The sequence below is a fragment of the Mauremys mutica genome, chromosome 9, assembly GCF_020497125.1.
Source record: "Mauremys mutica isolate MM-2020 ecotype Southern chromosome 9, ASM2049712v1, whole genome shotgun sequence".
Taxonomy (NCBI): Eukaryota; Metazoa; Chordata; order Testudines; family Geoemydidae; genus Mauremys; species Mauremys mutica.
In genome coordinates this window covers 103323046-103395134 of record NC_059080.1, presented here as the reverse complement: position 1 = coordinate 103395134, position 72089 = coordinate 103323046, and the positions used below count along the sequence as shown (strand labels likewise).

The window sequence follows — 72089 nt, the reverse complement described above, 5'->3', positions numbered from 1 at the left end:
ATGGAGTAACCTGACTGAGCTATTTCCAGGACCCAACGGTCCTACATGATCTGTTGCTAGACATGGTGGAAAGTCTGGAGGCAGTAGCCAAATGGGCAAATAGGCAGTGGAGTCAAGGGGTGGTTGCATGTACCCCCGACCAGCACTTCAAAATTCTTTGTTACCCAATGGTGGGAATTAGTTGGTTGTGCCTGGGTTTGCCTGCATCTAAGAGGTCTGTTGCGGTTTTTACCGGTGTCATACGGTATAGACTGGGGTTGGTGATATTGTTCTGCGCTGGGCGTTTGGTAAGGTTGATACACTTGTCTCTTGGGGAGGGACAGGTAAGTGCCCAATGTGCAGAAAGTGGCTCTAGAGTCTTTCATAGTGTGCAAGATTTCATATTGGGTTTGTTTGTTTGTGGGAAAAGAGGTTATCTTTGTCAAAGGAGAGACTCTCCACTTTGGACTGCAAATCTTTGGGGACATTGGATGCCGAGAGCCAAGAAGACCAGCACATCACCACTGTAGTGGTGCAGGCTGCTGGATCAGACACATCCAGGGATGCTTATAGTGCCATGCTAGACACCAATTGACCTTCGACGAGGACTAACTGGAAGTCTGCTCTCCTGTCCTTCGGTATATGGGAGGCAAATCAAAGAGCTTGTTGTAGTTGTCATGGTCATAGCTTGCAAGGAGGGTAGAATAAATTTGCAATTCTAAATTGCAAAGTAGAAGAGTATAAACCTTGCGGTCCAGGAGGTCAAGACATTTGACGTCATTGTCCTGCAGAGTGGGCCAGTAGTGTGGTTGCTTTGTTCTGTGTGTTGCCACATCAACCACAATAGAATTGGGTTGTGGGTGGGAAAATACGAAATCAATGTCCCTCGCAGGCATGTAGTATTTATGTTGAGCTTTCTTGCATGTTGGTGAATGGAGGCGGGGTCTGCGAGAGAGTACCAGCTGGTTCTAGGAGAGCTTTCTCTATGGGTAGTGCTATCTTTGAAGGTGCAGAGGGTTGGAGGATTTTGAGATGCCCATGTTGTGTCTCCTGAACTTCCTCCAAAGGCATGTCCTGAGTTCGTGGAATTGCATAAAGCCGTCCATGTTTTGTGGAGGTGGAGGCATAAGGCGACTTCTGAGGCTGATGGCGAGGCAGGAGCCAGTAAAACAGGGAAGGGGTCATAGCCCACATCTTCAGGAGGGGGTTCAGGAGCTCTAGATGTTGATAGAGCTGGGGATAGGATGAGCTTGCGGTCTGGTAGAAGGAACACAAGGAGAAGCAGTGGCAGGAGCCGACCATGGGTACCACTGAGGCCAGGGCATTGGGTAGGGAAAAAAATGGCCACTGGGGGACAAAGTAGGGAAATTGAGGCTGATTCTTATGATGCCCCATGTCTTGGGGTATATATGGCTCCGGTGGGGGGGGGGGGCGGACTCAGGCAGGGAGAACCCTGCCTGCTGCTGTGTGCCGTTCTCACTATCAGTGAAAGTATCCAGGTCCCGTGGGGAGAGCTGCTGTTCAAACAATGAGTGCTCCCTGTCCCGGAGCGGAGAGCCAGGCCTAGGGGCCACAGAGATATCCTGCTGGTGTAGGAATTGTTGCTGCTCCGTAGGCTGGTGTACTGCAGAGCACGAAGTCTGAGCGGCAGCCCGGAGTGATTTTAGTTTCACTTTGGCAGGAGCAGAGAGCTGTTTGTGAGCCTCGCAGAGGGTCTGAATCTGCTGGGGGTAGCAGGCAGGCTCGGTGCCGGAGGTGGAACTCGTTGTTGGCACCGGGTCCATTGTCGGTGCCGGGGAAACCGGTGCCGAGAGCTTCCCGCTGCGGGAAGTCGAGTCCCTGCTTTAGAGCCCCGTGAGAGTAGCCTGTAAAGTGCAGGGGTGGTCAGAGTTGCCTGCTCTCGGCGCTGACAGCACCAAGGGTAAAGACTCTGCAGGAGATCAATTACCCTCTTGAAAAAGCAGCAAAGAATCCTGTGGCACCTTATAGACTAACAGACGTTTTGGAGCATGAGCTTTCGTGGGTGACTTGCATCCGAAGAAGTGGGTATTCACCCACGAAAGCTCATGCTCCAAAATGTCTGTTAGTCTATAAGGTGCCACAGGATTCTTTGCTGCTTTTACAGATCCAGACTAACACGGCTCCCCCTCTGATACTTACCCTCTTGAGTGTCTCTGAGAAGAGACGTTAGGGCTTCCTGCCTCTTCACGTGAGAGGGTGAAGCCGGGCTCCCGGTCGGTTCTGCCTTGGCAGAGGAGCGTGAGGGAGCGGGTTTACTGCCCTGCTCCATAGGCAGCTGCAATGCTCCTTGCCTCTGCTCCAGAGAGGGTGAAGCCATGCTCCTGGTCGTTCAGACCTGGCCGGGGAGCGTGAGGGAGTGGGTTTGCCATTATCTGTCTCCAGAGGCGGCTGCAGGGATTTCTGCATGAGAAGCAGTTTCAGCAGCAGGTTTCTGTCAGGACAAGCCCTGGTTTTGAGGCTCGTGCAGTGGACACACTTGGCAGGGACATGTGTCTCGCCAAGGCACTTCACACAGTGTGAGTGCCCATTGGACATTGGCATAAAGTCCTGACAGGAAGCACATTCCTTGAATCCTGAAGCCCCCGGCATTATTGAACTAGTAATGCCAGGGGAGAGAGTCTCAGTGGGAGAGAAACCTGAGGAATTTTTTTTTAACTAAGTAACTATTCTAAAGGAAGGGAAACAACTAGGATATTACTAACTATTTCTATGTAATTGTTTCATTCAAAAACCAGGGAAGAGGATCAGCACTGCTCCGAGTCCCGTCTTCGGCCGAGGGCAGTTGAGAAGGAACTGAGGAGGGTGTGGGACGCACACGCTCAGGAAGATTCCAACAAGATGGGAGATACCAACTGAGTGTGTGCGTCCCGACCAGGCACTGCTACCGAAAATCTCCGCTCAACGGCGCCGGGACGCACCGTCACCTACAGTGGAGCACTCACAGGGACAGCACTCGAAGAAGAACCAGTGACTTCTATGGAAATGTTCAATTTGGCTGAACAAAGTTGGCATTGTTAGTTACCTAGCTCTGCTGCATGCAGTTGGGTTCCTTATAAATGCATCCCTGTAGATAGCAAAACATCTCCAGATGAAACATAAAACAGGCAAATGGACGAGCCTTCACAACATTGACTTCATCTGCAATTATTTCATTCTTAAAGGGAAAGGCTGCTCCTTGCAGACAGTTCTGTGAAAATCAAAGGATCACAATGGGTTTATTTTGGAAGTATCTTGAAAAGAACAAGGTTTTACCACTCCCCTCCTTGGCTTTACTGCAGTGTGTTGTGTGTAATGGTCCAGAGAAAATCAATTGGACACTGCATTTTAGAGATAAGGGTTAAGATTTTACTCTGAGTAACCTGGTGACCCCAATCAATCTTTGTCCCCCAAACCTTCTGAAGAGTTGATTCTCCAGTCAGCAATTAAGCCCCAATGTCAAGAATTGCAACAGATGTTCCAATCAAAACACCTTTATTAACTATTTATTTTCTGATGCATATCAAGGAACCATTGGCCAACATATTTAAGGGGGAACAATAGGTTACTGCTTAACTAACAAATCATTCCATTTAGCCTTAAAGGTATTTCTTTGAGGGACCCTTTCAAGTTGATAAAAAACAGATAAGTTATGAAGGTTCCCAAACGTCCCTTATGATTGATTTATGTTCTTTTTTACAAAGCTTACAACCAGCTTGCACCTGCCCAAGGAAAGAATAGCACCTTCCAGTGCCTAATGGTCTATTAACCCACAACCCCAAGTGCAGCAGTGTGTGGAGAATGATAAGATAGGGCATAAACTGAGACAAAGAAACAAACCCACTCCTTGAGGGAGCCTGTATTACATGAGTCTCTTTGAACAACTGGCGTCATAATCACTCAAACCGCAATTAAATGTTGTTGTTTTAAGAGTCAATTTAAGTTATTTTAAAAAGATCTTGAAATCTGGAAGGTTGCAAATAAGTAAAATGTCTCCTGAACAAAAATAATGTAGGGACTGAACTTTGGGTGCTGAAGCCCACACCTGGTTATAAAACGCTTATTACTGACCAAGGGGGCCTCCTTCATACAGCCAGCTTCATCCAGGGGACAAATTATACCTGCAGATGAGGATATGTAGCATCCACCGAAGTCAATGTGAGCCAAAGGCACTGAATTAGGGTTGGTAAATGGTCCAAAATACACATTAAAGCATGAATAATTATCCATTTTTACTTTTCTAGCTAATGCATCAAATTCAAAGTTGGTCTCCCATTCTGCAAACGCCACACACCAGAGAAACTGTATGCAGGGAATTACTCGCCCGCATAGCTGTTTGTAGAACCGCGGACTTAGTCATTTGCCAGATGTGTCTGTATTATTTACATGCACACCAGAAACAAAAGAGAACTCATAAAATATGTAACTACTGTGTTATTTTAAATCATGAACGACTGGCTGGAAAGAGCAAACATCACCCAGCCAGATTTGTCCAGGGGATAAAGATTAGGGTGAGCTTTTCAAGGTGCTGAATGTCTTAACTCTGCTCCATTGAAGTTGGGGGATGGTTATCGCTGACAACCTGGTTATCGCTGGCAACAGGAGCAGACTTAGGCCAATGCTGTGCCTCTGAAACCCCAACCTTTAGTGCACATTATTTACTCATTTCTTTAAAAAAATATCTATTGATGGCCTCTGGGCCCCAACTTACTGCCATGGAAGTCAATGTCAAAGCAGGAGTCCTGGGTTCTATTCCTGGCTATGCTGGGTGACCTTAGGCAAAGAACTTCCCCTGTCTATGCCTCAGTTTCCCCTCCCAGCTGGTTTCTGTCTTGTACATCCAGACTACAAACTCTATGGGGCAGGAATTGTCTCTGACTTAGACACGAGGGCCCCGATTTCATTTTGGGGCTGTAGGCACTACTGTGATGCAACTAAACAGGAACAGAATGATTAGGCTACAATCACATTAAATGAGCTCAGGTGGAGCTAGCTTGGCCTCCTTGTAGGGTTGATGAATCTCCCCTGTCAGCTCTGCAGTTCAGACACGTATTCCCTTTAGCATCGGACTCTCCAAACTGGTTCCCCAATGGATACATCTTATGCCTGTTGATTACCTACTGCTTTTCTGTCACTGAACTGTGAGGAATTTCTTAAGACCTTTATAAAAAGACACATTCCTCCAGGCCCCATCGGGGGCTGTGGCATTTGGGACATTGCTTTGCGGTGGGGGCTCACACGTTTTGTCCCTTTATAGGTAGGACTGAGCCTGGAATTCTATGGACTTTTGCTGCGGGCACAGTCCTGCTCCGAACGAAAGTCAGCCTGAGCTTGGTCAATAAGAGCAGCAGCGGGACCCAAATGTGCGGGGAAAATGTTATGCTGTGGCCATTTCATAGCACTGCAGATGCCAGTGGGGGCAGCAACGATTGCTCACGAATGATAATAATTCCTATAGCTCTTTTCATTCACTAACTGATTGAGTCTCGTGAAACCTGGTGTGGTGTGAATCTAACAATGGATGCTATGTGTGCACTTGGGGATGGGAGTGGGAGATACTGCGACAGCGAGACGGTGAAAGAGAGATTTAGTAAGTGACAAAACCCGGTAAAATAAAGCATGATCAGCATTGTCTCAAACTCCATGCAGGGGATGTTGCTGGAATTATTCCGAATTCAGTCCTTTGGGCAATTGCTTTTCTTATGGAAAAAACTGCAATAAGCTCTTCAGTTCCTGACCCAATGTGGGAGGAATTAGAAGGGCAGAGGCACTGGGGTAAGGATATATGGTGTGAGATGTAGAGACACACCTCCTGGCAAGTGGAAAGCATTCCACCCTCTGTTCAGTTGGAAATATTAGGTGCACACAGACGGGCTGAATAAGCATCTTCAGATTGTTCATCTTGAAAAGGGAGCTTTTCCTTCTGGCTGTTCTGAGGCACTGAGGAAATACACTCATCAGCCTGAACATTCGTTAGCCCTGAACAGAGGATCCAACCTCCGCTCATTTCCTCCAGATTTGCACAAGCATGAACGAGAACAGAATTTGGCCCATGCAGTCCAGTACTCTAGGATGTGATGGTATCTTCTCAAGTCACGACTGTAACAACTGAGCTGGCCAGTCGGCATGTCAGAGGCAGAGGAGATGCTGTGGCAGGATCAATGATGTGTCACTTCCTATAAAAATAACGAGGCGCTGAGCTTTTAAAACAAAATATTTCAATTTGGCCCCATCCAGGACAAATAAAACTCCCAGTGTCACTTTCCTCCCAGCTTAGCACATTCATTATGGATCTAGCTCCCATCTGGATGTGATTAAAAGCTTATTCCAGTGTCTCAAATGTTCTTTATGGAAGAAAACTCTCCCCGTCACAGGCACAGCCCAGCCTGGTTCTATTACCCAGTCTGTGGCCATTTCTACTTGTGCCATTCACACACATAACTACTTGTCTCAGGTTTTGTTTGCACTGCAGGGGTGGCTGGGGAAAGTCACCGCATGTCTGAAGGCTCAGGAATGCATCAGGCCTTACATAGAATGGGCGTGGTGGGGGGGCCTCTGGCCCTCCCTTTGAAATCAGTTGGAGATTTGCCATTGGCTTCAATTGGAGCAGGATTGGCCCCTTGTAAGTATGGGATTGAAGATCACGGGCCCAATGTATTCCTAGCGCCGTCCCACGGCCGTCAGTGGAGTCTCTGTAGGCAAGGGGTGAATTTGGCTTCATAGACCGGTACCTTTAGAGACATATTTCTTTCCCTACACCCTCCCCCTTTGAAATAGCCTTTGCACCGCAAGCAGGAAGGGCACTCGCATCGCTGGCACCCCCACTACCCAGCCCCCCAGAACACCGGCACTGAACAAATCAACCAACCAAGCAACTGGAAAAAGCAACACCCGAAGCAGAGTTTTGACTTTGTAAAGGGGGAAATTCCAGAGACTACAGGAAGTCCAGTAGTTATTTAGCTAGTACATCAATTTTAGGTGGAAGGTGTTCAGAGAGTACAGTGATGGGCAGCAAGCTAAAACCCTGAGACAGACAGACATGTTCCGATAACTCTGTGTGGGGAACGTTCACCCCTCCAGCAGAAAGCCTGAGCAACGAGGCTCTTTGCTCCTCCCTGAGCCAGCCAGCAGACCAAGGGCTGGAACTCCGGCTCTTGGATAGAATAGCACTGGCTGTGCACCTCACACACAGGCTGTTAGGACCCATGGCTCTTTCCTGGCCTGCCCGCTCCCATTCCCGCCCCTATATACCAATGTGTTTGAGGCTGGGGCAGAATCCCCTTCTGCCACGCTCATAGCCTCTGCATAGCTGTCCCACCACCGCTTGGTCCCTTTTCAGCCACTGAGAGCCAGGTTTGCAGAAGATCTCAGCCCCCAGTGTGTACCCAGAGCAATAGTGACAATCTGACCCCGACTGTGGGCGTCGAGCTGCCTGGAAATCCTAGTGCCGAGAGGGTTTTGGTGCAGAGGGGGCCCTGCATGGGGCATCTCATTCTACTTCATTGAAACGGACTTGTTTCCTTTTCACTATTGCTGCACTTTGTTTCCTCTGGGACCAGATGCCGAGAACCAGTAAGTTGGTTTTGCTCTCAGGTTCTCCTGCACTAGCATGACCACATGGTGTCTGGTTTGCAAACACTGAGGGGCCACATGTATTTATTTAGAAAATGATGCTTCCATTTGAACAATGGGGTTAAAAAAGGCACAGAAACCTTGCAATTGGATATAGGTTTACCTTTGTTTTATCATATCTAAATTGTGGGCCAGATTTGCCCTGAATGGGTTGTGTTCAATCCAAAACTCAAGTCAGGAAATGAAGGAGCCGTGAGAGCAGGGGAAAGCCATTTGGAAATATTTGGCATCCTTATGAGGGGTCCCCTAACAAAGAAACCAACGATTGGATGAGCCAGGGAGACTGAAACAGCCTCTCACCTGCAGGGGTACTCCAACCTTTATGGAAATGTCCTATACAATCTACTGGGGATGAAGCCAATCAGGTTCTACAGAAATGTAACAGGTAAAGCTCTAGACATTTAAGAAAAAATGAGCTCCTATCTATGGGTTTTTAAATCATTCTATAGAATTTTCAAGCCCCTATTGGACTCCTTCCCCAAATCCCTGCCCTGGCCCCTCCTCTTCCCCAAGCGTGCCACATTCTCCCCCTCCCCACTCCCTCCCAGCGCTTGCCGTGCGAAACAGCTGTTTTGCGGCGCAAGCGCTAGGAGCCAAGCAGAGATGCGGCGCACTCGGGGGAGGAGGCAGAACAGAGACAAAGATGAGCTGAGCTGGGGCAGGGGGGCCCTGGAGAACCCATGGAGTTGGCGCCTATGACCCTGGCAGGGTGGAGGGGGAGGGTAAAACAAGGGTAAATGTTTTGTCGAATACAATTCTGAGTGTATAGGTCCATACTCAGGCAAACCTCCCATTGAAACCAATGGGAGCTGTACCAGAGACAGGGCCGGCTCCAGGCATCAGTGGAGGAAGCACGTGCCTGGGGCGGCGCAGTCCGAGTGGCTTCCTTTTTTTTTTTTTTTTTTTTTTTTGCTTGGAGTGGCAAAAATGGTAGAGCCGGCCCTGACCGGAGAAGGGACCATGGGATCCGGACCACAAGGAGGACACTTCTTACATTCCAGAAGGGACCATTGGATCATCTAGTCCAGTGATACTCAGACCTCATTGGTTAGGAGCCAAATTAGTGATCACCATTACCCAAAAGAGTCACAGGAGTGTGAATTCATTGTTTCATTTACTATAGTCCTATATAGTCATATTTAAAAAGTATGACAGGGAAATATTTAGTTTATATATATGAAAAATTCTCACAGCAAAATGTCTGACCAAGTTTTACTATTTTATCAACAATTATTGGTTAAAAACATAGTAAAAGCGTCCTGATTGGTTAATTATTAAATCACACCGTGTTTTAATAGGGTGTGCTGCAAAGAGCTGCAGGAGACACATTAAAGAGCCGCTCAGTCTGAGTATCACTGATTTAGTTTGACCTACAGCACAGCACAGGCTGAGAACCTCACCCCATATTCACTAACAGGGCTATCAACCCAGTACCTTCTACGAGCAGCAAGTCAGGCAAATATTTGTAATACGTTTGAAAAATCACATTCAAAATCACTTCCAAAAGATCTCACAAAACTAAGTGATTGGGCAACAAAATGGCAAATGAAATTTAATGTGGATAAATATAAAGTAATGCACATTGGAAAAAATAACCCCAACTATACATACAATATGATGGGGGCTAATTTAGCAACAACTAATCAGGAAAGAGATCTTGGAGTCATTGTGGACAGTTCTCTGAAGACATCCATGCAGTGTGCAGCGGCAGTCAAAAAGCAAACAGGATGTTAGGAATCATTAAAAAAGGGATAGAGAATAAGACAGAGAATATATTATTGCCCTTATATAAATCCATGGTACTCCCGCATTTTGAATACTGCGTACAGATGTGGTATCCTCATCTCAAAAAAGATATTCTAGCACTAGAAAAGGTTCATAGAAGGGCAACTAAAATGATTAGGGATTTGGAACAGGTCCCACATGAGGAGAGATTAAAGAGGCTAGGACTTTTCAGGTTGGAAAAGAGGAGACTAAGGGGGGATATGATAGAGGTCTATAAAATCATGAGTGATGTGGAGAAAGTGAATAAGGAAAAGTTATTTACTTGTTCCCATAATATAAGAACTAGGAGCCACCAAATGAAATTAATGGGCAGCAGGTTTAAAACAAATAAAAGGAAGTTCTTCTTCACACAGCACACAATCAACAAGCAGAACTCCTTGCCTGAGGAGGTTGTGAAGGCTGGGACTATAACAGCGTTTAAAGGAGAACTGGATAAATTCATGGAGGTTTAGTCCATAAATGGCTATTAGCCAGGATGGGTAAGGAATGGTGTCCGTAGCCTCTGTTTGTCAGAGGGTGGAGATGGATGGCAGGAGAGAGATCACTTGATCATTACCTGTTGGGTTCACTCCCTCTGGGGCACCTGGCATTGGCCACTGTCGGTAGACAGGATACTGGGCTGGATGGACCTTTGGTCTGACCCGGTACGGCCGTTCATATGTTCTTATATTATTGTATTGACATGCCATTCAGTTGGGTAAGAGCTGTTTGGCTGACCCTCTGTGCTGCGGAGCCATCACAACCCTCATGTGCAAAACTAGCAGAATAAGTCCAAGATTTTCACTTGAACCTATAAGGACTTGATTGCCAGAAACAAAACCAAACAAAAACTCAGCCTCCTACAGCTCTAGAAATAACCTCCCAGGGCCTGATCCAAGGCCCACTGAAGTAAATGGGGGTCTTTCTATTGGCTTCAATGGGCACTGGATCAGGTCCCTAGTGTTCAGCCAGGTCAGTTGTGTACTGACATCATCTCTGTCCCAGTTAAACGACTCTCCAGTCTGACAGCAATCGAGCGAGAGGCTGGTCCAGCCAGGAATGGGTGCCGCTGCCGTGGGGAGAGCAGGAGTTAAACAAACCCAACCCCACTGACCAAATATGGAATGGAAAGGTTAATTCCTCGGAGAAGCAGCTTTCTGTTGAGCATGACTTGTGCCTGTTTCCCATTTCTGCATGTCATTGCGCCAGATGTTCCCATCGCAACGTGCGGCAGTTAACGATTCGATGATCTGCACAAGCTGTAAGGGGTTTGGTTACACTATGAGGAAGTGGCAAAGTTTCTCAAACCAAGTGCTTCAGCTTTGATTGAATCCTGATGAAGTAGCGGCTCATTCCCCAGAGCCCAGTAGGATGAGGGCTCTGGTGTTTTCCGCTCTGAAGTACCCATAGCATCGGTTACAGGTAAAGAGTAACAGAGCTCTGCAGTACAGGGATGCTGGCTCATGGGGGAGCTTATTTGCCTGTGATAATGAGCTGCATGGTTCTGGGGTACAATAAACTACCTGCCCATTCCAAATAGGCACCCAAAAAGTCGACGGGAGGGGGGCAAAAGGGGCAGCTGCCCCAGGGCCGGCGATTTAAAAGGGCCTGGGGCAGCGGCTGGAGCCCCGGATGGCACAGGACAGGCAGCACACATGGGCTGGCTGGGGGAGGCTGACCCTCCAGCCCCGTCCCTTCCAGGGGCCCAGAGCCAGGCCCTCATACCAGTAAGTGCTTAATGTTACTTTCACCTCTGCCCAGAACCCAAGCTAATGGCCTTGGGGGGATTGCAGGGGGGTGCTGTGACAGCACTCCCTCGCCCACCCCCATGGCAGAGTTAATCCTGTCCATGGCGGCTACGTCTGAGCTGGAGACAGGCCACAACTCCTGCATCCCTACCCCATGGCGTCTCTAATCGCGGAGCCATCAACCCCATTCCTACCCAGTCCCAATCCTGTGCTGGCCTCGGCGCAGCTGCCCGACCCATGCCCATGCAATGAAACCACAAAGTTCTGTGGTATCAGGGGTCTCCACCCAGGTGTGAACGTCACCCAGGGGCTGCAGTACACTGCTGTTGGACTGGCGTGTGCTGGGGCCCTCTCCAAATCATATGGGTCTCTCCCGAGTCTGTCACTCCCATCCATGATTCATGCAGGCCAAGACTCCAGCTGATAATGCAGGGTCAGACCCTGACGTCCTCTCCCCCAATGGGAGTTGTCACCGAGGAAACACTGAGGAAAGCCTTGCAGCTTGGGCTGACAGACAGTAACGGGGCGGATTAGCCTTGAGCACAGCAGTTCTATTGGTGGTGCAGGGCAAGGTAGATATACGCCTTCTCCCTTTGCCCAGCTCCATACCAACCCCTCAGCCACTTCGACCCAAGCTGCATGTCCAGCCTGCTCCCCCTGCCCAGAAGCAAAGAAGAAAGGGCCTTTGGGCTGAAGGTGTTTTCCATCATAGTGAAAGCTGTGTCCAATCGCATTGTAGGAAGCAGCAGGTAGCTGTGAAAGGAAGGGTCACTCCTCTGACCAGCTCAAGACCCTATTGTGCAGCCTTTCCCTGCAGGTGAAAGGTCAGCCCTCAGCCAGGGCACTGACCCCTTCACCTTTCTGTTAAGATTGTCACAAGGTAAATTAATCAGATTTATGGCGTCAAGCTCGGGCAGCATCATGATCCTTTCAGCCCTTTCTCTCCTTCAAACTTCTTTCATAAGAGAAAGTTCTTTGTTTATCATGCACTTACAATTTTACATTATTTTTTGGGGGGTGGGGAGATGGTCAAATGTGCCTGATAACCAAATAGAAACCCCCTTTGGTAAATGCTTGCCCAGCAGGTGTGGGTTGTTTACTGAGAACACAGCTCAGTGCATTAAAGCAGGTTTCAAACCTCCACTGTGTCACTTAATGGATTTGTTTGTTGCATTCAATCAAATACATCCCAAAGTGGGACCAGTGGCTGAGGCTCATTTTAATGTTGAGATGCAATTTTCACAGGGTGAGAATAACCATGAAACTAAAACACCAGAACATTGAAAAAAAGAGATTTCAAAAGAATGGACAAACCTTCCCGAATCTGAACACAAGGCACAGTTCACGCCTCTTTAACATATCGAGAGCATGGGGGACCGTTTATACCCAGTTATTTTCCCTGGTCAATCAGTCTGAAATGTCTTTGGTGCACTCAGCATTATTTGATTTTCTGAAGGGGACTGTAAAATGGCAGCTTCTGAAGCAGCGTGGTGCTAACTTGAAGCGATCTCTCAGCGTGAGAGAGCAGGGAGGCCGTGCAGAGGTTACAGGTACTTTTCATCCAGCCAGGCAGGAGAGCTCCAACTTCCTGCTGCTAGAAATTTGTCTGCAAAATTTTCTCATTGAAAAGACTGACGGGGCCCGAGAGGCGTTGGTTGATACGATAACTTGATTAAGGCCAGTGGCTGATGACATGGAGTCGCAGAGCCAGCTCAATAGAATGCGTGTTCCCAGTAATTCCCCTCTTTGGGAGACTACAATGTGATTATATGGTGACTTTCCAGGCTCAGGACAGTGGTTAGGCACCAGGATTGTCAGATTCTTCACTGTCTCTCACTACACACATGTATGTAAACTCAGGATTGGGTTTCTTGCTTAATTTTTTTTATGCGCAAAACAAAATGCAAGGCAATAAAGTGCAACACATACACTGATATGGCACGCAGACAAAACCTCAGCTCCCTACGGCCCCGATTCAGCAAAGCACTTAACCACATACATAAAGTGAAGCATGCATTTGAGTGCTCTGCGGAATCACAGCAGGGCAATCGACATGAAATGTATCAGTCTAACTCACACAAAAATATAGACCAGATCGCCCTAAATCCTTTGCATTGATCATGTCACTGAAAGGAAACCCTTTCCAAGACAGCTAGGTTTGTGAAGCCATCATACTTCTCTATGATATTTAGCAATGCAGATGAGTTTGTGCATTAATCTTTTGCCCATTACATTTGCATATCAGCCAAAGACTCCTGGCCCATTGGTTTCATGCAAGTGGTGTCCCATAGGATGAAAAATGGGGATTGTGTAGAAAGTACTTGATTCACCGTTAAATGCAGCTAGTTTTCCCACAAAAGCTCGAACATTATGGCACTACCATGTATGTTTAGAGCTTTATCTTGTATGGGCCTCTATGAGCAAGGCCCATCTCCACCTTCAGTAGCCCAAGAAATCAAACAGGGGTCCAACTTACAAGCTTTCCATCTGGATCTGAACTTCACAGTAGTTCAAAGCACTTTGGATCCAGTGATCTGGTTCTGGCCCAGCTCTACAAAAGCATCAGCCAAAATTTTCAAGAGTGCCTAAGGATTTGGGCCGCCTCAAATCTCAGGTGCCCAACTCGAGAGAGCCTCAAAGGTCCTTATGTTCAGAAAGCACCGAGCCAGTAAATCTAATATTAGAATCACCTAATAGAAACATTAGGATTGCTGAAAATATTTGCAATTCACTGAGCAAACCCCCAGCATTCGGTTTGCACTTTCAATTTCTTTTTTGTACATGTGGGCCAATTTTAGAAAAAAACAAACCAAACCAAACACTGAAAAATGTCATACTGTGAAGGTCAGGAGGGATCTTATGATCATCTTAGGACCTCCTGCATCATACGGGCCAGAGAACCCCCCAGTAATTTCTGTATCAAGCCCATAACTTTGGTTTGAGCTAGAGCATATCTTCTGGGCAATCATAGTATTTTGTTCTAAAAGAGACTTTTTTGGTGGGAGGGAATGGGTGAATTTGATAAAACCATGCTCCTATTTTAAAGAGAAGACTGAAATTTTCAAAATTTCAAATTTTAGCATTTTATTCTCAAGATCAAGTTTTGCACTGAACCACATAACATTTAGAAATACCACATGCACCAGTGCAATCAATCTGTTTGCATTTCAGGGACACAAAATTTTATGTAGTTAAATGGAGAATACTTTTAGTGAAAAAAATACTTGAGGTTTTCAGGCCCACACTTCAGAGCAACATCTTTCCAATGTACATCAGCTCTGATTGTTTTCTCAGACGAAACAGACAGGACCAAACATTCCAGTAAATGAAGGAAAAGTTATGTGATTTTTTTGGCCACTGTCATTATTTTCATTTCCCTCCCAAACTCCTTCACTGCCCCCCCCCCAAAAAATGATTGAAAAAATACCGCAGCAGATGTCTGGCCCGTTTGATCTTGAGCCTGAATAGAAACTAAAAGGGATTCAAGTCTCTGATTATGGAAAAGAAGTAGAAGAAAGAAAAAAAATTCTAACAAGGAAGTCATGAAGGAGAAGGTTTGGCTTTGATCTCTCCATTGAACTTACTTACTTAGAGTTTTCTCTTCTCCTTGCAAAGCTCTGCTGTTGTGTCGCTGTTCTGCAGGATCACAGGGGCAATGTTTTACATGATCTGCTCAAAAGAAAGCAAGTTACTTTAGGCAAAATTTCCAGCCATTGGTTAAAAAAAAAAAAAACCCAGAAAATATGGATTCGATTTGTCTGTGGTGAACCCAGTTCTCAAGTCATTGACGCTATTTCGATTCCTAGCCTTATTAACAGGCTAGGAACCTTGGCTGGCTTGTTCATTTTAATTCCTAATTTACACATCCTCATGTGTGCCCTACTGAAGGAAGTCTAGAGCTGAGGAAGCAGCAGTTAGAAATCAGAGAGATAACATTAAAGAGCATTAGGTGGCATTCAAATCCAGCCTACTCAAAAGGCTTAGTCATTTTTTAACAGTAAAAATAACCCTGGGAATTCTAAAGGTTCGTTTACTATAAATTCCCAGCTCACATGGTCTCCGGATATGTTAGAGAGACAGATTTAGGTTATTTGCATTATCTGAGACTCCTCTTGCCTCTTTGTCTAGATGGATTTATCATTTAAATCACACAAATTCACACAGCTCTCAGGATTACTGCTTGACTCCAAAGAGAATAACTAAAGCTGGACGGAAATGAGAACCTTTTACTCAAATCCTCTGAACTCTGGTGGGTCAGATAAAAAGAACCTAGATGCAAATCACTCTTTGCTGCGGGTTGCAAAGTAACCCACACCTGCCCCATTCTGCCCATGATAGAGATGGGCCACAACCCAAACCACCCATCCCCCAAGCTTTCTGGATAAACAGAACCTCAACACAAACTCCCCTCTGGTTTTGATTTTTCAAAACCAAACCCTGTGTTTCTCAGTCCATGTCTGAAATGCAGGTGTAATTAGAAGAAACACTTTGTGAAAATGGCACGTTCCTACTGGCTCCTATTTTCAAAAGAGCTCAGCACACTGGGTCTATCAATAAGTATCACAATGGAAGCTGCTGGGTGCTTCGCACTTCTGAAAATTTAGCCTTTGTTCAGGGACCTGAATGGGAGTCAAGCACTTGTGAAAACCGTGCTCCACGATGCCACTATCATTTCTTAGGGCTTGGCTACACTTACAAGTTGCAGCGCTGGGAGTTACAGCGCTGGTCATGCAGCTGTGGAAGGGCCAGCGCTGGAGTGTGGCCACACTGACAGCTACCAGCGCTGCGGTGTGGCCACACTTGCAGCACTTTCCAGCGCTGTATTGAGAGGTGCATTGTGGGCAGCTATCCCACAGAGCACCTCGTCCCGTTTTGGCGCCGTTTTGGCGCTGAGTATTGTGGGAAGGGGAAGGAAGTGTGCGGGTCATTCCGCTTCCTGTTTGCCAGCGCCCCGTGGTGCATCGCTTCACATCCCAGCATTCACTCTTTCCAGCAGCGTTTGGCGCCATTGTGAGTGTCTTTCTGTTACTCTCTGTGTGAATCGCGATTTCTGTGGCAAATGGAGCCCGATCTGCTGAGGACTCTGCTGATGAGTGTCACCAGCACAACACGTTTGGCAGTCCAGCTATTCCTTCAGCTCCAAAGTGACAGTGAGGATTCCGACGATGATATCAATATGGATTTGCCTGCCGCGTGTGACACTAAAGTGCTTGCGGCATTTACGGAAATGCTCAGCACCGTTGAACGCCGCTTTTGGGCTCGGGAAACAAGCACTGAGTGGTGGGATCACATCGTCATGGAAGTCTGGGATGACGAGCAGTGGCTGCAGAACTTTCGTATGAGAAAAGCCACTTTCATGGGACTGTGTGCTGAGCTCGCCCCCACTCTGCGGCGCAAGGACACAAGATTGAGAGCTGCCCTGACGGTGGAAAAGCGAGTGGCTATTGCAATCTGGAAGCTGGCAACTCCAGACAGCTACCGGTCGGTCGGGAACCAGTTTGGTGTGGGAAAGTCGACCGTGGGAATCGTTTTGATGCAAGTTTGCAAGGCAATTAATCGCATCCTGCTAAGAAAGACCGTGACTCTGGGGAGCGTGCAGGACATTGTGGATGGCTTTGCACACATGGGTTTCCCTAACTGTGGAGGGGCGATAGATGGGACGCATATTCCTATTCTGGCCCCCCCCCACCTGGCATCAGAGTACGTTAATCGGAAGGGGTATTTCTCTATGGTTCTCCAGGCGCTTGTGGATCACCGCGGGCGTTTCATTGACATTTACACAGGCTGGCCTGGAAAGGTGCATGATGCACGCATCTTTCGGAACAGTGGCCTGTTCAGGAAGATGCAGGCAGGGACTTTTTTCCCAGACAGGAAGATCACAGTAGGGGATGTCGAAATGCCCACTGTGATCCTTGGAGACCCCGCGTACCCGTTACTGCTCATGAAACCCTATACAGGGAAGCTTGACAGGAGCAAGGACCGGTTCAACTACAGGCTGAGCCGGTGCAGAATGACTGTGGAGTGTGCTTTTGGGCGTTTAAAAGCCCGCTGGCGTTGCTTGTATGGGAAGCTAGACTTGGGGGAAAGCAGCATCCCCGCGGTTATATGCGCTTGCTGTACCCTCCATAATATTTGTGAAGGGAAGGGTGAAACATTCAGTGAGGCATGGACCACCGAGGTTCAAGTCCTGGAGGCTGAATATGCACAGCCAGAGAGCAGGGCTAATAGAGAGGCCCAGCACAGGGCTACAAGGATTAGGGATGCCTTGAGGGAAGAATTTGAGGCTGAAAGCCAACAATAATGTTTGCTGCCTTGCATGGGAGTGAATTGCACTGCTTACACTGTTATTCTATTATCCATAATAATAATATGATTTGTAGTGCCTCTTTCTTTACTGGGCTAAGGTATCTTTCACTATCTGCTATAATAAAGACTGTTTTCAAAGCCAAGAATTGTTTTATTGAAAAGAAAAAAACTTCCTTGACAGACAGACAGACACACAACATTTCATGAACACAAGAGGGCAGGGGTGTGGGTTGGTGAACTGTACAGTCACAAGTTTGCATATGCCCTGTCTGGATTGCTGTTTAATGAATCCTGCACTTCAGGGTTCATATACTGCATGGTGATGGGGGTTGAATGCAGAGGGTAAGGGTGGTGGTAGGTATCAGGGCTGGTTGGGGAACATACAGGTGTTGGAGGCAGCTGGTGGTGGTAAGAACCTGGATGCTGGGGAAAGGTGGTTTGAGCTGACATTGGGGCACAAGGCACAAAGGACGGGGCGGGTGGGGGAGTAGCACGGTAGTGCTCTGCTTGCATGGCAACGAGTGACTCTATAGACTCCGCTTGGCGCTCCAGGATGCTTAGCAGCCGCTCCGTGGTTTTCCTCTTGGCCACTGCATTTCTCTTGCGTGTCCTGCTTTCTTTCTCTCGCCAATCCTTCAAGTCCTTACTCTCTCGAGCAGACTGATTAAGAACAGTTTTCAGCATGTCTTCTTTGCTCTTTCGGGGATTTTTTCTCAAATTTTGAAGCCTCTGTGATGTTGAACATCTGGGCAGTCCAGTAGTCAAGGTCACTGTAGAAACAGAAATGACAACATTTAACACGGGCAGCATTGTATCCACTATCTCCAGACATGAATTGTTACACTGAGGGAGTGAGTTCTTATTTAAGCATTCTTTTACCCACACGCATAACACTACAGAAGCCACGACATGGTGAGTGAGCAGTGCTTATATGGGGAGAAGTGGGGCTTGGGTGTAAGAGGGGAGCTGGTTGCTTCGGGTAATCTGGAGTGCTAGAGGGGTTGAGTGAAATGCAGATGCAGGGGTGATCTTATCTCCCTATCTCTTCACTAAAGAGTCTCCCAACATTTTTCACAGGACTTAATCCTGGAAGATGTTTCCCTACTGCGAGTCACTAGGGAACAGCGGGGGGCTCTTTTAGAGCAATGTGGATTCCGCCCGGGACCCTATGCGGCTTGCCTGTGTTCAGAAATGGTCCCCCCACCACTGGCAGAAGAGTGGCGCGGACGCGTCACCGTCACTGGGACAAGGGACACAGTGGCTCTGCCTATAAACCTGCGCAGGCATATTGCCCACGCTCTGGATGAAGCTTTTGCTGAGATAACTGAGGCAGATTACCGCGACGTGATAGACCACATCAACGGGCTATTCCACATCTAGAGGCTGGCATGCATGCATCCATAACCCCCCCTCCTCTCCAGAAACATTTCACCCAGAAAATAAAAGCCGCTTACCGGTAACACGCTCCTCTGCTTGTCCTTCTGCAACTGCTGGCTGCTGCGATTGGGTGCTTTCCTCCTGGCTTGAGAAGAGCTCCTGGCTGCATGCCTCCAGGGAATCTGCGGTTTCTTCCCCCATGCCAGGAGCTTCACTCGCGGTTTCCTCCCCCCCCCACGCCTCCGCCTCCGCCGCCTCCTCCGCCTCCTCCTCCTGTCCCCCAGCCTGCTCAGAAGTGTCCATCGTTATCCTGGGATTGGCAGTGGGGTCACCCCCAAGTATCTCATCCATCTCCCTGTAAAAACGGCAGGTCGTGGGAGCAGCTCCGGATCGTCGATTCCCCTCTCGGGCTTTGTAATAGGCACTCCGCAGCTCTTTAATTTTCACCCTGCATTGTACTGCGTCCCGATCATGGCCCCGATCCAGCATGGCCCTTGATATCTGCTCAAAGATATCGTAATTCCTACGGCCGGAGCGCAGCTGTGCCTGAACAGATGCCTCACCCCAAACACTGATGAGGTCCTGCAATTCACCAGTGCTCCATGCTGGGGCTCGTTTGCCGCGTGGAGGCATGGTCACCTGTAACTGATTAAAAGTGATTGCACTCCACACCTGGCTGCAGCAAACAGGAAGGAGATTTTTAAATTTCCCGGGGCATTTACAGGGCGGGTCACCTGAGCCAAGAGCAGTAGAGTGCAAACTGATGTGCAGAGTGGCTGAACAGGAATTCTGGGATACCTCCTTATTCCCTGGAGGACAGGTAAAGCGCTGGTGAGTGTCCACACCTGCTGGGCAGCGCTGGATCACCAGCGCTGCACTCCTTATACCCCTGCCGGGATGGGTTTTCAGCCAGCGCTGCAACCAGGGAGTTGCAGCGCTGGTTGTGCCCTGCAAGTGTGGACGGGGTGTTGTTGCAGCGCTGGAAAGCCTCCACCAGCGCTGCAACTTGTAAGTGTAGCCAAGCCCTCAGTCAGTTTTCAGACTATACATAAACTTTAGTTTTTTTAGGGTTTTTGTGAAAATTAACTGACGACTCATGCCCATAGTAAACACAGTATGTCTGCCTGAGCATTCAGTAAGGAGCTGCAAAGGGGTCCTGAATAATTCCAACAAGTCATGCATTTAACTTTGTCTGTTCTGCTGTTTGCAAAATATCTGTTAGGATGGGACAGGGGCTGAAATTGTGCCTCCTTTCTCCTTGCATGCCTGTGCAGGGACCAGCAACATCTGGCCCTCTCTATCTGATACAGGCATAGATATGTATTAATCTTCATCAGCACTGAAATGCAGCCACCTCTGGAGTGGAATTTGGCAGCCACTGCACAGCGCACAGCGGTAAGCAGTGGAAGTGAATTCCTTATCTATTGGACTCTGTGTGCTGGAATTTAGTAAGATTCAAAGAAGGATTAGACAGTTATGTGGAAGCAAGCAAGAGTTACAATAGTTAATGTTAGATAACAAATGTCTTGGATGGGAGATGAAACCTCCTGCTTCAGGGCTGACACCAATCTCTAATGATTAGGAGCTAGGATGGGACTTCCATACGTAGCAGATTATACATCTGTCTGTTGCTGGGCTCTTGCTCCTCCCTCTGAAGCAGCTGGTGCTGGCCACTGTCAGAGACGGGCTGCTGGAGAGATGGGCCATGGATCTGAGCCAGCCTGCGGCTCCTATGTTCCTACACAGGCAGGTAGAATGTAAGTATCCCAGTTGATATTTGGCCAAGGCCGCAGAGCTAAAACCCTACCTATATGGGCTCTTCCATAGCCCAGCCTCTGGGGCCTCCACTCTATCTCTGGCAGCTGCACTCATTCACCACCCTCGCTGGTAACCAGGCTAATTATTAAAGGACATACATATTAAAGGCAACAAGCAGCCAGATACGGAGCCCTGGTGTACTCAGTGCACACATGGGATCCGAGTCCCGCAATCCCTCTGCGCATGGAGCTCCCACTGGCTGCAAGGATCTGGCTCTGCAAGTGTAAGATTTATGAAAGATTTATGCCCAGCCCCTGTGGATTTTCATAGCCAGAGGACCTGGGCTTTGCCTGTTTGCCTGCAGGATGCACTTCTGAAGGTGCTCAGTAGGCGTCCTTTCCTTCCTTGCTCACGCTTGACGCGCCCACATGCCCCAGGGGTGATGATGCACAGACCACATCCAAACACACACAGTGCAGTAGAAAACATTTCTGAAAAATGCAGCTGTTTAAACTGACCTCACCTGAGGAACAATCCCTGCTTGTGCTCCTGAATCGCCCCTCCTTGCGTACTGCGAAAATGTGGGGGTATAGCTCCCTGTGCGGAAAGCTCTGATCCTCCCCGGCTCAGGAAGTCTCCTTAGCCCTGGCTGCAAGGCCGAGCTGGCAACAGATCAACAGTGGGATCATCTGCAGGGAAGTAACACCCATTCCTAATTCCCCTTTCTCCAGAGTGTGGAAAACAAGCACAAATGAGGTCAGAGGCACGCCGGGGGGGACCCACTGCTGGGCATCAAGTGGGGCTCATGACATGGGGGGCCCAGCGGTGTAAGTTCCTCCACTGGCACATGTATCTGGCAAAAGACAAACTCCTCAGCAGGTGACGGCACAGCCACAGCTTCTCTCCTATGGTGGTAAGTCTCTTCTCTGACTGCAGCCAGGAACGCCCTGGCTCCGGAGAAGGGGTGTTATTTCACATTTATTAGAGAAGAGCAAAGGAGCTGATGTTTGGGTCTCCATTAGGTTTTGGCTGGGGTTCAGGCTGTGGGTAGAGGCTGAATGAGCAGGGTTTGGAGAGGCTGCCATCTTGCAAGCTGCTCTGGTGAGATTAAAGCCACCTATCGCCTTACTGGAACAATGGGCCTTCTCTGACCTGGACCCAAAAGCATAGGGGTAAGTAGGCATGCAGGAACATGAAGCTGAGCCCACCGGATTGTCCTGGTGGGTGGGTTTGGCTGTGAGGGCCCGGGACAGGTGCATCTCTATTTGCAGAGTGCCATCCATGTGCACGTGGCTGTACCACAGCAGGGCTGCATGAGATGGGGAAAAACAGGTTTCCAATCCTAAGCCTCCTTTCCAGTAAATGAGCTGCACTTTGAGCCATGGCCACACCACGCTCCATTCAGGGAGCGATTAACGTCCCTGGGGAGCGGCTAGCCGAGCAGCTAATTAGTCCTGAGGGTGAGGATTTCACCCACCGCATGTGCTGGCCTACAGCAGCCACGTCAACGGCATCTCTCCGAAAGGGCCAGGCAATTTCTACAACAAGGTCACACCTTGCAGGTCAGAAACCATTCAGTCATCACTTGCGAGGTTCGTCTGTTGCTTTGTGGGGGTGCTCTTATTCTGGAACAAGAGTACTTGATCTTAATCTACGGTTAGATTACATTAATTTGGAATAAGACATTCTTATTCTGGAATAAGAGCTTCCAAACATGGAGTTAATCAGAAATAGCTATTCTGCTTTCCACGTACACCCTGCCTTATTCTGAGGTAATTTCATGTGTAGACAAGCCTTTGCTGTATGTCCACGTGGCCAGACAGCAAGTGCGAAAAATCGGGACAGGGTGGGGGGTAATAGGCGCCTATATAAGACAAAGCCCCAAATATCAGGACCACCCCTATAAAATCAGGACATCTGGTCACCCTAGCAGGAACAGCACTGAAATGAGAGGAGAGGGTGCTGTTTGCATTCACTGCCATGGAAGAACATCCATTAAACAGAGCGGGGTGAAAAATTTCTGCCAGAATTTTTCCTTGAACTTGATGAAAAATGGCCTTTTTTAGAAATGAAAAGGTGTACGGAAAATTATCTTTACATTTGAAATTTTGTATAGTATAACAACAAAAGATTTTTTTTTTAATTTTCGAAGGGTAAATGTTTTCAGTTTTTGAAAACCAAAACATTTTTGTTTTTTTCCTCAAAATAAAACAAAGACAGAAAATTTCAGGGATTAAAAACAGCAAACTTTTTTTTCTTTGCATAAAAAACCGTTTTCCAACTGACTCTAGTGCTAAATAACTCTGTGCTAATCCACTGAGAACATTAGACCTCCAGGGACCCATGTTGTATCTAAGACCTTCCGAAAAAAGCTTGTACCTTCCACCAACATAAGCTGGTCAATAAACTATATTACCTCCCCTGCCACTCTCATGTCCAGTGACATCAGTCCATCTAGGCCATGAGCTGGCCCTCAGCTCTATGGTATCCTAGCACCTGTGGGAGGTTTCCCATGGACTTCAATGGGGCAGTTCAGGCCCCAGCTGTTCCCAACTCCTGTGTTTGCTCTGAGCTGCAGTGGCCTCTGTTTCTAGCTCATCTTACAAGGTAAGATGTGGGTCAGTAGCTTTAAAGGGGCCAGTCCGTGGGCCTGCAGGGGCCTGCACCATCAAACACAAAGGGGGTGATTCTGCCCCCAGAGCAGTGTAACATTTTCACCGTCAGAGGATTTATTTCTGGTTTACCCTGAGGTAAGTGTGGCCAGAATCCAACCCCTGGGGCTGCTCCCTTGGGCTGGCAGCAACACAAAAGCTTATAGAAAAACCTGTGAACCTAGCCTCTTGGGTCTAAAAGCTGGGCTGAAAATCTCATGAGAACAATCTCCTTACGGGGGTTTCCAGTCATTCCTGCCTCCAGCTGGGCCAGGGATACCATGGCAACAGTCTGTTATGACCACCTCACTGTTGGCCCCCTGCCTAGCAGCGTCCGGAGAGCAGCCAAGGGCTGAATGGGCCAATGCGACCTGCGCATCTCCCTTGCCCCCCAGAGGCGGATGCTCCGACGGGGTCAGAGCATGTGGGCAGGGCCATGCCTGCTCCATGGACAGAGGCCCTCAGTCTGCCAGGCAGGCAGGTTGGCTCTTTCACAAGCACTGACGGCACTCTGGAGAGTGAAAAATACATCCCAATTTTTCCTCCTCCCTGATCTGCCAGTGGGCACTCATCAGTTCAGGGCAATGTCTGACTGCGCTGCAGAGCAGGACTCAGACCCTAGTCGGTACAAGCTCCCTGACTGGCAGACAATTGTCTCAGTGACTCTCAACCTTGTCATTTCCTGTGTGTTGGTTTTCCAGTATGGTTGCTCGAAGCCGCAACACATGGAAAGCCTGGCTGAGCGCACGCAGTGTCATTTCTCCTGGGTCCGGCCCCTCTTTAATGTGGGTAATCTGTGTGCTGTATACATGCAGCCCTGAAACAATGCCCGGTAATTGCCTGAAAGAACAACTGGCTGTGAATCTGGGCAGCGGCCCATGAGAGACTTTCATGGCATCAGTTGCTTTAAAAATCAAAGCATATGTTTCTGCTGTTGTCAGTGGCTCAATGTGTTTCTCATTCTGGATTCTCCTTTCCGAGGAACAACAATAAAATGCTTCACTTCTATTGTCCCTTCTAGCTAAGGTTCTCAAAGCATTTTGCAAACGTGGATGACTGCAGTCTAAAAGCATCCCTGTGAAATCCTTGTGCAGTTCATTATCCCCATTTTACAGGTAGGGAAACCACAACCCAGATAAATCAAGTGATTTGACCAAAATCACACAGACAGTTTGTGGCAGAGCCAGGGACAGAATGCAGCTCTCCTGTCTCTCAGCCCTGTGCATGAACCACAAGCTCCTCTCAGGTTCTAAGTCACAGTATCTTTGCTGTGTGAAATGTCTGTTACAAAACCCCCAAGCTCCCTGGGTTACAGGGATAGTTACAGACTTGAAACCTCAGCCTTTTGAGCAAACTCAGGCTGAGCTTGGAGCGAAGGAAGAAAGAAAGCTTTTTCTTTACAACTCCATGGAGAAAAACTGAAATTTAAAGATACTTGTCACATAAGACTCAACCCAGCCTACCCAGGGAGCCCCCACAAAAGGGCATTGTGCTACTGCATGATAAATAGAGGCCCTGATCTCGTAAGGACTCCATGTGCTGGACTGCATTTAACTCAGGATCGCCTGGACAACTGGGTTCAGGTAGTGAAACTGACCCACAGTTTCACTCCTGAAAGTTAGATAGGCACAAAGGAGGCGGTTTTGTTGGGGTTGCTGTTATACAGATACATAAAGAATGGTGAAAAGTAACTCAAATACCCTAGACACTTTCATTTTGAATAATCAGAGGTGTGGATACTTAAAAAAAATGTTTGGTTTTTTTACCATAGGGCTGTTATCTTGTCAATGTGCCCATTAGGGAGAGAGGTTATTTGTTAACAGCAAACTGATCCCAAGACACTGGTGTAATGCATCCGACGAAGTGGGTATTCACCCACGAAAGCTCATGCTCCAATACATCTGTTAGTCTATACGGTGCCACAGGACTCTTTGCTGCTTTTACGTGTAATGCTGTGTGCCTGTCTCAGTTTTCTTGTTCTTAGTTTAAGCCTAGACGCTGATGTAGCTTGGTCATTCTAAACTGCAGTTTTCCAAGGCACGAGGACAGGAAGCATCCAACTCCTACAGAACTTGGGCAGGGCTGTGATGGGGCCTGCAAATGTACCTAATTGTAAGCTCGACTGGTAAAAAGTTGGAGAGGTTCATGAACTGTCCCAGGAAGCCGTTATATAAAACTGTTTAAGAAAAGCTGCGCAAAGGAGACACAAAGAGAGAATTAAGTTAAACAGAAAGGGTCTAGTCATACCACTCCAGGACTGTGTTAAGATTATGGCTGGTAAACAAGAGGTGCAGAGGACTAGAAATCAAGGAACCAAATTAGGCCTAATTGGTGGGCAAAATAATGAGAGGATAGATTATTCCACCCCTTGTCTGTTTGGGGCCTTTAAGGAGAGACTTTGGTGGAGAACACAAGAACTTTTACTCTCACTGCCACTGCAGTGGAAGGATTGTTGCCATGACACCTGACCATGGTAGGGACATGCTTGACCGTTATCGCTGCATCAGTGAGGACCCCGACCTGATCAGTGTGAGATCCTGCTCGGCTTTTCCCCTCCCTTGTGTGCTCATTTCTGCCCCCGACTTTCCACCTGTCCGATCAACCTCTCTCTTTCTCAGCTTTTCACCTTATCCTGAAATCCATGGTGAGAAGAGACAGCTCATCCAGCTCTGCCCAACCTGAGAAGGATCCGTGTATTGAGAGGGGCCTCACCAGCCCAACCAGATGATGTCCCTGACCCAGAAGGTGAGCCGGGATCCAGAGCAACAGCTGTGGTGGCCAATCTGCCAGACCAATACATCTGTCCCTGACTCATCAGCCTCCCATATCCTGAGAACATCAAGAAAAGCTGTATTTCCCCCATCATTGCGATCCTACCTCTTCTCTCCCATCTGTATCCGTCTGGTTTGTCTAAGGCAGGAAAGTGTCAATCTCAATTCAGATTGAACAATAGCACTAACCCTGTCTCCCCCACCAAGCAGGACTGTTTGACTGAAGAATCTCTAACCAATATTCACTGCCTCCAGAAAGGACCTGGATAGGTTTTTATTGTTTGCTTTGCATACAATCACTTTCAATGCTCTTTACCTCTTTCTGGATCTTTTCCTTGTATGTGTTTCAATCAATAACTTCCGAATCATTGGTCTGAGGTTTATAGTGAGTTTGTCATAGGACTAAACAGGCTGAGGTCTTGGTGTATCAAGCCCCAGAGCTTGTTTAGCACTGTTTAATGTTGGGCAAGGGACTGGGTTAGGTTAACATCTTTGGCCCATTTGTTCCATCTAAATTAATGCACTGGTGCTTAACTCCCATTTGTGCCTTTGACAACTTCCCCCATAATCTCTAAACCAGAGCATCAACTCTATGGCCCTTGGCCTAGAGCCAGCTGCAGGTGGGCTTTTCATCACCTGCCTGACATATTTGTTATCAGAATCTAAGCTTTCATTTAAAAAAAAAAGGAAGTTTCTAGCCTTCGTGGCTGCAGCATTACCCACCCAAATGTATTCTGAGTGGGACAGATGCAGGGATGTCTGCCTGAGTCTGCAGACAGCCTGAGTCAATGGCTCAGAAGGGTGATCTCCCCCTGCCTCATGTTACTCTGACTGGAGTGTCAGCTCTAAAGCGCAATGACGACCCTTCAGCATCCACACTAACTACTCAGCCACTACCATTTTGGTGGAGAGAAGGAAGGAGGGGGTGGGAGCAGAGCCCACTGGGGTGGGAATTGGGAGCTGTGGTGGGGAAGGGATTGCAGAGAACTGAGAGGAAAGAGGGAGGGACACAGAAAAAGGAGAGAGGGGAAGGCGGAGAAACACAGGGCAGGAACAGGGGTGCCTAACAGGGAGTGGAGGCTAAATGAAGCATGTATCAGTGAGCACTGAACCAACAAACAGTAACCACCACTGACTAAACAAAGGCCGTATCCCCCTTTGATCTTTGTGCAGATCTCCCACAGGCATCAGTGGGTGTCCCCTGTGCAAGGCAGGGAGCCCAGAATTTATACCCATGCTCACAGGCCTGAATTAAAGATGGAATTCAGCCCTCCCCTCTGAATGTGCTTGGTGCTCCTGCTGCAAGCAAACTTCGTGGTGAAGAAGCTGGGGGGAGAAGGCTGTAATCCAGCCCTGGGCAGAGGGCCTGCACAGGGCAAATGCATCACTTATGTCCCACTTCAGCTCTGTTAGAGGAGGTAGTAACACTCTGCACTGGGGGTGAATTTGGCTCACACAATTGGTCATTGCTTTGCAATTTTTGATTTGACAATCCAGCTGAAAAGAAAAAAGTACAAAAACCACTCCTCTTAAATGTATCTAGGATCTCAAGCACTGCCAGGTCAGAACACGCTGCTGTCTGGCTAGCCCCAGAGTCTGCCTCTGACAGCGGCACATGCTACATGCTTACAAACACAATCAGAGCTTCCCAGGGGTTAGGGAGTGAGCAGAGATTTCTTCCTTACCCCAGCAGGCTACCTTTCAGTGAAGGACGTGTGTGTATGTTAAAAGACAAGCAGACCCCACTCTGGATACTACAAGACTAAGATCTCGGCCCTGCAATCTGATCCATGTGGTGAACCCCAAGACCCACTGAAGTCTGTGGGGTTATGCAGAGATGACAGGATCTGAGTGGGTCAGGTGGCAGGACTGGGGCTGCTGTCAGGAAGAATCAGCAATTTCCAGTTCAAAGTTCTTACAGCAGATTTTATAAAGGAAAAGTCTCCCAGAGTTTGTTATTAAACTTGTTCCTTTCTCTGCAGTGACTGATTACTCACGTTCTCTCTCCCACCCAAACAGATTTTTTTCCCTTGGATTTACTGTACCATACCTGAGACTTCAAGACACATTTAAATGAAAAACTTGTTCTGAGCATGTACAAGGAAAAAAACTGTTTTTCTAGCTGTGGAAACCACAGCAAAGTTCGAACAGCTGTTCCATGTACCTGGCTGTGCTTCTCCCAACACAGAACAGTGTGATTTATGAAAAGGCTTTGCAAGAAAAATAAGACTTGCTGAGCTGGGTACTGAGTCCAGGTTCTAACTGAAATGCAAAGAAGGAATTTTCCTCTTTTCTTTCCTCGACACTTTCCCTAATCTACTGTGTTTACCAAGGTGCCATTGCCTAGCTTCCCTCATGCCGGTATTTTTCTTCTTCCTTTCTGATTTTTTTCCTTCTTTATTTTTAGACCATTCCCTTTATTTTACTGCTGTCCAGTGAGGGAAAACTCAATGTCCCTCACTCCTATACACACCTCTCAGACAGCTGAACAAGGTTATGTATCCTAATGTACGCTCTATGGAAAAGTTCAACAGAATGTAACAGGATGGAATCTGCTGGAATGACTCCAAAAGCGTACAAAAATGAATAAAAAATTAGGTCCTTTCTACAGAATTTTTTAAACAACTGACAGAATTTAACACAGAATGATATCCCTGCTATAGAATTCTATAGCTCTACAGAAAGGTCAGCATCCTCTGCAGACTTTTCCCACAGTGATTAAACTGCCCCTCCGTTACAACGGTCTCTGCTAGAGCTATGCAAATATTTTGGAACCTAAAATCATGGAAAACCTGCCTGGTTGTAGTTTTTGTTAGAAACTCAAAACTCAGCTGAAGTACTTCCTAAAAGTTCACCTACCTTTCAAATGAACCCTAGGCCTCAAACCTAAACTCCGACAATATCACAGATCTTCTAGTTTCACATGGCTCGATCCTGAAATCATAAAATACCCAGGGTCACTCAACAGTGCACTCAGGACTGGGATCTGCAGCAAAGCTCTCACTTACATTACTGGAGTTTTTGTCAATGATCTTAGTGGAAAGAAGATTGGTCTTTCAGGGTGAAATTCCCCCTTGCGCAGGGTGAGACACTACTTCAGTTCCACTCAAGCTCTATTTTAAGGACATAATTGATGCACACAACATGCAGTGGCTCTCTGCACAGTGGGGAAGATCACTGAGAGAACCCAACCTGCATTTAATGCAAAACAAGGCCCTGCTTCATTCCAGCAAGAGAAAAGCACAGAGAGTCTAGCCACCACCCAGGGGAACCCACCACGGGCAAATAACAGAGAACTTCCTCTGGGGCTGAGCCTCCCAAAAAGGACAAGAAATGGGGATGTATGCAAAATGCTGTCCGCCTGGGAAAAGTTTGACTCAACTGGTAGAGCTGCTGCATGTGTGATTATAAGTGTCCAGTTTCAGAGCTGGTGCTGCGGATGGGCAGGTGAATACGTGGCATAGCTTTCCCTTCAGCTAGAAAAACATGAGCGCTTAAAACATTGACTCAGCCTTGGGGGAGTGGGGGTGCATGTGTTAATATTACAGGAGAAAAGGCTTATAAACTCAAACTAGCTTAACCCCCAAAATGATGAAAACCTCAATTTCCAAAGCTTTAGTTCCTCCATAATATCTAATCAAACATCAGGTGCCTGAGTCAAGCTGGTTTGGTTGGATGAGGCTGATAAGCCAGAACATCCCTCTCATTTTGAGAAGTTGAAGCAGCAGACTCGGGTTGTGGGCCACCTTCGTCACCATCCTATAAGATGTCAATCTCCCCTCATAAACCAACCACCCTGCCACCTGTGCAAAACATCTACACGTCAAAGTGGCTTTATCTGTTTAAGCAAGGCCACTGGAGAACAGTTTATTAACTGCATTATGGGCCATTTTCCCTTTTCTTTTCTCATAGAATCATAGAATCTCAGGGTTGGAAGGGACCTCAGGAGATCATCTAGTCCAACCCCCTGCTCAAAGCAGGACCAAACCCAACTAAATCATCCCAGCCAGGGCTTTGTCAAGCCTGACCTTAAAAACCTCTAAGGAAGGAGATTCCACTACCTCCCTAGGTAACCCATTCCAGTTCTTCACCACCCTACTAGTGAAAAAGTTTTTCCTAATGTCCAACCTAAACCTCCCCCTCTGCAACTTGAGACCATTACTCCTTGTTCTGTCATCTTCTACCACTGAGAACAGTCTAGATCCATCCTCTTTGGAACCCCCTTTCAGGTAGTTGAAAGCAGCTATCAAATCCCCCCTCATTCTTCTCTTCTGCAGACTAAACAATCCCAGTTCCCTCAGCCTCTCCTCATAAGTCATGTGCTCCAGCCCCCTAATCATTTTTGTTGCCCTCTGCTGGACTCTCTCCAATTTGTCCACATCCTTCTTGTAGTGTGGGGCCCAAAACTGGACACAGTACTCCAAATGAGGCCCCAAATGAGGTAGCCTGAGTAATTTCCACCCCCATGGATTGAAAAGATAGTAGGTGCAAAGTGGGCCATTTTGTGCTCTCTCTCTATCTTATCTGTGCTTTCCATTTACCAGTAGGACTGTTTGTCACTTTTAATGGCCTTCCTTTTCTTTCCCCCATGCAATGGCAGCTCAACAAGATCGCTGTGTTCCAAATAATTCCATTCTCTGTATTTGCTGGCCCTTCAAATAGGGCAAAGAAACTAAACTATCTGTGATATCAGGATTTCTGAGCAGCTGCCCCACAGTGACTTCCTAGCTGTCTGTCTACTCCCATCAGAGACGACAACTGGCTGCAGTCATCACAAGATAAAGCTCATGAACATCACCATTCAAGTGATCAGATCTAACAATTGTCTTGGCCTCTTCCAAGATGATTTTGAATATAGCAAACACCTTGCTGACAAAGTGTTAGTGTGGTCTAGAGCAGGAGTGGGCTGTCCTGCCCGGCCCCCGAGCTCCTGGTCAGGAGGCTCACCCCAGCCCCTTCCCCGCAGCCTCAGCTCGCCCCGCCAGTGGCGCGATGCTCTGGACAGCGGGGCTGTGAGCTCCTGGGGCAGTGCAGCTGCAGAGCCGGCCTGACCCAGTCTCTGTGCTGCGTGGCGGCGGTGGCGGCACGGCCGGGCTCCAGCTGGGCGCCGCGGCTGTAGTGCTGCCAGCCACCGGTGCTCCAGGCAGCGCGGTAAGGGGGCAGGGAGCAGGGGGAGGGTTGGATAGAGAGCAGGGGAGTTCGGGGTGATGGTCAGGGGTGTGGATGGTGGTCGGGGGTGGAAACAGGGAGTTGAATGGGGGCAGGGATCCCGGGGGCGGCAGTCAGGAAGGAGGGGGGTTGGATGGGGTGGGGGGGCAGTCAGGGGCCAGGGAGAAGGGGTGGTTGGATGGGACAGGGGTCCCGGGGGGGCTGTCAGGAATGAGAGGAGGGGTTGGATGGGGCAACAGGGGCCTGGGGGCAGTCAGGGGACAGGAAGCGTGTGTGTGTGGATCAGGCAGGGGTCCCAGAGCAGCCGTCAAGGAATGGGGGCTTGGATGGGGCAGGAGTCGGGGAGGGGGGGGGAAGATAGGAGGTGGGAGCCGGGCCACGATCCCATCCCATCACCAGCCCTCTATACAATTTACGAAACCTGATGAGCCCCTCAGGCCAAAAAGTTTGCCCGCCCCGGTCAAGAGGATAGAGTAGACGACTGGGACTCAGTAGACCTGGGTTTATTCCTGGCTCTGCTATTGGCCTGTTGGGGACCTTGGGCAAGTCACGTCCCCTGTGTACCTCAGTTTCCCCATCTGTAAAATGGGAATGGAGACACAGACCTGCTTTGTAAAGCACTTTGTGATCCACTGATGAAAAGTGCTGTAGAAAAGCCAGGTATCATTATTATTGTTACTTCTCACTAGCAAACTTTACAAACTATTTCTTCATCCACCCAAATCAAACATTTAATCCTCTAGGGGCCCAAATTCATTTCCCACCAACCTTGGCAGGCACTACCCTGGGCTGGCTTGTAAAATGTGAACAACAAGGGCATGATAACAGCCACAGCAACATTCTAGTCAGAAAATGGGCTGGAGCGTGGAATGAAGCAATGCGTAGGCTTGGCCTCCTGCACAGGACTGAACTCCCCCACAGTGAATCATTTTCCTCGCTCTTTGCCCGGCTCTACCCATGCAACATCCCTTGTTTTCTCACTTGGACATCAAGGCCAAACTCCTGATCCAGCTGTTAGAGACACGACCTCACAGCCAGTGGGCTGTTTGCAACAAGTCTCCCACAGGAACCATGAGCAATGTCATTTGGGGAAGTTGTTAACCCCTGGCAAGACCAGCCGTGGTGCGAAGGTCAGTGAGAAAACAAGTGTGATGCTTGCAAACCAAGTGCCAGCTCATGCCAAGGTCCCTATGCCTCAAAGGAATATTGACACACACCCACACCCAGTCTGGCTCACCTGTGTGTTAGCATGTATAACAGATATTAGAATGATAAGAATGTGTTTAGATGTTATGGAATGCTTGTGAATTGCTACCTGCATTCATCTCACTTATAACATCTGTATCCCATAGTGTCAGGTAATCTTTGAGTGTTCGCATTGTAACCCTCTGTACCTGTTCAATTCACCAAACAGGAGAGAGACATTAACTAGTGCAAAATGCTGGTCCCCAACTGAAGGAGTTACATCCTGCCTGACAAGACAGGCCCATCGACCTCAGACGGACTAGAGTGGGACGTTACAGAAGACAACAGACTTTGTTGTTTACACTCCCCTCACCCCAATGAAGATGAGTCTTGCAAGTGGATTCATCCCATCAGCTGAGTTTGCAATTCAGAACACAAGTGCGGGGGGATGAACTAAAACCTCTAACAAGGAGGAACTGTATGTCATTGTTGCTTGGACTCCAGGGGCACAGTTTAGCCTGGGTTAGCCCTAAAGGACATATAGAGCCTGATTACGATACAAACTTCTAGTACCTTTCAAAACTTATATTGTAACTCATTTGTGTATGTATATTTACCTGCTTTAACCTTGTTCATTATGCTCTCATTTCCTTTTCCTATTTAATACATCTTTAGTTGGTTTATTATAGGATTGGCTACAAACGTTGCCTTTTGGTGAGAGATCTAAAGTGCAATTGACCGGTCCTTTGGGACTGGGAGTAACCTGAATGTTGCTGTGATCCGTGGTGTCAGGGACCATTTGTCACAAAGGCAGGCTCACCTGGGTGGTGAGACACACTGGAGTACCCGAGGGGACTGGCTGTGACTCCGTGTATAGGCTGTTATAGCATCTGAGAACATCCACCGAGCGGTGGGAGCAGTTCTGAAAGTTTGGAAACTAGGTGACTTGTTGGAGGGGCATGAAAGGTCAAGTGACACCCCCCTGCCCCCCGCCCCAGCAGCTGGCCCAGGCAGAGAGAGGAAGGAGCAGGGCCAGAGTCTCTTCCAACCACACTGCCTGGGTCCAGGCTGAGTGGGAGAATTCCTGGCTGTGGCATGCCCCCCACCTGGGCTCAGCTTCTGGGGACAGGAGCGGATTCTGAGCATGCCGGCGGGGAGGGGACTCTGATTTGCTCAGCCGCTATCCTGGAAGCCAAGCCCGGGCGGGAGGCAGCTGCTGCACAGCACCAGGCACTGTCTGGGAGTGGCTCTGTCCTGCTCCCTGCCTGGCTCGAGCTGCCAGGATGTGCAGCCGAATGTGCCAGGCGGGGGTACCAGAGGACAGAGCCCCCCTTCCCCACAGGTAACATGGGGTGGGGAGGGGGCAGGGAGAGCACGGGGGCCCCAGGCTGGGGTGGGAAGGAGGTCACGTGTCCTCCTCTTCAGCAGTTTTGTCTGGGATGGATTTACTCCTTCAAGAAAATCTAATGAAGAGCAGGGAGGGTTCTTTGGAGTCAGTCTAATTAGCCCACAAAGTCTTTTCTTTCACTAGAGAGTTTCTGAACAATAGTTTAGAGTGAACTTGCTTCTTCAAAAGATGACTCCAGACTCCCTGCATGAGGACAGATTTTTGTACTGCAGTGATGTTCATTAAATAGCTAGAATACGGGCATAGCCCCAAGGGAGAAAAATGAATAGTACAAAGATACTTAATAGAATTCCAAACCCTTCTCTTTACAAGCCCCTTGGCTATTCTCACAGCAGTTATCAGCTGTTTTCCCCTGCACGTTGCTTATTCATTTCCCCTAAATACTAGAATAAGATTGCACCAGAAATTTGCAGAGTTTGTCCTGGCAGTAAAAAATATTGCATGAGCTTCTTCATTAAGTTACAGGGGTAAACCCGGTGCTTGGTGTGTAATATTATGGAGGCTGAGACATCACAGAAATGCAGTTAGACCCTGATCCAAGTGCCGATTTAGTGTCTCAATCTGATCTGATCTCTCTGTGTATCTAGAAAGTGCCTACTAACCATGGTAGCTATGCTCCAACTTGCTAGAAATTCCAGAGGACTTTTTGATTCCAATTGAGTAATAAGTGAGACCTACGTTACAGGCTCCTGCTATGAATGCTTTGTGAAAAAATCTAGGGAAATCATATAAAATCATCAGCAGGCATTTTCAAGTGGATATCAGTGCCACACTTTCATTTAACAACATTCACCACATTGTGGTGTGGGATAACTGGAGTTTTTCCCTATACATAAAACATGATTCAGGTGCCATATCTTAGACAGAAAATTGCAATAACTGGTAGTAAATGTTGACTTTGCATTGGTCACCACTATTCATGCTTTCACCTTAGGTTGCATGATCCTTTTTGCATAGAGTTCAGTCAGACTTGATTGTAGGAAATGGAGCCCAACTTTGAAAGCCCTTAATAAGTACAGGTGCAACTCTTCAGGATTGTGCTGGAATCTCTAGGAATTAAAGATGAATCTTTAATTAAAGATTATGTCATGTGATGAATCCTCCAGGAACATGTCCAACCAAAACTGGCAACCTCAAATGGAAGAATCCCACTGATGGACAGAAGTCAATGAGACTATACCGAGAGTAAACACTGTGCCCAGAAACAAGTATTTGCAGAATGGAGCATTTTGAAATGTGCATACATGAGACAGAGAGAATTCCACCATCTCACTGCCAGCCTCTCCATTGTCTTGTTTTTTTATCTTTGGACAGCAATAAGAAGACAGGATGGCATCTGAAAAATATACAACCCTATCTCTTTGCCTTGTTACCCCTTCATCTCTGTAACTATACCCCCGGAAAGTATATTATCTGCAGTGTTGTTATAGCCGCGTCGGTCCCAGGATATTGGTGACACAAGGAGAGTCAGATACTGTCTTCTATTGGACCAACTTCTGGTTGTCAGAGAGACATGCTTGTGAGCTACACAGACTCTAAGAAGAGCTCTGTGTAGTTCGAAAGCTCACCTCTTTCACCAACAGAAGTTGGTCTAATAAAAGATATGACCTTCCCCACCTTGTATCCCTGAAAGTATCTCTTTTCTCCCTTGACTAAAGAGACGAGCACTACTTGCTATTGCAAATAAACTCACTTTCCTGGCAGAATGTGATGAAAATAAAATACTTAGCATCTCGGGACATGAACAACAAACAATAAACTAGCCCAAGGACTAGGATTTCTCCTCTGAAATATGCTTTGGCTTTTGAGGTCTCTTAAAGGACTCTACTTCCCTACGTCTGTTTTCTAGGACCTCTCTCCTCACCCCGTATCGTTCGTTCCCTTTCTCTCTCTCGTTGCTTCCAGGGGTATTATTCTCCAACTACCCTGAAGTCAATATCAGTCACTCCTATTGGATTAAACTCAGCCGTATGCAAAAAGGACCAGCACAAAACACAACGTAAGCCACACAAGGTGTATGCAACACAAGTCCTGCTTTAGCCCTCTGGATAATAGCTCCCTGGCTTCTGTGGAACTCAAAGCTACTCCCAACATAGAACATAAAGCTTCTCTCCTGTTTCTCTAGGGGGGTGTAAATTATCCCTCCCTGGACTTACTATGGTAAATCAAACCCAATACATGTTTACAAGCAGCTGTTTGGAAGTGAACTATAAGCCATTTATAGCATGCAAAACTTCCCCTGGTCGTCTTAGCAGGCATCATACAGGTGCTTACTTATAAGGCATCACTCAACGCTTCCATATGCAGATGATGCATGCAGACTTCTCAGCAAGCTCAGGGGTTAACCAGCACCATGGATTTTATTCGTAACGGCCAATGGAGCGTTTAATAAGCGTGGAAGGGAAAGTGAGGCAAAGGGCTCGCCAGGAAATGAAATTTGCTCAGTAAATAAGTGCCCAGTCCTCCCGCAATCCAAAGGCCACCAAAATGGAGGTACCTCCATTACCAACTAGGTGGTCACGCTGCGCAAAGGGAGAGGGAAGTCTGCTCCCCCACCACTGCTGGGGAAATGGGCACTGCTCTGCACACAGTTGTGGCAGGATGTTCTCTGATCCCCTCAGGCAGTTCTCCCTGCCGCGAACTGAGACAACATAACTCAGTTCCCTTAGCACCTCGAAGGACGGGTCCTGGTGCAAACGGAGTTTGTGCCCAGTCCCTGGCTGGGTGCACGAGATGGTGAAGGGGAAAAGGACTCTCGCCCGTTGTGCACCTCCCTGCAGGGTCCACCCACAGTTCTAGCCATTGAATGCTGCTGAGGGCAAGGGCTGCTTGTGCTTAGTAGCCCTAGTGACCAACGAGCAATGGGGCCATGGAGCTAGCTGGCTGCTGAGGGGGGATTTTTCATCATGAATTTTGACAAAAAAGTTTGAAAGATATGAAAAATGTCACGTTGTACAAAAGGCCACTTTTCATAAAAACCCTGTGCAGATGAGATGTTTTCAATCTAAATCTGGGCATCTTGATGCGAAAGTACACTGACTGCCAGGTTAGAAAAGCATGACGCGCAAGGTTAGGGAGAGAGGACAGGCACTGCTAATAGGCAGACACACATTTTGGAAGCTAGGAGGAGATAGTAATGAAGAAAGGAAATGAGATGGGTTTGTGTGAAAGTTTGCACGAGAGGCAGAAGTCATCCCTGTGCAGACGGCCCACCAGGCCTATATATCACTTAAGTCACATGTAAGCCTTCCGAACAGGTTTTAAGAAGCCTTCACCTGTGCCCTGGGCCTTCATGGGCCTCCTGCACAAGGTTGAATTTCACCGGATACTGTGGTTCCACATTACAAAGAAAAAATCCCAGGACTGATCAGTTCCATTATCTGTCCCGCTATACCCCCCAAACTTCATTCAGTGTGTGTATTTAATGGCTTCAAAGACACTTGGGCTCACTGGCTAAATCTTAACTAGTGAACAATATAATCATCACCACCTCACTAAAGCCTTCATGAAAGTCAATATTGACAGAGCCCCTGTGGCTGCAGGCCGGCTGGCTGGGACTCTCCAGGAAATGGGAAGGTTATTGCCCAGGAACTGATAGAGATGAATATGAGAAGAGATTAAACAATCAGAGCCTCAGGGTATGTTACACTTCAAGTTGCAAAAGCAAAAAAAGTTTTCTTCCTATTTCCCAGTTCACTGAGCTACAGGCCACAGTTGCCAACTTCCACACGGTAAATAAGCACCCTGACTTTCACAATAAGCCAAAAATCAAGCTAATCCCATTTCAAAACAAGGCCAAAACAAGCCAATCTCTAAGAACCACAACACTGTATGTGACTAGATCCCTCCCAGTGTGCAGTCTGGGACTGTGGTAGGGCCGCTGTGCACCCCAACTCTCTCCCCCCCCTTGCCCTTGCTTGCTGGGAGCCAATCAAAACACAGAAGCAATCAGCTACAAGCCAAAAACTAGCCAACAAGCAACTCACAAGCCAATTAAGCCAAAAACAAGAACAATGTCTGCGTTTTTTCCACAGGTTTCTCATGTCTGCTACAGGCAGCTTTGCACTTATCAGCAAAGAAACTGTATGTATAAATTGTTTTTGATTCACTATACACATTGCTGTTCTTAGCAGTCAGGTGCAAATGGAAAGCTCTTTCCATTAACTATCCTCATGTTAAGAAGAAATGGGTCCTGAGTCACAATACTGGGATTCAGACCTGGATCCAAAGCTCCAGGATATTCAGAGCTAGGTTATTGGTCTGGCCCATTATTTAAAAGGAGGTTGTGAAGGCTAGGACTATAACAATATTTAAAAGGGGACTGGATAAATTCATGGTGGCTAAGTCCATAAATGGCTATTAGCCAGGCTGGGTAAGGAATGGTGTCCCTAGCCTCTGTTCGTCAGAGGATGGAGATGGATGGCAGGAGAGAGATCACTTGATCATTGCCTGTTAGGTTCACTCCCTCTGGGGCACCTGGCATTGGCCACTGTCAGTAGACAGGATACTGGGCTAGATGGACCTTTGGTCTGACCCGGTACGGCCATTCTTATGTTATGTTCTTAAAAGGAGGACTTGCTGGGGAGTTTGGATTTGGTTCCAGATCAAGACCAGATCATTCCCAGTGGGGATTTAGTCCAAGGTTTTCATCTAGGATCACCACTCAGGAAGTGGTTAGTAGCTCTTTAATTTCTCCTGCTGTTTTACAATGGGTTTTGTTTGCTCACCTGCCTCAAAGACACAAAGTTTTCCATGTGTTTGTCTTGACAAAGTCCAGCCCCAAAGTTTTAGACAAGTCAAATAGGTCTCTAAAAACAGCCAAACGTTTGGCCTATCCAAACTGAAGACGGCCATCACATGCTCGGAGGTTCCCCCTTCCCCAATAACCAGTGGTGGATCGTGGTAGATTTAGCTGCCAGCATTTACTGTGCTTTGCATTTTGGGAAATGACAGTCCATTGGAAACATCCCAAGTGGCTCCCAGCTAAAAGAAGTGGGAGGCAGGAGGTCTGGGTTCCATTGCCCACTGAGCCAGACTCACTGTGTGACCCAGGGCAAGTCACCCTTTTTATTCATTTGCCCATATCTATCGCAGGCATGTTTTATCCCTCGGGTGTTCACAACGGATTTGTGTGAAAGGTGGAAGCAGAAGCGTTTGGATGCCCTTCGTACAATCTCCAATCTCTCTCCTACTCGGAAGGAAAATCCCAGTCATCCACTCAAGAAGGAGACACAATACATATGGCTTAAGTGACCAATCAGACCTCACCAATAGCGAGCAGCCGAAGTGAATAGCTTGCAAATGGTTTCTGCACTGAAATAGTGGTTGAGCAATTTTGAATAGTAAATAAACTTGCTAAAATTAAAATCTGTTTGCACATAACCACTTAACTCCCTTCAGTGATGGGTGCTAAGAACATTCCCGCACCTCCCCCGCCCCGAGAGATCACAAACAGACCAAGGGCAACATTTGCTGAATACATTACTCCCTATGAATAGGTCTCTCATTTCTGTATTAAAAGCAGAAGACATGCCCAAATTGCCCATGAAGCACAAATGATGTTTATCAAAATGAGGCCTGGAACAAATCCTAAAGCTCCCAGAACTATTTGCCACCCCTGAACAGGAAAGCTTTGGGAGCGAATTTCATGGTAAACATCTAGCCCCAGCAGTTAGTTCTGCCTTTCTGAATGAAGATGCAAAACGTGAATTTGCTGAGTCAGGCCCCTTTCAGAGTCCAGCGTGGAAAAGAGGATTTGCAATGAGATCAGTTTGCAGGTTGGATTCAATGGTTAACCAGTCAGATCAATAAATGCCAGAAGGAGGAAATACCAGACAAGTTAAACAGAGAGGGAAGATGTCTTCCACAGGGCCACAGGATCAAAAGTTTACAACATATCTGACCTGCAGTTAAATCTCCTCAGCTCCAGCTCTTATTTACTCCTGTGTTAAATAGCTGGTGGCAGCATCTTTGCAGTACAAAAGGCTGGGCTTTTCCATTCCAGCACACTGTGGAAACATGGGTATTTCATTTCCCCTCGCTCACGTTGGAAATTAAAGACGGAACAGACTCCAGCTGATTGAAAAAAGTTTCCAGAGAAAAATTTCAATGAAAAATGGCCATTTAAAAAACACCATCCCATTTTTGGTTTCACTTCTGGGTTTATTATACAGTGAAAACACTACGATAAAATTCAGTTTTTCATCAAAACATTTCAAAGTGTTGATCGACATTTAATAAAAAAAGATTTTTCATAATTTTGTGCAGAAAATATTTACCCTTTTCAACCAGCTGTGCCCAGGCCCTAGCCAATGCAGGATCCCTCCCTACTGAATTTTTGCAGGTGTTTTGTCCATCCCAATTTTAAATAATTGAAGCAATGAGACTTCCCCCAACTTCCACAGTTTAATCGAGCTCACTGTCAGCAAGTGTTACCCCTTTGTTCAATGTCAATGGGATTTGCTAGATCTGATTTAAATCTTTAGCTCTCCCCCCCCCTTTGGCATGAGGGGTATATTTTTATTTTTTATCTGAGAAGCAGTTAGGCCCCAATTCAGGAGATTGTTTCAGCTCATCCCTTTTCAGGATAGCACTAAACCATGTGCTTAACTTTAAAGATGAGCTTAAATGCTGTCATTAATGGGGATGCTTTTGTGAATCAGGCCTTATGGCAGAATCGGGTCCACAGCAATGAGTTTAAACATCACATCCACAGAAGTGCTGTCCAGTGTATGCGGCTGATCAATTTTGTACATAAGGAATAGAAAGAATAACAGAGTAAATCAATGATCTGTCTTAGAGAGCTACCAGTGCTGAATGCTGATCAGTTTGTGCCCTGAAGCATGACAATTAAGAGGCTATTTTGTTATTGTCCTTCAATATGACAAATGCAATGTACTCCACTTAGAAAGGAACAATCAGTTGCACATATACAAAATGGGACATGACTGCCTAGGAGGGAGCACTGCGGAAAGGGATCTGGGGGGTCATAGTGGACCACAAGCTAAATATGAGTCAATTGTGTAACACTGCTGCAAAAAAAGCAAACATCATTCTGGGCTGTATTAGCAGGAGTGTTGTAAGCAAGACACGAGAAGTAATTCTTCCACTCTACTCAGCACTGATTAGGCCTCATCTGTGTCCAGTTCTGGATGCCACATTTCAGGAAAGATGTGGACAAATTGGAGAAAGTCCAGAGAAGAGCAACAAAAATGATTAAAAGTCTAGAAAACATGACCTATGAGGGAAGATGGAAAAAATTGGGTTTGTTTAGTCTGGAGAAGTCTGAGAGGGGACAGGATACCAGTTTTCAAGTATGTAAAAGGTTGTTACAAGGAAGAGGGAGAAAAATTGTTCTCATTAACCTCTGAGGATAGGACAAGAAGCAATGGGCTTAAATTGCAGCAAGGGAGGTTTAGGTTGGACATTAGGAAAAACTTCCTAACTGTCAGGGTGGTTAAGCACTGGAACAAATTGCCCAGGGAGGTTGTGGAATCTCCATCATTGGAGATTTTAAGAGCAGGTTGGACAAACACCTGTCAGGAATGGTCTAGGTAATACTTGGGCCTTGTCTACACTACAGGGAAAAGTTGATCTAAGCTATGCAATAGAGTTACGTGAGTAGTGTAACTCAAGTCGACGTAGCTTAGACCTACTTACCGCAGGGTCCACACTATGCGATGTCGATGGGAGACGCTCTCCCGTTGACTCCCCTTACTCGTCTCGATCCGGTGGAGTACAGGAGTGGATGGGAGAGTGATTTAGTGGATCTTTACTAGACCCGCTAAATCGACCACCGATGCATCAATTGCTGTGCATCAATCCTCCGGTAAGTGTAGACAAGCCCTTAGTCCTGCCAGGAGTGCAGGGGACTGGATTAGAGACCTCTCGAGGCCCCTTCCAGTCCTACGATTCTATGATTCTATTTATCACTTGCATTACAGCAGTGCCTAGAGGCCACAGATCAAGTCCCCATTGTCCTAGGTGCTGGACATCCACCATATATAGTGGTTAGTGAGAGAGAGTCCCTGTTCCAAAGAACTGATGACTGAAATGGATGAAAAATAGGAGAAATGAAGCATTATCACCCCCATTTCTATAGCGGGGAAACTGAGGCACAGTAACTCAGCGTCCGTGGCAGAGTTGGGAAGACATCCAATGCCCCCCAACTCCCACCCCTGTGCACTGTCATCTACACCACACTGCCTTACCATAGCCAAGGGCTATGTCTGAAGCTTGAAGGGGTAATTTCCAGTTTGGGTAGCACACCTGTGCTAGCTGTGATCAAGCTAGCATGCTAAAAATAGCAGCATAGCCATGGCAGCACAAGTGGTGGGAGGGGCTAGATGCCCTCAATACGATCCTGTCCAAGACCCTAGGTATGTACTTGGGGTGACTTGCGCATCCTGCCGCTAACGCACCATGACTACACTGCTGTTTTTAGCTAGGGCAGATAGGTCTACTCAAGTTTGAATTCACACCTCCAGTGTAGGCATATCCTAAGACAATGGGAATGGAGGGCACGCAGCACCTTGCAGGATCGGGCCCCGAGAGTCTGCTCCTATTGAAGTTAATAGCTAAACTCCTTGTTTTCAGTCCAGGAGGGTTGAGCATTGTTTTGAATTCGGAATACAGGCCCACTACATTTCTAAGGAAGAGCTAGGGAGCACTGCTTTTCAGAAAGACTGCCTCTCAGTGTGAACTCAGGAGCACTGGCCAACATTTTCTCTTACCAACCAAGTTAATGAATGCATTAATCAGGTAAAATGCCATGATATGGGTAATTAGAGAACGCAGCTCTCAATGGGTACAGCATTCAATTTAGCTGTGAGAATCCTTGCACGTTATATAAAATGTTGGGAAAATCCTGTACTCTAAGGACAATAAAACAAAAGACTCAGACAAAGTGGAGCCCATTTCTGTTAAAGCTTCAGAAGAGACTGAAGAAATGAAAACATAAAAAATTACCCTGTGAAAAACACTGCTGCCTTCTAGCGATTTGCTCCCCATGCTGGCTGTTTTCAAACTGCTTGCCAGCAGTCTGGTCTTGTTCACAAGTATGACCAAAGCAGGCTAACATATGGCATTTAAGACCTGTTACCTCTTCTACCCATCAAGATATTGAAACTGATGAATCAAAGGAAAGCCAGTGTGAAGTAATTCTGGAGCTCTGTGGGCTTCTCCTGGTACATCAAAGCATGCCGCACCAGCTCTGTCCCTAAGGCAAATGTAACATGTCCCGCTCCCCACATCCAGCAGCATCTGCAGGCTTTCCCCACTGAAAGAATGCTTGCTTGTACACAGCTGGGCAGGAAGGGACTGGCTCCATTCCTAAGGGGACTCAAGAAGGCCCTTATCTCATTCAGACTTGCTTCTAATTGAACCCTGGAGCTCCGGAGCCCGTGATCATGCTGACATGAACCTGGATCTATCATTCTGAACCACTGAAAGAGATGACAGGGCATATGAAATTTGAATAACGGTGTTGCTTTTAGGAATTATAATATGCTGTGCCAGCCCACTGAGAGCCACCAAAATGGAAAGGACGGAGATTATTTGAGGATGTTGTGACAAAGTCCCTCCTCTACCTTGGTGGGTCCTGCACTTATTAGTGGATTTGCTCGCCTCAGAGATTCACCTGTGGGTCAGGAAACAGCCCAGAGACCTTCCCCTCTGGTAGAAGCCACAGTTCAGGTCAATTCCTCCTGTGTCTGATCAGGAGCTGGGAGGTTTTGGGGGAACCCGGACCTGCCCTCTACTCCGGGTTCCAGCCCAGGGACCTGTGGACTGCAGCCATCTAGAGTGCCTCCTGATACAGCTGTGCGACAGCTACAACTCCCTGGGCTACTTCCCCATGGCCTCCTCCCAACACCTTCTTTATCCTCACCACAGGACTTTTCTCCTGATGTCTGATAGTGCTTGTACTCCTCAGTCTTCCAGCAATATATGTCTTCTCACTCTCAGCTCCTAGTGCCTCTTGCTTCCTGCTCCTCGCATGCACACCACAAACTGAAGTGAGGTCCTTTTTAACTCAGGTGCCCTGATTAGCCAGCCTGTCCTAATTGATTCTAGCAATTTCTTCTTAATTGGCTCCCAATGTCCTAATTACCCTGCCTGCCTTAGTTGGTCCCAGCAAGTTCCTGCTTGTTCTGGAACTGCCCTGTTACTTTACCCAGGTAAAAGGGATCTATTTAATCTGGGACTAATATATCTGCCTTCTAACACTCCCCTGTAGCCATCTGGCCTGACTTTGTCACAATGCGTATAAAGTAATCATCTTGACTAGCAACTAATAAAAGACCACGTTAGTCAGTTGTTTTCTTGCAGTATCATGCATTGCTGCAACAAAAGTAGAAACTGAGTTGCTTGCTTCCCAAGTGAAATGTGACGGTTTGTAAATGCTGCTGTTACCTCAAGGGGAATAAGGCAACACTTCAGAGGAAAACGTTAGAAATGGTAGGGGGAAAATAGGAAAGGAAAGCCCCTTTTCTCAGAAGATGCAAACTCGACTCCCTCCTGTATCTATCGCCAGTGGATTTAGCCTCCCTCCTTGTGTGGTGTAAATAAAATAAAGAGGAGACAAGGTGATTAGGCACAAACAAAGGTAAGTGTATTCAGGGTAAAGGTACAGAAAAACTGGGAGGAATAGGGGAAAATGCAAACTTAATTAATACAATGAAACAGTGACTGGCTTTGAGAGCTTAAAGCTCAGGCCCATAAACCCTCCCTTGGAAACTGGAAAACAATAAATGATGCCCCAATACAGAAACCTTTTCCCACTGTTCAGGTGCAGTGGATCCCACGTGCCGGCGCGATGCCCAGGACCTTCCACTCTCCGGCTAATTTAGCGCCTTTGAGGAGGAGCACTGGGGAGTCCAGACGGCGGTTGGATTTCGTCGCTGGCAGGGAGGCCCTCTGGGATGATGGACACCAGGAATGCAGGATAGCAGGAATGGTGGTGACAGGCCTCCTTTTCTTCAGTCTCACTGCGGGACCGATGGGGTTCTTCACTCTCCAGATCGGGAGCACTATGAAGACCCGACCGTGTACGGGCTGTCGCTGTGGGGGACGCCCCGCGCAGGCCCTGAACACGTCCTTATATCACTTTTGTGGCGGGAAAAGTTCTGAGGAGATGGAATGCTGAGGGCTGGTTTTGGCGGAAAAAACTGGTTTTGACTGGCTTGAGCCTGTGTCTTAGTGGTAAACAAGTCCACTCTCAGAGGTGTAGTCCAAGGGTCAATAGCTCATCTACTCCATATTGGATCTTATTTTAAAGCCAGTGATTTATTTAACATTACTTCATAAACACCTTATTAAACAACTAATTGAACATATTAAACAGTCTATACTTCTTACACCTAACACTGCTAAAAGAATGACCACACACTAGAGATAACGGGCACAGAGAAAAACAATCCTAGTGAATTATTTATTCAGTGAATGTAGCTTCTTTTTCTGTTCATAGCCATAGCAGCTTTTGATTCTTCAGTGTATTTATTTGAAAGTATTTCTGAAGTCATTTCCATGAGTGACCTTTGGTTTGGAGACTGTTTGCAAACACTTTGTTGCAAGCGCATAATATTCAAAATTTGAGCTGTGTGGTTATTTTGGGTTGGACACAGGTCACATGATGTGGTTACTGTGCTCCGACTGAATGAGCATAACTCTTAAGAATCATTTGGAAGAAGAGGTTACTCCCCCTGTGCTGTAACTGGAGTTCAAGGTGAGTTCCCCTATGGGTGCTCCACTTCAGGTGTGTGATCAGCAATTGCTTTGATCAGCAATTTTCAGTAGCAGTGTCCATTCGGCCTGCGCGTGAACTGCTGACAACCTAGTGCCCAGCACCAAGGCTGTATCAGGCTGCACGGGTGAAATGCCCTGAGTTCCTTCTCCACTGCTGAGTCTCAGAAGGAAACCCCAAAGCAGTGGGGAAGGAGGGCAGGTAGCAGAACACCCATAGGGGAACAGATCTCGAAGAACTATAGTTACTGCACAGGGTGAGTAACCTCTCCTCCTTCTTCGAGTCGTGTCCTAGGGGTGTTCCACTTCAGGTGACTCCCAACCAGCATCCCCATATGGAGGAGGGAACTTTGGAATCGAGGCCAGCACAGGCGAAAGAACAGCACTGCCATATCAGACCTAGAGGCATCGTCTAAGGCATAGGAACTGGAGAAGGTATGCATTGAGGACCATGTAGCAGCTCCAAGGATCTCAGACACAGGGCCATGTTTAAGTAGAGTTGTAGCTGCAGATTGTGACCTCACTGGGTGAGCTGACTCATTAGCAGGGGGTGGGAAGCTGGCAGCACTGGTCTATAAGTTGCCACATGACTCTTTCCTGCTTTTACAGATCCAGACTAACACGGCTACCCCTCTGATACTATTTTTTTTGTTTATCATTTTTAGAGTGCAAATATTGGTAAACAAAAATAATAATCTAAAGTGAGCACTGTGCACTTTGTATTCTGTGTTGTAACAGAAATCAACATATTTGAAAATGTAGAAAAACATCCAAAAATATTTAATACATTTCAATTGGTATTCTATTGTTTAACAGTGCGATTAATCGCGATTAATTTTTTTAATCACAATTAATTTTTTTTTTAGTTAACGGCATGAGTTAACAGTGATTAATCGACAGCGCTGTCTTTAATACATCACACATTTAAATTTATATCCATGCAAACTTTGGCACAGTGGTTTTCTGATGTATCTGCCCAGCTCTACGGCGAGATACAGATGACCTTTAAGCAGCATTTGTCTACTTATAGTGCCGCTTTCTAACCCACTATTGCTACTACATGCTGATCTCGTGAGAGACACACACCTGCTAATTATCAAAAACATCTTTAAACCAGGTATTTCTCAGCATTTTGTAGCCAGATCATCACATTTCGTTATGTGCTTAGAGCTCTCACAAGCAGCAATGGAGCAGTCTGTGGCCTGCCGTGACACAGGAAGTCCTGCTTGCAGCCAGTTAATAAGAATTAGTTTGGTTTGGGTTTGACTTGTGGGTGGAGATTTGGGGGAATGCTTCCTTCCTACAGACTGATGTGATCCCCCAGTAACCAGTTGGTCTGCTACCCCTTTGGGAGGACATAGGAGATTACTTAGACGGAAAGTCCCCTATTCAGGAAAGCACCGAAGCCTGTGTTTAAAAAATACCAGTGATTTCAGTTAGGCATGTGCTTAAGTACTTTCCTGAATAGAGGCTTAACAGAGGAATATGCCTGAATTTCCTGGGGACCAGTGAGAAGGTAATCCCAGGTACTGGTGCCAAGCTGCCAAAACAGCAAAGCAGCCACACTGCTTCTCTTGCTAGTTCACTTTGGATTGTTAAGTGAATAAATGAAATGTACTAACCTCAGGTCATTCTGTTGTATCAGCGCGCTATTAAATATTTGCTGTTACTGGTACCCTAATGACAATACACAGACAGACTCTCATCCTCACAAATAAACTTGATCTTTCTGCAGCACCGCCTATGGCTTCTATTACGTTTTTCATTTGAGAATCTCAAAGCAGCTTCCAAGGAATAATTAACGATCACAGCACCCCCTGGGGCAGATCTGTGGTGTTATCCCCTTTTCATAGAAGGAGAAATAGAGAGGGTAAAGTCACTTCCTGAGGTCACATGGTGAGTCAGTGGCAAGGAAACTGGCTCCCAATCTCCTGGAGGTACATCAGCTACCTGCTAATGTGACAGAAGCCACCAGCCCTCAAGCTTGTTGCTGAAAACGATTTCCAGCTGAAATAACGAATCCTGGCTCTGAGCCCCTGGAGAGAGCCATTCCAACCAAAGAAGGAGATTCCAAGGTCATTTTAGTTCTCTGCATAAATGCTGCATCCCCTATTTGCACCTGGGCTGGTTGAGAGGGATGGGTTGGTGTTTTCACGTCCATTGAACAAGACGAAAATGGAGGCAAAGAGAGGTATTGTGAGCTGACTCAGGTCACATGCTTTCTTGCTTTTTCCACACATACAGAGTAAAACATGCACTTCCAGCCTAGAGGAGTTTTACTTTGGAGCAACAAAAATCAACAAACAATGATGGGTTATAATTTTAACACACTTTTCAATACACCACTCACCCCACAGGTATAACCTTGGTGGTGGGGAAGAGAGGAGAGGTGCAGCGGATGTGGCAAAGGCTGCTTTAGAAATAATGTAATAAATAAGCCCTTCCCGGCGCATGGTTTATAGCACAGCGCTGACTAACAAGCTCCTTTACATAGGCATCTAGTTCTTTTCAGGCTGCGTGTAGAAACATGAAGTCTTTCTTGTGCCACTCTGAAAACAAAAGCACACAGAGCCTGATATTTAACGGTTAAGATATATCGACTTAATCCTGTCAGAACTTTCATGTGGTTATACAGGGACCGGCAGTGACCAGCGGGAGGAAAAGAGGTGTAAATAATCTCGGGGCGTGTGGACTTGTTGGCAGAGTGGATTTATGCCCTGTCTTAATAAAGTGCCCTTTCATCTCTGGAACCTGGACTCAAAAGCTAGTCTAGACAGGAATTAATGGAGCTCCTTCTCCACTTACAGTGCCCAGGGTCTCTCAACACCCACTGCTGTCAACTACTGAGGGAGAATTGCAGACTTACAGGGTATGGTGGGAGCTCAGTAAGCCAGAGACATTATTTCTGCAGCGAGTCTTTAAAGTGACAAACATCGGGAGACGCTTTGGTCATGCACCTGGCAGAGTCTGCTGCAAGAGCAGGATACATTAAAATCATGGCCATTGCAACGCACTAGTGACCCTTTGCATCAAGCAAATACAGCTAATTTTCTGCCACTCCAGGCTGAGCAATGGGCAGGTCCTGCTGTGACTAGAGATGCACTGGAGGGACACGAAGAGAAGAGGACCTTCAATGTATTGCTTTGGACTAGCAGAGAGCTCTGACCACTAGTCATAGCAGGGATTGGGGCAGGACGGTGCTGGGCCATTGTAGAGATTTTATTCTGGGAATATGAATGACTGCGCAAGAGCCTCCCGCAGTGAGTGAAAATTTTTCATTTCATTGCCGTTTGCAGTGGACGTACGCGTCCCTCGCGCCACAAAAACCTCTGTTTGCTGGCTGCCCATACAGGCTTGAAGGGCTGGGAGGGGACATGAAAAGTTCAGAAGCATTTTTCAGTGCAGGAGATGCAGTTTCACTGAGACTGTGGGAGTCCCGAGAGCGAGGAGGAGCAGGGGCAGCTGGGAGCACCAGCATATTTGGTTTGCTGTGAGATGACTGCAAAGCACTTTGGAAAATGGCTCTCTCTGGCCCATCGCTGCTCTCTGCACTCAGGATGGCAGGTCCCGAAGCCCACACTCCGACACGTACCCCAAGTTCAGAGAGAGGTGCCAAGCTGCGCCATAGGATGGGAAGCAGAAGGATGCATCATTGGCTATGGGAAAGCCCCCTCCCTATACGCCCTCTGCCCGGATACAAGAGCTGTGATTCGCCACTGCAGAATGAAGCTAAAGGAAAGGGAATGGAGCCCAAAGTGATCTTGAAGGAACCTGCAGGAGGTTAGACGTGAGCCTCATCTATATTCACTGACTGGCAACTGTGATTTTTCCTGGTCTTGTTCTTTTCTTTTACATCCCTTAAAGGCACTGGGTCAGTGAAGTTGGGGGTGGCTGGGCTGTTTGGGGTCAGAGATTTGAAGTTTTATTCAAATAGGGTGTAATTCCCTCCTGTGTGGAGCAGCCAGCACAGACCTATACCGCACTTACACCCTCAAAACAGGGCTCAGCCAGACCCAGGTGGCCCACAGGCCTTGGGCCAGTCACCTCCAGAGCCTAATCCTCAGAGAGATGCTGCCAACCCGCCTCTGCCTGTCGTAGCAGAGAGTGCTCTGCAGTGCCCAAGGGCAGGCCCTGAGGCAGCTGGACATACTGGCTTGATGTTAAGGTCAGAGCCACTCCGTGAAGAGATTGTTCCATGTTATACGGTGAGGAACATCAGAACCAGACGTAGGAGCAGAGATTCCCTGCTGAGATCTGGCCCTTGGGGGCTACTCAGGCTGCATAAAGAGGTCAGAATCTAGCCCTAAATTGCCAGCAGGCAATTCCCTCGATACAGCCTCCTGCACCAAACTCCACACCCAGCCAGGATGCAGGGGGCACATCGGGGGAGGGACAGATGTGTGAGTGCTTGGTGGAGCGAGTTCAGCTGCACCTGGCTTCCACTGGCGTGAGGTCCATGCCAGTCCCTGTGCCCATGGAGTACGCGCCAGCAGCCCCTTAGGGCATGAGCCGGCACAGACCAGAACTCCGGGACAGGGAGCTAATGGCAGAACACTGACACCCCACTCCGCAAACTCAGGAGAGCTCAGCTGTAGGCGAGAACCTGGCCCACATTGCTGTCTGGGCAGAACGTGACAACATCTTACGCACCACGCAGCCGAGGAGGGTAGGATCCAAGTTTAGGTTTCGAGACAAACATACACATGACAAGGGAGAACGGGGACTATAGGGACACATTCTGAGCTCGTCCCAGTGGTGCCGCCTCCCCACTTCACACAAGCAAATTCCCACTGATTTCTGTGGGTGTTTTGCCTCTAACGACACAGCAAGCTCAGGGGCTGGCAGATGTAACGCACTAGAATAAAGCCCTCAAGGTCAGCTGTAGAGGAGTTTAGCCAAAGTTTCAGGGATCAGGGAGCACAAGTTACTCCCCATGCTGCGAGCTTAGCAGGAAAAAGTATGGAGAGGTGGTCATGCCTGTGGGCAGGGTAGTTCAGAGATGGGAATTAAACGCTGATCACTTCATGATCCAACAGCAAAGCTTGGCAGTTAACTTCAGATGCTACATTTTCACTTATTTTCCTGCTAGTAGGGAGAGAGCAGAACCAGCTGTGTCTGTAGCTGAATTTTCCCAAAGTTTGGGCTGCTCATAGCTGGGGGTTTCTGTTCAGGCCCATCTCCCGTTTTAACACATTAATTACATACATTCCAGCTGGTCATAAAATAAGATTTTCACCTTCTTGGTAATGGGTGGCAGTCCATCTGGGGAGTTCCATGGTCATGGTGCATCATGGGAAATGAAGTCTAGCTGCAGAGCTTGGCCCAGAGAAGCAAATGGGGAACATGAGGCAACTCAACAACAATTCCCATGAGGCACCATGATGACACTGTAGAAGTGAAATATTTCATTTTTGGGGCATGCCATTTTTTGATGAAAAAAAAGTTATACTGCACAGAGAGCAGAAACTTTTTGCAAACAATTTAAATATAATCAACCCCCGACCCCCCTCCCCCCCCGCAACCAATTTTCCATTGAAAAACAGTTTCAACAAAAAATGTCAACCGTATTTTTGTTTTTACAATATCCCTGTAGTTTGTGTGCACTGGAGCAGAAACAGTTACTTGAGCTGGTGCAAAAGCCCCATGATATTCAAGCAGCTTCTTCCTGCTCCTGCAGCTGTTAAAGAACTTTATCAAGCCGTGAAATGAAATATTTCTGCAAACCAATCTCCTTCTCCGGCCACCCCCCTCCCTCTCCGGTGGATACTGTGTCACTTGGCATGCTGCAAAAACTTGAGCCTCCGGGGCAGGAGAAACAGAGACTATGTATCAATCAGAAGACCTTAGGATTTGATGTTATATCCCAACAATTCCCCTTTGCATGGTCTAAATCCTCATACAGTAACTCATAGAGCCATGGAAATAAAGGGCAGAAGGGACCATTATGATCATCTAGTCTCATCTCCTCCATCACACAGACCAGGAAACCTCACCCAGCCATTCCTGCATCCAGCCCATAAATTCTGGCTGAGCGAGAATAACTTTTAGAAAGAAACATTCAGTCTTGGTTGGAAAACTTTGTCTGCTGCACTACCACTCTGCAGGCTCTGAGCCAGACCCTCCAGGGGTGCTAGTGCATTTGCGGATGGCGGGTGCGGGGAGAATAGAGAGAATGTTTTTCCGATGTAGCTTATGCCAAGGAAGGGCTCCTCTGACAAAAAGCCCGGGCTGAGCGGGCAGGGTACACATAGTGGGCCGCAGGGTATTCAAAGTGCCGTGTGCATGCAGACAAAGGCTCTATATATGGTGACCAGGGAGCAAGTATGAAAAATCAGGACAGCGGGTGCGGAGTAATAGGCGCCTATATAAGCAAAATGAATATCGGGACTGTCCCTATAAAACCAGGACATCTGGTCACCCTAGTTCTAGGGCAACTCTCCTCTCTGCCCCAGGGCGAGGAACTCTAGGCAGCTCCCCAAAGCCAGGAGCGCCGCAGGGGAACGCTGTTTCAGTGCATAGTTCCTGGGCGGTCGAACGGGGCTGTTCCTTAACGCTCAGGAGTGGGGACTGATTGCTCAGGGGGACGCTCCCAGCTCCCCGAGAGCCCCACAGTGCCTGTGTGCACACTGCTCTGCTCTAGGCACCATTCAGCGGGCAGGTCAAGGGGGCCAAGGCCCCCGCTGTGGTCATGGAGGAGCTTTGAAGGGGCAGAAGCAGAACGTGGGAGCAGGGCAGGAGTAGGTACGGTGGCTCAGCAGGGGCTGAGTAAACTGGCTTTAGGGCACTTTTTCCCCGGCAGAGCAGTACAAAGCTGCCCTAACGCGGGGCAGGAGTTGTGCCCACAGCTGGGCGTACGCAGCGAATGTCACAGGGCGAGGGATGGACCTGAATCCCACAGGCAGGCAGGGCAGACCGTGTTCTTCCTGACACAGCAGGTGGCCCGGCACACCAAGTGAAGAGGAGCCGAGGGCCCATCCTGACTGCCTGGGCAGCAGCTGTGCCCTTGGGCGTTCTGTGACCTGAGCCTCATAACAACTTGCCTGCTCCCTTGCAGCACCTGTGGCCTTCCAGTTAAGCCTGGGGAAGTTCGGGTAATACTGCAAACACAGAGCTAACCTTTGCTACTGCAGTCTTTCCTCTCCACTGCAAGAGCCGTGCTCCTGGGCTCCATCCCCGCCTGTTAAACAGCATGTCACGACCAACACCACTGCTCCGCCTCTGCACTGAGGCCTGAATCCCACAGGCAGCCAAGGCTCCCCAGCCGCAGAGCCCCTCACAACACAGGAGCCTGAGCTCCCTTACACGCTGCACTGTCCTGGCACATCCCACCCAGCCACCTTGCTGCACTGCCGGAGGATTAATCCCCCTGGGCCACAGGGGGGAAACCAAGGCACACGGAGACAACCGCAGCGTGCCCCATTGCACACAGTGAGTCAGCAGCAGGGCCGAGAAGGAGCCCAGCTCTGCAGACGCTTGGCCAGGTGTTCTAACCACTTGGACATGCTGCCGGTCACCAGCAGCACAGGAGAGCAGGTGCCAGTGTTGCCTCCGCATATGTCACAGGCAGACCCACAGGCTCTTCGCTATGTCCTGGGACCAGCCAAGGGTTTTGTTTACGCTCCAGACCCCAGGCATGTCCCAGCCTGAGAGCCACCCTCTTTCCCAGTGATGCCCTAGCAGAGAATCAGGCTGGATAGACCCATAATTTACAATCCTTTCCACCCCCCTTGGTGCCTGTGGGGCTTCACTGCTGGGCTAGTAAAAGCACGTCAGGAACAAGGAGCCGGCCTCTTTGTTCCCTGTCTCTGTGAATATTCAGGCTGAGGAGCTGCCATTAGCATCTGCACACAGGGCAGCCTTTCCTCTGGCAGCAGAGAAGATTGATGGTGGGAAGTCAGCTGTCACTCCAGTCCAGACCCACTGACAGAGGCTCTTCCAGCCGACCGGGTACTGCAGCTGTGGCCCTAGGCAGCGGGGCAAGCCCCATGCTGGGGTGTGGGTGGACTGCAGGTAGGGGTAGGATGGAAAGGAGAAATTACAGGGTGGAATGACCATCCTGAGTGCGAGGACAATGAGACATTTTGATTAGACCCCGAGGTCACCTTTATGGTGCAAATGACCAAGGTTTGGGAGCCTGCTCCCACTTGCACTGGCCAGTAGCATCCCGACGCTGCTCCCATGCACGTGAAGGTCCTTCAGCCATGGAAAGTGCCACTGCATCTTACTGAACTCTGCTTTCTGGGCCCAGCTCCAAAAGCTGCACTCTGGTGAATTCCCACAGGCCCAGAGCTGGGTCAGAACCTGGGTCAGAGCCTAGTGCAGGCAAGTCCCATAAGCAAGGCTGCCTTGGGGAGCCGGCTCGCAGGGAGTTCCGGGCTGGTTCCCCTGCTTCTGGCAGGCTGAAGGGAGAAGTCACCAACCCTTTGGCCATGGAAGGCCAGGCTGTAGTAGGCAGCAACGTTCTATTAAGTGTCAGTGGGACTTTAACGACCAGGTAACTGATACGCGGGGCATGGTGACTATATTAAATAATTCCTCTGCTCTTCGGGCTGGGTTCTGTACTGTTCTCCCCTTCCTGTCCCCCCTGTCAGATCTCTGTCCGGCCGCAGTCCAAAGAGGCTGCGTTTCAGTGGGGTTTGCAAAGTGATTTTTCTCTTGGCTCGCTTCTCATCCACACAGAATCCCCTTTGCCCCACACTCAGGCACCACAAGGGGTGTAAAGTAACATTTACACTCTCGTCGGGGCCCCGTCACTCTGCCAGAGCTTCCGTGTAAATGAGAAACAGGCCCCACGTCTGTCAGGACGAGCACTCCTGATCCCTCCAGAGCTCCCTGCATCTGAGGGCAGTGGTGTCCTCTGGGAGAGGGAAGGGCGTTGTGGGACACCCAATACAGCATAGGCAGCATTAGTGATCTGGGGGCAGGGGGTAGGAATGGAACAAGGCCCAGTCTGAGGGGGAGGTGGGCACCTGGCAGGCTCAGGGGAGGAAGAGACATTATTAATCAGAATGTTTTGCATTTGTATCACCCCTTTAGTCCCCCAGATCCCAGAGGGTACACACAGCACCACAGCAAGCGTGGGCAGCAGTGCCTGCCTGGCACACAACAGGGAAGGGGAAATTCTGGCTAGGAGATGTGGGATAAACCCCTACTCCCGCCCAAGGAGCCAGGGCATGGTTAATGCGGGTGGGGTTTGAAGAGCTGGGTCCAGCCACCAGGCTGAGCTGGACTGATCTGCTGAGCCAAGCCAGCTGCAGTTTTAACACGTGGTTCCAGGGAGAGCTGGCACCTCAGAAACCCGATCTGTGGTGCAGGCTGCGGAGCCAATGGATGTTAGAGTGAGGTGACCCTTGTAACCACGAAACAGTTGTGTAACCTAGGAGGTGCGTGTCTGTGGTTGGTGGTTGCTAGAAACAAAACACCATGATTCAATTCAACTGGTAGTTAAATTGGCTGGGCCTGCGCCCTGCAGCCGAACTTGATGAAAGACGGGGAGTTCGGCTGTGGCTGAGAAGAGGCCGGGTCACAGCACCTCTGCTCTGAAAGTTTACAGCGAGAGCCCAACAGTCTAATCCAGCATGTCCTGTCAAGAGGTCAAGATAATCTCTGTCTCACATTTGCCTAATCCAATAGCCCCTAGATCCTCACTTGCTCTGGATAATCCTTAACGCAGAAACGTTTCACAGACCTAGCAGAGGAGCAAGCAGTGCTGGGCCCATTAGCTAAAGATTCAGGGGCATTCTTTGTATGAGCCATCAAATCCAGATGACCTGATCCTTCTCGGGGCATCTGCACTGGGAACATCTGTATGTGTTTTTCTGCAGCAATGCAGCTTCACCAGTGCTATGTGGAGGCTGTAGTGTAGACAAGGTGCAAGAGATTTATACGCTCAGGATTTCTAACCCTGCTCAAACAATGAGGAGTCCTTGTGGCACCTTAGAGACTAACAACTATATTTGGGCATAAGCTTTTGTGGGCTAGAACCCACTTCATCAGATGCATGGAGTGAAAAATACAGGAGCAGGTATAAATACATGAAAGGATGGGGGTTGCTTTACCAAGTGTGAGGTCAGTCTAATGAGATAAATCAATTAACAGCAGGATACCAAGGATAGTGTCAAGGACGTCATCGTAGGACCTAACCACATCAGCCACAACATCCGGGGCTTGTTCACCTGCACATCTACCAATGTGATATATGCCATCATGTGCCAGCAATGCCCCTCTGCCATGTACATTGGCCAAACCGGACAGTCTCTATGCAATAGAATAAATGGACACAAATCAGACATCAAGAATTATAACATTCAAAAACCAGTAGGAGAACACTTCAACCTCTCTGGTCACTCAATAACAGACCTCAAAGTGGCAATTCTTCAACAAAAAAACTTCAGAAACAGACTCCAACGTGAAGCTGCGGAACTGGAATTAATTTGCAAACTAGATACCATCAGATTAGGCCTAAATAAAGTCTGGGAGTGGTTGGGTCATTACAAAACCTAAACTTAATTTCTCCAATACTAATTTCTCCCTACTGTTACTCACACCTTCTTGTCAACTGTCTGTAATGGGCCACTCTCTTACCACTTCAAAAGTTATTTTTCCTCCCTTGGTATCCTGCTGATACAGATTAACAAGGCTACCACTCTAAACCCTGTAACCCTGCTCAGGATATCAGTGGTATAAGCACCTACACTCTGTCTCCACTTCCACTGTTTGCCACATCAGTGGAGCCACATTATGACACACAAAAGCTTTCAGATTTCCCCAGTGCAGACAGGGTTGCTGGGACTGCAAAACTGGGCTGAAAATCTTGCCTGAACAGGCTGTCTTGCAGGCAACCCTGGAAATAACCCGTTCAAAGCTGCATTCTGTCAAAGCTTGGGAATGGGCTTCAGCTTTGGACTTTGGCTTCAACTATTTCAGAGATGGGGCCACCCTGGAGGTTCAGTCATGGAGTCAAACTGCCCCAAAGTTCTGAGGTATTTGGTCAAGGGCTTCAGTTCAAGCCCCACTCTGTTCTGAATCAGAGAGGTAGCCGTGTTAGTCTGGTTCTATAAAAGCAGCAAAGAATCCTGTGGCACCTTATAGACTAACAGACGTTTTGCAGCATGAGCTTTCGTGGGTGAATACCCACTTCGTCGGATGCAAGAGTGGAAATTTCCAGGGGCAGGGAAATATAAGCAAGCAAGAAGCAAGCTAGAGATAACGAGGTTAGATCAATCAGGAAGGATGAGGCCCTGTTCTAGCAGTTGAGGTGTGAAAACCAAGGGAGGAGAAACTACAGAAACCACTCATCCTCCCTGATTGATCTAACCTCGTTATCTCTAGCTTGCTTCTTGCTTGCTTATATTTCCCTGCCCCTGGAAATTTCCACTCTTGCATCTGACGAAGTGGGTATTCACCCACGAAAGCTCATGCTGCAAAACATCTGTTAGTCTATAAGGTGCCACAGGATTCTTTGCTGCTTTTACTCTGTTCTGATTCACCCTAACATTTTTCCCAGTTGATGTGGTCTGGTTTACTGATGGGCAAACCTACAGAAGAGTCAGTGGATGAACACCCAGCAGCCTGACTGCTTCTCTAAACTTATCTACGCGGCGCCTCTTTGGAGTTGGAGGCCAGGCTGGAGACCTCAGGAGGACAGGCACGATTAGGAGATTTCCAGGTCAGCTCAAGTGAAGTTAGGCCCAATGGGCAGCCTCATTCTCCCACTGAATTTTGTTTTTATCACTTCCAGCAGAAAGCAGGATTTGTAAAGGCACCAAGACAGGTAGTTCACTTCCAGATTCTCCTTGAAGAAGCGGCTGCTATGGGAATTGATTAATACAGAACTAAAGAAGAGTAACGTAATTAATGCAGATCAGCATGGGTTAATGGAAAATAGGTCCTGTCAAACTAATTTGATATCTTTTTTGGAGGCAATTACAAGTTTGCTTGATAAAGGTACTAGTGTAGTATACTTAGACTTCTATCAGTGTTTGCCCTGGCACCACACGACAGTTTGCTTAAAAAGCTGGAACAATATAAAATTAACACGGCACACATGAAATGGATTAAAAACTGGCTAACTGGTCTCAAAATGCAATTGTAGATGGGTAATCATCATTGAACGGGTTTGTTTCCAGTGGGGTCCTGCAGGGATCAGTTCTTTATTAATGCCCTGGAAGAAAAGAAAATGATCCCTGAAAGTTGCAGACACAAAAATTGGGGGAGAGGGAAATAATGCAGAGGCCAAGGCACTGATACAGAGCCAGCTGGATCGCTGGGTAAACTGGGCACAAGCAAACAATGTGCATTTTAACAGGACTAAATGTAAATGTGTACATCTAGGAGCAAAGACAGCAGGCCATACATACAGGCTGGGGGACTCTATCTTGAGAAGCAGTGACCCTGAAAAGATTTGAAGGGAATGGTGGATAATCAGCTGAACATGAGCTTCCAATGTGACAGTAGCCAAAAAAGCTAATTCGATCCTGGGATGAATAAACAGAGGAATCTCAAGTAGGAGTGAAGAGGTTATTTTACTTCTGCATTTGGCACTTATGTGACTTCAGCTAAGATACTGTGTCCAGTTCCGATGTCCACCCTTCAGGAAGGATGTTAATAAATTGCAGAGGGTTCAGAGAAGAGCCAGGAGATTGATTACAGGATTAGAAAACCTGCCTGAAAGCGTTTGACACAAAGAGCTCAGTCTATTGAGCTTAACAAAGAGCAGGTTAAGGGGTGACGATCACAGCCTATGCATACCCACATGGGGAACAATATTTAAGATTGGGCTCTTCAATCTGCTAAAGGAAGGTATAATCTGATCCTACGTCTGGAAGTTGAAGCTAGGCAAATTCAGACTGGAAATAAGGTGAGAGTAATTAACCATTGCAACAATTTACTAAGGGCCGTGGTGGAGTCTCCACCACTGACCATTTTAAAATGATTGGATGTTTTTCTAAAATCTCTGCTCTGGGAATGATTTGGGGGCAGTTCTCAGGCCTGTGTCACACAGGAGGTCAGAACAGATGATCACAAAAGTCCCTTCTAGCCTTGGAATCCATGAATAAGACACGTTCAAAATGCAACGTAGCTGAAGCGCTGTACGAGGGAGCACTGTGCGCATGCCTCTACGGTGCATCGCTGGTGTCTAGCAATGAGAGACTGGGACTGGAATCCAAGAACTGCTGAGCTCATTTAGGGCTAAATTAAGCCAGTTAGGTGGTAGAGGAACACCGGGAAGCACTGTCCTTTCCCCATGGACAATGTCTAGGGGACTGCCACCCAGGAAGGAGGAGCAGAGGGAGGGTGGGGAGTGTTATGTTTACAGCATATGTGCAGAGAAGTTAGATAAATACAAATACTCTTTCTGGAAGGGTGCAATATCACACAACTTTATTTCTTAAAATGCAGGATCTTAAGACACACAAACCAAAACCAGGGAGAGAGAATGCAGGCTGCTCCCTACAAGAAAGCAGCACAACGCACCCCCCCCCCCCAGCTTGCTGTGGGCTGGCTCTTTGTAGACTGACTGCTGCTAGACTCAGATTGCAGGCTTCAATCACAGAGCCCCCTTGCCGGCAGGACTAGGAATACCCCTGAGATAGCTTATAATTTTAATACTGCACAGTGAGGGGCAGCCCCTGCTACACATGTAAAAAAGTTGCAGCCTGCAGTCCCCCAGTGCAGCCATCTTGGTACTGTCTGGTGCACCGGAGGCACCTAGCACTGCCCATAGCCAAAGCAGATACACCACACGCGAACTGATGAACCCTGCTGCAGTGTTACCACACACCCCCCGCCCTTTGTGCATTGGTAGCCAAAGTCTAGCCTCCTCGTGTATTGTGGAGGGGCTCACCCTGGGCCCGCTGTCTCCGGAGCGCCCCTTCCTTGGAGCTGGGGCACCATGTGCACAATGAAGTCGTGATGCTGACCTCCCTAAGGGGCGAGGATTCAGGAGGGGTTGATGGTGAGTTAATGTCTGTGCCAAGTGTTCGGTTATCACCCTATTCGCACAACCATCTCTTGGGGCTGACAAGTGAATAGTTCAGATGGTTAAAAGATAAAGAATTTTCAAAGAATATATTTACATTGAACATCTTCCCAGCCCCTCTCTGGTGTCACGCACACGTGTGTGAAAAGTCCCGCACAAGTCTTTTCAAACCTCAAGAGTCAAGTTCAGTAGGGGGTTAATTCACCTGGAGTGGGGGATGGCAGGCGGTCTGAGCCGGGCATCAGACAGAAATTTGGAGCTACTGTCCTGGTTAAGTTTTGTTTTGATGCAAAGAGGTTCCCCCCTCCTCAGCTTACAATCATGCTGCATAGCAGCCACGCATCATCCTAGCGAGGAGCACTCCGGGCCCAGCCTCGCAGCGCTCAATTGCATGAGTCAGACACCTTCGACGGAGAGGGCCACTCCGCCCAGACAGGGGGATTCTCTCGGCCGGCGCAGCACTGTGCCGATACCCAGCCAAGATCACAGCTAAATCACGTAACTGAATGTTTCCGTACAAATCTGATTATCCATGAAGCCCTAATTGTTTGGTAAGTGTTGCTTGGAAACCATCTGTTTCCAGTGCAAGCAAAGGAATTGCACAATAAAACTGTCAGTTTCGGCCATGAAGTCGCTCTAGCACATGGGATGAATATTTGGTATTCTTCACTTTTTCAGATTAACTTGTCTATTTATTTTGGGAGGAAAATATGGACAATTTTAATTCCCTCCCATCAAAATTCCTCACGTTGCTCAGTGTATTAGAACCCCGTTTTTTCCTTCATAATAGCCCTTATGCCATATGCATAAGTTAATACATTAACTCCTGGAGAAGAAAAGGGACATTCAAGACTTCCTTTGTATGGTGGAGGAGGGGGAAATCAGTGCACCTGCACTTGGTCAAACACAAGAGGGACGATATTTGCTGCAGTGGAAGAAAGTCCCATTCTCCTCTCCCTCCCCTGAAAGCACCAAGATGAGATTTAAAGACAGTTTTCCATGAAGGCGGACAGAACGCGCGCGTGTGTGTACGTACCTGTGTGTACATGTGCGCATACCTGTGTGTACAAGTTTGTGCATGTACACGTTTGTGTGTGTACGCGTGTGTGCACACACATGTAGGTGTGTGTGCGTGCACACACACAGGCACGTGCAGCGGAAAGCAAAATTGCTCTTTTTCAAAGATAACTTGTTACGTGTCATTCCCAAATTTCTTGCTGCAGATTAGGAATATCACTGAGAGTGAAGGAAAGGGAGATTTTAAGCTCCTGACCGCAATGAGCCAGTCTCCCAAGGCCAGCAGTCATTACAAGGGTCCTTTTAAAGTATAACAGAATTATCATTGTCACAGAACAGAAAACCTTTTTTCCTACATACATCAGACTTCCTCAGCTATTCAGTCAAGCCCATGAATAATAAGTTACATAACTTTGCTAAAGGGACTGTTTAGCAACAGAAAAAAATAATGCAGCCCTCCTTCCAAAGATGGAATCATAGAAATGAGTGACATTTATAAAAATAATATTTTGAACTGAGTTTATTTCTGTATAAGTTAGTAACTTGTTAGCAAATCGGCAAAGGACTCTTTAACCAGGGGTGCTGTAACTGGCTAGGTAGCCTGGTCTAATGGTTACATCCCTGGCCTGGAAGTCTGGAATCCTGGGTTCTAGTCCTGGCTCTGCCACTGATCCATATGGGGGGGTCACTCTTGCACAGAGGGCCCCTGAGAGTCCCAGATCCCAATCAAGTCCGATCTGAGGTGGGTAGGTTTTGTGCCAGTGCTCTGTTCACACCGTGTGTAGCCTTGGCCAAGTCACTCAGCCCAGTCTGCAAAATATGCCCCTTCGCTATTGTTGGATGCAGAGTTGTGCAGCCGTGTGGGTCCCAGGATATTAGAGACAAGGTAGGTAAGGAGCCGAGGAAGAGCTCTGTGTAAGCGCCAAAGCTTGTCTCTCTCACCAATAGATGCTGGTCCAATAAAAGAGATTCCCTCCCCCACTTTTAGTTATCATCAGTATGAACTAGTGAATGTTCGTGGTGTACTGAAGAACATGGTGCAGAGCAGTAGAAACACTAGAGAATTATTAAATCCAAGACTTAGGTCAGTACCTAAATTGTACTAGTATCAGTGGGGTGTAGCCATGTTAGTCTGGATCTGTAAAAAGCGACAAAGAGCCCTGTGGCACCGTATAGACTAACAGACGTATTGGAGCATGAGCTTTCGTGGGTGAATACCCACTTCGTCAGACGCACCCACGAAAGCTTATGTTCCAATTCGTCCGTTAGTCTATAAGGTGCCACAGGACTCTGTTGCTTTTTAAATTGTACTATAAATTTAGGCAAAATTTACCTTCCCAATGACTTACAGAACAACCTAATTACCTGGAGAAATTGGAACCAATGTTTCTTGCATGCAGGAGAGACATAACTTGCCCATATTAAAAGGGCCCGATCCTTCAAGGGGCTGGCCACTCTCAATTGCTATTGACTTACCTGGGGGCTGAGGGTGCTCATTCTGTGGTTGGACTGGGATCTGAGATTTCAAGTTAGGGAAAAAAAAGTAGGTACCAGACATTTCCCATGAGCATCAGTTCAACAAGCCCTTTATTATGGGTAATTTTAGTATTGAATGTGGTGCAATTTCAGTAATTTAGCAGAGTACAATGATGGATTAGAGTGCCTGGTGATAGATGCTTATGTTCCCCCGACACACAATTATTACACACTTCTTTACTCAATAATAGTCTCCTGTTCCAACTAAAATACATATTGTCTAATTCCTTAAATCATAGAATCAGAGCAATTAGGGAGGGAAATGACTTATTAGGTCATTGCATTTGTCCTGTTGCCAGGCCGAGACTGCTCCCTGCAGTATATTGTAATAAATATTGTGATATTCACTCAAATTATTTGCCTTTACACACTCCAGTGACACTAATATGGATCAACAAAGCAGCAGAGTCAATCCAGGGAGAGATTCAGTTTTCAGAAGCAGAAAGTCACACCAGGAAGATGCTGAGAATTTTTAACATCCTTGTGTAACTGCAACATGGAGAACAATATTTTCAGCTGAAAAGGGGTTCCTGCCCCCTTCAAAAGATGGGGTTTGTAAGCTGAAACTTTTTTCACGAAAAATTTGTTTTTAACCAAAATATTCAGGTTTTCATTGAAAAACCAAAATAGAGAAGTTTTCAGTTTGAAACTGAAAGTGTTTGGTTTTGAGTTGAAAGTTTTCAGTTTTTGTTGCTTTTGCCAATGAAAACAACATTTTTTGCCAATTTTTTTTTTTGGACCAAATAAATAAATAAATAAATACTCATTCTCATAGGAAAATGTTTCACAGGAAGAAAAGGCTCCGGGCCAGCCCTAGGAACATGGTGCTCAGTTTGGACTCTTGCCTGCCGGATCCTGCCAGTGGGTAGAACTGTGCATCCACACAAAGCCTTGGTGAGATCAGTGGGGTTCCGCACCGGGGCAGTGGGCTGCCTATTCAGGGCTTATTGCAGGATCGGGACCTGAGTCTTCGGGGCCAGATTCACCCCTGTGTCACCCCAGTCTTATAGCAGGGAAGCTCCATTAACTTCAGCAGAGATCCATCAGCGTGAAAGCAGAGCAATGCAGCACAGACTCCAACCCTGGGATTTCACTTAGATTGGATGGAACCTGCAAAAATTCTAACAAAAATCCCATTTGCGCTGGTTCCACCCATGCCCTTTGTGCTCTCTCTCTCTCTGCCAATATCTAGAGAACAGGTATGTCCAGTGGAAACAGCAAATAAAAGCGAACGCTCTCATAAAGCAAATGTTGAACATAGCTTCAGACCAGAAAGCTGTGGCTAGGATTACAGCCAGCTAATCAGAGAGCAGAAGCAACACCAGTCCAAACTTCCCAGCCTGGCTCAAATAGCCAATACGCACAAACAACGCACAGCCTGCAAATTACTTCCCAGGCCCATGATTAGGTGCACTATCGATTTGGGCAGCTCCAGGAGAAGGCCCGTTCAGGAACAAGGGCCCGTTGCACTAAGTGCAGTAGAGACACCGACACACAGACAGTGCCTGCCCCAGACATAAGTTTGGTTAATGAATAAAAATGAGCAAAATATAAACTGCATCTGGACAACTCATGAAAACAGGAAAAACCACCGCGCACATCACCTCCTAGGGACCAGGTCCTGATCCCCAGCCACAGCCTCTCTGAACAGCACCTTTGCCCACCAGTCGCCCAGTGGAAGTCAGTGACTGCTCTCAGGGTCTGGTACCCCATCCAGGGTTAGTCAGGTAGCGGAATCAGCTCTGGGGATTATTTGCTCGGCTCTAGATTGTCCTCTCCAGCTCCCTGAACATCAACTCTGTTATCTTTTCCCAAAGCAATTCCAGAATCTGACAGGTGCGCGGGCTGACAGACACCTGTGCAGCAGCTGCCCGCAGGAACAATATGATGATTTAGAAAGATACCTCAAGGCGATCGTTCCTGGAGCGACATACGACCCAAAGCCAAGAACAGAGCCACTCCCTGCTGAATTCTGCTTTGAATATTAAACCTGGCACTTGGAGGATGGGAAACAAGTCTCCCTTCTGATTCTGCAGATGTCACATAGGGCTAGTCATGAGGTCACTGTATTTACTTTTTATCTGTGTCTAACTGGAAAGACTGATTTGTGCCTTAAGTCCCAGCACTTGGCACCAGCAGATCTGGGCTGTGTTCTCAGCTCTAGCACAGACTTCCTGGGAAAATCACTGACAGACACATTTGAAAACGTGGCCACTAACTCTCCAGGCCCATCTTTCAACACCTGAGTAGACTCTCAGCGGGACTGGGTACTACAGCTCCCACCTAGGATTGTGGGTGCTCAGCATGTGTGAAAACCCTGGTGGGGTTGGGGTGCCGCCAGGGGGTCTGACTCTCCCCAGCGTTCCTCTGATCATACACTAACAAAAAATTAGGGGCTACTTTTGAAGACTTGGGTCTTTAAACTCTCAGTCTCTGTTTCCCCATGTGCGCAGTGGGGATATTAACTCTTACCGCCATCCGAGGATTCATATGCATTTGTGACGCACTGAGGACTTCCAGTGGAGGCGTGAAAGAAGTGTGCAGGACAAGTGACACTTAGAAAGAAACTTTGCTTTTCTAATTGTTAAGTGTCTGATATCACATGACCAGCATTGTGTGTCAGAGACGGGATAGATAAATAACTGTTATATAGAATGTCTGGTTTTGTCATCATTTCAGCTAATATCCTAGCTAGTACATTACATAACATCTTAGGCAAGGAATGTTACATGGCAACAGTAAAATATTACAGCTATCTACAAAAACTTGAGAAAAATGAAAGAAAACGTACATGCTTAGACGGGCATTTCTGCACATAAGTGCCCAGGTAGATACGCATTTAGAGGACATGAGTGAGTATTCAGGTGTGGTATTCCCAGACACAGGTACTTGGTTTGGTGTCAACCTATAGGGGAATACACACCAATGCTTTGTGCAATGTTATTACACACAGCAATCTGGAGCATCTTGTGGAATAGCAATGGGCCTAAGGGAATAAGCATAACGTTTTATAGTCCAGTACACCCAGGGGTCATTTGTTATGCTAAGTAGGAGGGTGCTGTTTATGAAGCATTGACCAATCCTGCAGTCCTGATTCTGTCACAGCTTCCACTGTTCATGAGCAGGTGAGAGCTGGATTGCAGAGGTTTGCTTCCTTGGGAGAGCGGCAATGCAATCTCAAAACTCTCTCCACTCGAGCAATGTGAAAGGGAAATCAGCACTCTATGATCAAACCAACCAACCTGCATCTCTCCTTCCAGGTGCCGTGCAGTCACGTCAGGCAGTCCAGGTTCCTCATGTCACGTTCCCAGGTCGTCACTGGAACACGGAGCTGTCTGGTAAGGGGCGAGAACCCACCCTTGACTGTGTTTTATCAAATAATTTAAAAAAATCATGTCAAATAAAAGCAGAGTAATAACAGAAGAGCAGCAGCTTATGTTTCTTTAGTGTCTTTCATCCCCCAGAGTCTCCACAGGCTCTAACAATTACTAGGGCTAGTCAACATTTCTTGAACTAAAACTTAAAACTCTTTTCAAAAATGATTTCTTTCCCCAAAAATGAATGAAATTGTTCATGCTGCCTTTCTCCGTGTAATATGGTACCTCTAACAGCCACGGACAGCAAAGAAAACCCAGTGCAATCAACCACATGGCACTCACCCTGTCTCCGATGCACAAAGGGCTCATTTGACCCTTTCGGATTTGAACCCGTGGTTCCAGTGAATCAAGGGCTTCGAAACCTGAAGCTTCCTGTCGATCTTTCCTTTAAGATAAGGCAAGGTCTTCCTGCACTCCATGAATCACTGCACCCACACAGACAGTTGCTGCACATACACTCTCCAGTGAGCAGGAAATTCCAGCAGCTGAACATTCCATCAACACACCGGGAAATTTCATAACACGCTTACACATTCATCAGCGGCATTTTAGTCTGAAGGCCAATGAACCCAGGTTTGGCACTGAGTTTCTGTGCAGTTTTTGTGGGGTTCCCTGCTTGCTTCTCAGTGGTTCTGATCAAATGTACAAATGAATCAATTTTTGTTCACCCAAGGGCCAGCTCTGCAAGCTTGGTTTGTCTGAGAGACAGACTGGGCCTTTCCTTCTTGCACCAGAGCCCAGCAAGGTCCTCAGTCACACCCGCACAACCCCAGGGCCTTGGTTGGAGTCTTTCAGGTGTGAGCTCTGTGGATGGGCACAAGGAGGAATGGAATTGAGCTCACATGGCTCTACGGACTCACGAGAGGGAAAGCAGTAAAAACCGCACGTTCCTCACTAGTAGTGAGCAGAGCTGACTCTGGATGTGCACAGGGAGTGAACCTGTTGAGTGAGGAGGTGCTGTTTACACAGAGCCACTTTACAGACTGGAACCCAACTTCATCCAAACCAAACCACAGAAATAACCTCAAGGAAAAGCACACCATGGTGAGGGGCCTTCACAGAGGAAACAGCAAAACAACTAGGGCTAGTCAATGGTTTTGAAAATTTCAATGAAATTTTGAATTTTGACACCCCCCTCCAAAAAAAATGGGTGAACAGTTTCATGAAAATGTCAGCCTGTTTGCTGGGTATCAACTTTGAAATTTTGAAGAAGAAAGAGTGATGAAGTTTTCACAAAAAAGTTTGTGGAAATGTTATTCCGTTTTACACCTAGTTCTAGGGGTCACTCTGGAAAAGCAGGGCATTTCCACGCCATTTCGCAAAGTATCAGTGAGATCAGTGCTGACTCCGGTCTCCTGGTGTTTCACACACCTCCCAAAGCAGAGTCTGGCCCCAGACAGACATGGGATCATGCAACAATGGCACTCCTGGAAGTGTCAGGATGTGCAGAGAATATTTAAACATGGAGGGTCTGATCTTCAAAGGTGTGGAGCTCCCACAAATCCCACTGAAGCCAATGGAAGATAGAGGTGCCCATTACCTTTGAAAATCTGGCCTGAGATAAACAAATACGTTGAGTTATCTTGACCATCTGCAGCAGCAAGAAAGGTTCTGTTCAAGCTATAGGTGGAATTCGGGTTAGCTGTATTTTTCTGCACGGCACTGTCCCGAACTGAGGGGTCAGTGTTAGACCTGGTTGAAAATATTCAATGGAACAGTTTTCCATTGAAAAATGCAGCTTTGGCAAAACAAAAACATTTCCCTGTAAGATGCTGATTTTGCCAAAAATGTCTATGGAAAAAAGGAAAAAGAATTGTTTTGATGTCCTCGTTTCATTTTGATAAGACATTTTGTTTCAACTTTATCGTTTCAGTTTATTTTTAATACTTCTATATTATTTACAATATTACATGTATTATTATATGTATGACGCATATCATATTAAAATATACAATACATAAATCATAACACAATGAATCAAAACAATAATGTCAGAACAAAGTGTTTTTAGCTTGTCAAAATAAACCAGTTCAATATTATTGCAATGAACTGATTCGATTGCCCTCACACGTTTTTTGAAATCTTTGTTGCTTGTGAATTTTCAAAATTTAGGGTTTTGTTCCAACTGAGAATGAAAAAAAAAATATCGAAATGTCACGTTCCTGCGGAAGAGGAATTCCAGTTTCAGGCCAGCTGTATCCAGGACTCACCCTCGAGCCTAGGAAATAGCTCGGTCGTGTCCTGCTGCTGTGTGCAGCTTAGGTTCGTCTCTTCAGTCACATCACTGAATCCTTCAGACCGGTGCTCAAGACCTTGGATCCAGAAAATGGAAGCTTTGTTTTTACAAAATGTTCAGCAGCCACCTAGCAACGTCCCCAGGCACCCGGTGCCTGGCCCTGATTTACAGAGAGGGAGAAGAAACACGGAGAGGCCTTGCTCACCGTAACCACCTGCTCTTGAGCACCCTTCCCCTCCTGCTCATATCACCTCCCTCCAGTCCAGCCAGCGTGTCGCTGCCAAGTTCACCATCTGCTCATCGCTGTTCCACATCCCTCCATCAGCTCCCCACGGTACCGCCTCACATGATAGCTTCTTGTCCTCCCCACTCACCACTTCACAGTGCTGCCACTCCCTGATCATCCCTCCGCACATCCCCTCTGCTCTGCCAGCGGTGCCAGCCTCACCCGCCCACTCCTCTGTTTGCCACACAAGCACCTCTGGGCTTGCTCCTACACACACCATCCTCCCCGCGCTGCTCCCCTTGGCTCCTTCACATCTCTCCTTTGCACCTGGCGCTGCCAAGACCAGCCAGCTAACAAGCACAAGGCGGAGCGGCGGAGCCAGGGGCCGACTTTCACTAGCTAGGTGATTTCTAAAGATAAAATGCAAACGTACAGGAAACCTGTTCAGATCTGCATTGTCCACCACCCCCCAGCCCTGCCTCTGTCACTTGTCTTCTCCTGAGGACGTGCCCACAGAGTCCCACAGTGCACAGCCCCCTGGGGCCCCAATCCCTACCAAGCTCCCTGGGCTGCAGCGTAACTATGAGTTAAGGAGATAAGTGACTTGATGTGGAGCAGACTATGCACCAGGGACTCCACCAGGAGCCCTAGTTCCCAGTCTAGTGCTGCGTTTTTCTGCGGTAGCTGGGGGGAAGCAGTAGAGGTGATATACCTAGATTTTAGTAAGGCTTTGGACACAGTCCCCCCAGACATTCTCATACACAAACTAGGGGAATGAGGTCTAGATTAAATACATATAAGGGGATGCACAACCGGTTGAAAGACCATATTCAAAGGAGTGGTTATCAATGGCTCACTCTCAAACTGGGCGTCTCTAGTGGGGTCCCGCAGGGGTCAGTCCTGGGTCTAGTACTATTGAATAGTTTAATTAATGGCTTGCGTAATGGAATGGAGAGTATGCTTTTAAATTTACAGATGACAGCAAGCTGGAAGGAGGCGTAAGCGCTTTGGAGGGCAGAATTAGAATTCAAAACAACTTTGACAAATTGGAGAATTGAGCTGAATTCAATAATATGAAATTTAATAAAGACAAGTGCAAAGTACTTCACTTACGAAGGAAAAATCAAATGCACAACTACACAACGGGGAAGGACCTGGGGGTTCTAGTGGGTCACAAACTGAATACAAGTCAACAGTGTGAGCCAGTTGCAAAAGAGGCTAATCATCGTGGGGTGTATGAACAGAAGTGTGTTATGTAAGACACGGGAGGTGATTGTGGTGCTCGACTCGGCACTGGTGAGGCCTCAGCTGGAGTGCTGTGTCCACCTCTGGGTGCTGCACTTTAGAAAAGGGGGGTGGGGGAGGGGACTGGAGAGAGTCCAGAGGACGGCGAAAAATGATAAATGGCTTAGAAACCCTGACGTGTGAGGAAAAATGTAAAAACCTGGGCATGTTTAGTCTTGAGAAAAGACTGATGGGGAACCTAATAATCATCTTCAAACCTGTTAAGGATTGTTATAAAGAGGACAGGGATCAATTGTTCTCCATGTTCTCTGAAGGTAGGACAAGCATCAACGGGCTTAATCTGCAAGAAGGGAGATTTAGGTTAGATACTAGGAAGAACTTTCTAACGACAGAGGTTGTTAAGCTCTGGAACAGGCTTCCAAGGGAGGTTTTGGAATCCTGTCACTGGAGGTTTTAAGAACATGTTGGACAAACACCTGTAGATTTTCCATCTGTTGTTCGGGCAGGGCCTGGTGCCACTTTGAGTTGGGGGGTCCTGGTCTGTGGGGAGCTTGCTTCTGACGTTGAGGTTAGGGGACTGTTTGAAGGCCAGAAGAGGGGGTTTTGGAAAGATTTCTTTTAGGATGGGATCCCATCGAGTATGGGTTGTAGTTGTGGGGGGATAGGTGACAATTAGTAGTACGTAGTTAGAAGGGGTTTTATTTCTGTATTTTAATCCTCTGCACAGATGACAAACTCCCTCATAGATTTCCACCACAACTTCAGCAATCACCACCAGCCAGGCAGCCTCAGGCTGTGGATATTCATCCATGAGGAACTGGTCTGAGATCCACATCCCTTTTCTCTAGCTCATCGTGTCAGTCGAACGGCAGGTAACAGCCACCTCTCACTGCTGACCTGCGCCAGATCTGAACTGGCGGTGAGCTACCTCTGTAATCAGTTACCAGCCCTGCACCCAGAGGCTTGGCCGACGAGCACAGCAGGCTGCACTTGGGATGGTAAGAACGCTTGGCAGTGGCGCTGAAACCCCTTGGGAAGAGGAACACATAATGGCTTCAGAGACACAGAGAACGCCCCCACCAGCACCCTGAGTGCAAACTTCATCCCCAGCTCCAGAGCAAGTAGTTACAGGCTCCGGGGCCCATCAGTCTTTTGCTCCTGTCAAACCCTCCACTGGCAGAGCTGCGAGGAGCGGAGTGGAGACGGCCCCGGCTGAGAAGAAACATGAGGCGACGTGTGTAACGCAATATGGCTTTGTTTGGGGGGCGGGGGGGGGGGGAAGGTCTGCCTCTCCTGCGACTTATACAAATGGATATTTGCACCGGAGCCCGGAAGGGCCCAGGAATGGCCTCCCAGGTCTGCGCCTTATTCTGCAGCTTGCGAGATGGACCAGTTGCCGGAAGTAACCACAGCGGGACAGGACGTCCAATCAGATGCTGCTGTTGCTGAGATCTCTATGAGTGGGGAGGGAGAGCGAGTCTACCAGGCCTTCCCACTAAACCCTCTGCATTCTCTGGGGTGCCTAGGCAGTCAGCTGGAAACACGCTCCGCTCGGCCAGTCGTGGCCCACAGGCTCCCTCTGTAGGCTGTAGGGACAAGAGTCTGGCTGCCAGCGTGGATGGGGAGAGGAGCCATCCCCATGCAGTTACTATCCCGCAATCTTCACCCCTCCCGTCTTTTACTTCAAACAGCAAAGTTCAGGCCAACAGCCCGAGGGCGGGCAGGGAACACACTCACTGTGCACCCTGTGTGGAGTGAGGAGTTTGTGGTTAGAGCACAGAGCTGGGGGTCAGGAGTTCTGGGGTCTTTGTGCCACTGACTCATGGAGTGCATCCCCCGGTGATCTCCCAGGGCAAGTTGGGCCAGCATGAGCCCGGCTTCACTTCCCTGGGTGCGTCCACACTGGGCTTGCACACAGCATTGAACTGGCCTAGTCCAGACAAGCCTCGGCGTCTCTGCTGCCCAAGCTGTAGAACTGCAGCTCGTGTCACTGGCTGTGCACGGTAAAAAGCAGGGGTGGAGGGAACCGGTGCAAAAAGCAGCCACCCCCCAGTGCTGCATCAGTTCTTACACCCAAACTCAAACAGATCCTACCTGAGGTGCCGGCTTGGGAAAGTGGTTTTCCTCTTCCTGTTTGGCAGCACCAGCCCAGGACATGCCAGCTGAAGTACACGGAAGATTTCCAGCCAGAGCAGAAGTGCTGGAATCCCGGGGAGACCGTGTCTGCTGGTCCTGGTTCCCGGCTCAGCTTCGTGCACCCCGGAGAAAAGCATCCCACCCAAAGCCAGACTCCAAACACTGGGGCCTGGCTGCCCTGCACGCAGCCTCATGCACAGTGGATATAAAGCAGGTCCAGAGCAGAAACTGCCCCCACCCTGCACAGGGATAAGTAACTGCCCAATGTTCCAGGCAGCCAGGAACTGGCTCCTTGGGGGGTTACACTAGGATGTTTCCTACCATGGCACTGCCACCAGCCCAGCATGACAAGGGAGCCCTTGCGGTCGCCGGCATTTTAAGTACCATGCGATCAGACCCGGCTCAGAGTGAGCCTAACACAAGATGCCAGCAGCTGGCAACCTCCAGGTCTCCCTCCATCACTAACCAGGGCAGAGCTGAATGAATGGTAGCAGCAGAGAGACACGAGTTCCCCTCATGTGGGCCAGACTTTGGAGGGTGACTTGTGAGCAGGGAGAGGTGGAATGGACTTTACTGATACGTCTCTCCCCTGAGCCTGGCCCTCAGAGCACCTTCCAAACAAAGAGATCCCAGGGGGTTCTGCACCACCCCAGAGGCCCTAGGGGATGGGGAGAAATGGATGTATCTTTGTTAACCTTAGAGGACAAGTTCTTTGCCAGAAGTGAGAGCACAACAACTAAGGGGAGAAGATGCAGCTGTCAGAGCGGGATCTTGCTTTAACTTGCAATATAAGCTTAGATGTTCAGACCTGCTGGATTCCAGGTTTAAGATTTACACACTCATGAGTCTTC

At 47.8% G+C, this 72089-nt stretch overlaps 1 long non-coding RNA gene across 1 annotated transcript; it reads right to left on the bottom strand.

Annotated features, from left to right (window-relative positions):
• Positions 1-14567: 14567 nt before the first annotated feature.
• Positions 14568-65819, bottom strand: LOC123377005. Its single transcript, XR_006582036.1, has 3 exons — positions 65678-65819; positions 65261-65353; positions 14568-14789 (listed from the first exon to the last, which is right to left on the bottom strand). It is a non-coding gene; the product is annotated as an uncharacterized LOC123377005 (long non-coding RNA).
• Positions 65820-72089: the final 6270 nt, after the last annotated feature.